This window comes from Monodelphis domestica, chromosome 2 (genome assembly GCF_027887165.1).
Source record: "Monodelphis domestica isolate mMonDom1 chromosome 2, mMonDom1.pri, whole genome shotgun sequence".
NCBI lineage: Eukaryota > Metazoa > Chordata > Mammalia > Didelphimorphia > Didelphidae > Monodelphis > Monodelphis domestica.
In genome coordinates, this window is record NC_077228.1 from 268,503,854 (window position 1) to 268,575,942 (window position 72,089).

A 72,089-nucleotide genomic window follows, 5' to 3' on the forward strand; every position below is an offset into this window, starting at 1 on the left:
CAACAGGTACAAAATTCAACTAGAGGCCTGTTTCCTCTAAGAGAAGTACCTGAAATAGGACGGAATGGGGATGTGGTGACTTTAAGACATAGGATACCGTTTACTCCCCAAGAAATAAATGAATTTACACGAAATATCCCCACATATGAACAAGATCCTTTTCTAGTAACAAAAAAGATGGGAGACATATTTTTTTCAGTATAATCTGTCTTACAAGGACATTGAGAACTTACTACAGGCTTTTTTAACTGAACGTGAAAAAAATAAAATAATTGCTCGTGTCAACAAAACCCGGGGGAGTAATGCGGCACATTGGCCATCTCAGGATCCCGAATGGGAGTATAACAACCCTGAGGATTATCTGAAACTATACCTTTGTAGAGAGGCCATCCTCACGGCAATGAAGGAATGTACAGACAGTACAGATTAGTGGATGGAACTTGAAAAAAATAAGCAAAAGGAAGAAGAAACACCCTCCAGATTTATGGATAGAATAATCGAGTTTGGGGACAGATACTTCCATTGGGACCTAACTAAAGAGAGTAGTTTAAGACAAGTTAGAAGGATCTTTGTAAATAACTCTTGCAAAGCAATTAAGAATTATTTTAGAAAACAATGCCCAAGATGGTCAGATATGGGCCTTGAAGAATTGCGAAAAACAGCTATATATGTTTTAAAGGGAAACAAAGAAAAGGAGGAAGAAAATAATGATGACATGGAGGAAATGAAAAAAATAAGATATTTAATAGATAGGATAACTAAAATAGAAAGTGGGCATGACAATGAACCAACGACAATTGCCCCCTCTCCAGAAATCCAATTATCAATCCATTACTTGCCACTTCTGTGAGAAGAAGGGCCACAAAATGATGGAATGTAGAACCTTTCTTAAGATGATTGGAAGGAATACACAGTTTAATAATAGCTTTAGAAATAATAACTATAGAAATAATGATAATGGTTATAGAAACCAGAATTCTAGAAATTATAATAATGACTATGGAAATAACTATAATGAATATAGAAATAAGAACTTTAGAAACCAGAATTATAGAAATAGGAATTGGGAAAATAATGACAATGCTCCAAATGAAGAAAATTATAATGATAATGAACAACAACAATATATGAGAAATGGAGCTCGTCGAAAAAATACTCGAGGTACTAATGACCCTCAGAGAGGTGCCCTTCAGGGGGGTGCCCAAGGAATATCCCAAACACAATGATGGTGTCTGGAGAGGGCCTGGGGCACAGGAATCAGAGGATACAAGCTTTGATTTCCCGGACCCTGATGTCCTACTACCCGTTGTCCCTATCCACTGCCCCCCCATACTAAAGAACCCCATGTTACCTTAAAGGTGGGTAACACCTATTATGATTGTCTATTAGACACTGGAGCTTCCTGATCTGTATTAAAGAGAACACCTGATTTACAATGTTATTCTGTTGGCTCAGAGAATGTAATGGGAGTATCAGGAATAACCCAAAGCTTTAAAAGACTTCCTCCTAGAATGGTGTCTGTAGGACCCCTAGAGGTACAACACTCCTTCCTTTTGATGCCTAACTCCCCTTTAAATTTGCTGGGGAGGGACCTTCGATGAAAACTCAGAGCCACAATAACCTGCTCCCCAGATGGCTCATTATCATTAGAAGTACCAGAGGAATCTTTAAATTTACTCCCTGTAATTCTCTCAGAGAGTCAGGAGAAAAAAGAGCATCCCGTCTTTGTAATACCTAAAGATATACTAGAGTCTCTTTGGGCCACATCTTCTTCCGATGTAGGTTTACTTAAGTTGGCTGTTCCTGTGCAGATAAAAACTAAATCTAGCTTACCTCCTTCTATCCCTAAGTATCCCCTCTCAAAGGAGGCAATTGAGGGTATTACACCAGTTATTAACTTATTAATAGAACAGGGAATAATAATCCCTTGCAAATCTGAATACAACGCGCCCATCCTGCCAATTAAAAAACCAAAAAGAGGGCCCGATGGCAAGCACCTCTATAGATTCGTACAGGATCTAAGGGCAGTGAATAATCACGTTATAAAAAGACACTCTGTAGTTTCTAACATACATACTATTGTTTCATCTATTCCTAGCACAGCTACATACTTTACAGTAGTAGACTTGTGTTCAGCTTTCTTTTCCATACCAATACATGAAAACTCCAGGCATATTTTTGCTTTCACCTGGAAGGGCTCACAATATACCTGGTGTCGGCTGCCACAGGGTTATGTCGAAAGTCCGAGCTTATTTTAGCAAAATTTGAGCCAAGACACAGACAATACAACATTTAAAATAGCAAATTAATCAAATATGTAGAAGATCTACTCTTGTCTTCAACAGATAAAAAACATGTCAAGAAGATAGCAAACACCTTCTTTTGGAATTGCACAAAAGAGGACATAAAATCTCTAAGGATAAAGTTCAGTGGTGTCTCCAAAAAGTAGAATATTTGGGATTCATCTTGACTGCAGGTGCTCGTTATATTTCTCCAAAACGAATTGAGAATATTCAAAAATTGAGTGCTCCTACCACTAAGAAACAGCTGAGAGCAATTTTAGGAGCAACAGGGTTTTGCAGACAATGGAATCCTTGCTATGGGGAAATTACTAAACCCCTTATAGCATTAACAAAGGATTCGGTTCCTGAACCCCTCAAATTAGAGCCTGAACACCTGTCAGCTCTATCAGATCTAAAAAAGGCTATCATGTCTACCCCTGCTCTAGGCATCCCAGATTACAACAAGCCATCTTAATATGTGCATGAGCAAAGAGGAGTAGCCTCTGGCGTGTTAACTCAGACTTTGGGACCTTCTCAGCGCCCAATTGCTTATTATTCTGCCCAACTAGACCCAGTAGCAGCAGGAGCACCACCATGTCTTAGAGGTGTAGCTGCTACAGCCTTACTAGTAACAAAAACCGTTGACTTAGTATTGGGATGTCCATTAACAATAATGTGCCCACATGAGATAGAAGCATTATTGATAAAACATAGAACACAGGCATTCTCAGATCAGAGAATTACAAGGTATGAAATAACCTTATTAAATAGTGAAAATATTACCTTGAAACGCTGTTCAACTCTTAAACCTGCCACCTTGCTTCCAGATTTACCAGATTTACCAGATTTACTTCAGGAGAACCATTACATTACTGTGAAACATTAGTGTCCATGGCAGAAAAGGCTCGAGATAATCTCTTGGACACTCCCTTAGGCAATGCAGATTTGATTTTATTTACCGATGGTTCCTCTTTTATGAGGGATGGCATACGTTACACTGGAGCTGCCGTAGTCTCAGAATTTGCCACTGAGTGGTCAGCTTCACTACCTTCTAACATTAGCACTCAAGGAGCAGAACTAATAGCTCTAAAACAAGCTTGTATAATTGCCAAGGATAAAAAGGCAACAATTTATACGGATTCTAGATATGCTTTTGGCATTTGTCACTCAGTCGGGATGCTGTGGCTCCAGAGAGGATTTTTAACCTCAGCTGGAAAATCCATAGCTAATGCAGAAATTATTAATGAAGTTCTTTCTGCTCTCAAACTGCCTAAAGCCCTAGCTGTAGTTCATTGCTCTGCCCATACAGGTGGCTCTGACCCTGTCTCTAGAGGAAATGACCGAGCAGATGCCGCTGCAAAACTAGCAGCCATAGAAGGACCTGGATTAATTTTAACATTAACAACCACTGATAATTTAAATTTATCACTTTCCTATAATGAAAAGGAAGTAGAAAAATGGAAACAAAAATTTAAAGCAAAACAGATTAATGGAGTATGGGTGTCATCTGAAGGAAAATCCCTGCTCCCTAGAAGTTTCTATAACCAAATTTGCCAATCTATTCACAAAAATGGTCATTTTGGCACCCAGGGCATCATGGACTCTGTCAAGAGAGTATGGATAGCCCCTGGTATAACTACTATAGCCTCTAAAGTATGTTCAGCCTGCTCCATTTGCCAGGCATATAACCACCATGCATATCGTGGAAAAGCCTTTGGGGGGCGTCCTCTGGCTTACACACCTTTTGAACATCTACAGATAGATTTCATAACGATGCCAGAGGCTGGACGTTATAAATTTTGTCTAGTAATTGTAGATCAACTAACCAGATGGCCAGAAGCATTTCCTACGACCCGAGCCACAGCAGATTTTGTTGCAAAGATACTTTTAAAGGAAATTATTCCTCGTTTTGGCCTGCCAGCATGTATTGACTCCGATAGAGGGAGTCATTTTACTGATTCTGTCTTAAACCAAATATATTCTTGCTTGGGGATAACTCCAAAATTCCATGTTCCATATCACCCCCAGAACTCAGGCCAAGTGGAGAGGATGAATAAAGAACTTAAGACTATGATTGGCAAATTATGCACTGAGACCCATTTAAAATGGCCTGAAATTCTCCCTCTGGCCCTATTTTATCTTAGAAGCAGGCCTAGAGGAGACTTACATATTTCACCATTTGAGATGCTTTTTGGACATCCGCCTATACAGGCTAAGCCTTTCTTCCCGGCTTATACATCCCTATTAGGGGGAGATATTACTATTGCTTCCTATATACAGGAGTTACAGCACAAACTAGGTGAACTTCATGAATCCGGAGCTGCAGTACAAGCTGGACCATTCGACTTTTCTCTGCATGACCTGAACCCAGGAGATAAAGTTTATATCAAGAATTTCAAGCGAACTGGAGCAACTGAACCTTCCTGGGAAGGACCATTCCAAATATTATTAACTACTCCAACATCTATAAAGATTGGAGAAAGAGACTCTTGGATTCACTGCTCACATGTGAAGAAAGCATCTTCTGCTGAGACTGATTGACTGTATACTATCATATGAATTGTGACTATATCTTATCGTATGAATTGGAGATAATAATCCATAGACAAATGGATGCTGTTTTTTTCAAGAATATATTGAATTACTGATTTTTTTCTTATTTTTCTTATTTCTTTTCTTTACTTTTTTATCAGAATATTTGAATTTTTTCTCATTTTTTGTACTGAAAGTACACATAATTAATATTAATATTATTTTTTTTCCTGCAGTAATACAAGTTAATATATATACTCTTGCTATAATATCAATATATGCCTAAAAGCTTGAAACTATGGGAACCTGCCATTTATTGATAAAATGTTATAGGACTGTGATTAATGTTTGTGTCTGATTCCAGGAAAAGGGATAAAAACAAGGAGCACAGACTAAACCTGAATAGTGCCAATAGAGCACACAAGAAATATTAAAGTGAGACTCGAGGTTGCGAAGCTTGACTTATGTTTAAGTCGTAGGACTTCCTTGTATCTACACTCTTTTCGAAGTACTCAAACAAGTACAAAGCTTGACTATCCTATATCTGGCTCCCTATATCCCTGAGGGAAAAAAATCAGAAGAGGGAATGACATTTCCCCATCAAAATAGAATTCTAATTCTTTTCTTCTTATATTATGGCAACTTCCTGTAGTCTTGGCTACAAATGGCTAAATGAAATATTACTACATTCTGTCCTAAATACTTGTGGGATAGAAATTACTTTAAACTGGACCTATACAAGGCCTATTTTGAATTTTTCTTATGTTTTTGATTATTTTTCTATTCTTTTGATAATTGACACATACACCCCCATAACTGAACATTGCATTCTGAGCTAAACTTGATATTTTTTTTAATACTTACTTCAGGGGGGATTGTATTTTAATTTAAAATCTAAGAATTTTTTTTATTTTTGAATTTTTTTTGTTTAAGATTGTATTTTAATTTAAATTCTAAGAATTTTGAATTTTTTTGTTTGAGATTATATTTTTATAAAAATCCAAGAATTTTGAATTTTGTTTAAGATTTTACATTTATAAAAAAATCAAAGATTTTGATTCTGTTCGAGAAAAGATCTTCACGAAAGAAGCTTGAAACTTTTATATCCAGAGAATGAACTGTTGCAGAAAGATGCCTTAACCCCACACTTCATCAAGAAGATCAAGAATGAACTTTGGATATGATTGATTGGACTGAACTTTTGATTGAACATTTATTGTAATTGTACACATTTATGCCAAAAGGGACTGCCCCTAATTTGGCTTTCTGTCAATGCGCCTAGCAAAACATTGGTTTTGCTTTCTTTTCTTTTCTATTTTCTCTCTCACTATTCTAATTCTCTTAGAAAATTGAATATTGTGTATGTCTATACTTAGAAGTGCATTTAGAACTACAAAATGATTATGTTAAATGATCAATGGGGAGACTAGTCTCCCAATGATCATCAGGGAGGATTGTAAACCTTAAAATTTCTTAGACTTATGAATGTTGGAAATTTCCTCATTGGGAAATCTCATACTGGAAAAATTTCCTACTGATAGTAAAGAACTCTATTGGAATGTGAACCCCCTTGGCATGGGAGGATCTGTCTCCTCCATACCTAAGACTACTTTAGGACAGAAACCTTTTGCTAAACAATGAAAAGGGTTTTGACCTATGCTTAAGCATAGAACAGGAAGTCCTTTGAGTCATGACTGATTTTAGAATTAATACAATAGAGATACTTGGAATGACAGAACCAGGTCTTAGAAAATGCAATCTCCAACCTACTCAGAGTAAAAGGATTTAGGAAGGGCTGCAGCAAAGGATCAAGATTTAATTATTTGAGAATATGACCTTCAACAGACATGTGCAAAGCCACAGACCTCTGGGTGGTTCAGGGTTAAGCTAGAGCCACCATTGGCACAGGGAAGACATGGACAGTGATTGGTAAATGTGAGAACTGAGGGGAGGGAACTTAGATGGTTTCCTTAAAGATAGTGGGGACTGAGGACTGGAGGGTCCAGAGGTTTTGCTCTGAGAGGTTGTGCTCTGAGAAGCTTGCTCTGAAGGAGCCTGGAGGTGGAGGCCCCTGAGACTGTTTCTCCATTTTGGTCACGTGAGTGATAGGGACTGATCTCTTTTCTTTGCCTCAGCTATCTAAGGGCTTGAGCCTTTTGGCCCAGCCTAAACAGAGGGGGTATTTAATCCCTATTCCCCCCCCCTCTCTCTTTCTATCTCTATCTCTAATACCTTTCTTCCTCCTGTTTGTAACTAAAAACTCCATAATAGGTTGACTGATGACTTGAGTTTTCATTTGGGAATTACATAGCTGAATTCCTTGGCGACCTTAAAATAAATATATATCAGTCTTTTAAAGTGATTTCCTTGTCACAAGCCTCAACAACTGGATATCCAGTCATTTGAGGTACCGGGTCAATGGATCAGTTAAAACCCAGAGTCAAGCCCAAAGATCCCACAAAATATATGGGACTAGTCTCCAAGATTGCCGACCAAAGTATGGCTACCAGGACCCTGAACACAGAAAAATACAGCCTACACAGCCTCATTCATTCCTTTTGTCATATCAACCTAGGGAACATGGGGACACTTAGAAAGGCACATGGTGCCTGAAACTTACCTGTTTTAGCCAATTAGCTCAACACTCTATCCATATGCAAATTGGAGAGCATTTTTTTGGATACCTTTCTTGTTTAACTTGATCATGTGTTCTAGTCACTATGAAACCTTACCTTCTATAGAAGGTGGGCCTTACCTTCTATAGAAATGCTCCATAATTTGCACTGTGACTGGAGTACAGTAGGACGTTTCCTGATAGGTCTGGGAACTCTTATTGGACGTGTTGCCTCTGGGGTGTTGTAGAGGAAGAGGTCCATAGGCAGCTAAATGATGCATAGTTTGCAATTGCAGAGCAACTAAAGGATCAAATTGATCATTCCATCAGAGAACTTGATAGAAAGACACCATTCTTTGGGAGCTATAGTGATGGGACCGCTGGCCAGTCTTGAACTATCTATGATATAGCCAATGAGAAGTTTGTGGTTTGGTGTGGGATGATCCCATTTTTTAAAAAAAGAGCTCCAATCCTGGACAATATGAGCACCCAAGAAAAGAAACTATTGATGCTCTCATCACAGATTTCAAAAACATTTTGGCAAGGCTAATATATGTTTTCTGATCTTTTTCCTTTTTTCTAGACAAATATGCAAGATTCCTGCAATGGTCTTTTGGTGTTATTGTGGTTGTTGTAAATTGCTATGATTTTGGTTGTGGTTTTTTTTTTTTGTTTGCTTGTTTGTTTACATTACTTTGTAGATGTGGTAGTGTATAATCATGTCCAGGGAACCAGGGGGTGGATTGTATCAAAATTAGATCTTGTTCTGGTCCTAATGACAACTCCCTCCCAATTCTAGTCAGTATAGTAAGTAAATTTATATGTAGCGAATATCAAGGGGCACTAGCAGGAAATGAGAGCACAAAAGGGGAACATAGAAGTCACACACAATCATCCCAAAGTTCAAAGGAGCATAATTTGTAAATTATATCACATATTAACCAAATTTTACATACTGTTGGAATGTGCTAAATCAACAAAAGCCATCTAGGTGCTGCTGTCAAGGTTTCTGTATGTAAATTCCAAATAAATCCCAGACCTCCATATTTCAGGAGTAGCAGAACTTCAAAAGATACCGATAACTTTGACTTGATGTGGATATGTTAATGAACTAATCCCAAAATGGCACATATAGGAATCAGTCTGCTTTCAAAAAAGAACTATAAAAATGTAACCTCAAACTCCTGCTCCCAGCATTCATCCATCTCCTCTGGGTACAAAGTGATCCTAACCTAATCCATGGTTACGTAGGTGAAATTTTCTGTCTCTTCCTCCTCCCTACCCTCTTCCCCATGCTTCTTCTCCATACCTCTCTCCCCCACTCCATCCTCTATCTCCACCTAGTCTGCCTTTATATCCCTCTCTACCTTTCCCCAGTTTGTGCCTTGTTAAATTTTGAGGTACACCCCATTTCCCACTGACAATCATGGCCTTTCCCTGTGAGTACCCAAAAAGCCCAGGGTGACTGTTCCCTTTTATCAATTTAGCCTCAATATTAATATAATATATTCCCTCTGATATCACTTCCAATTAAAAATGCACACATACATATGTATATATTATATGTAATATTATATGTGTTACATATAACACATGTATACTTTATATATGTGTATGTATGTATAATCTTGTTTTCATATAGATGTTTACATTTTGCCTTTGCCATTGGAATGTGAGCTCCTTGAGGGCAGTCATTTTTGCTGCCTTTCCTTATATCTCTAGTAATTAAAGCATGGAGGAAGCAATAATAAATGCTTGTTGTTTTGGCTTGATTTGAAATTTGGGCTAGGGCAGACACTGATTTGGGTTGCTAGGGGAACAAAGATTTGGCAGGCCACATAAAGAGGGAAAAAAAAAGCTGTGATGTCACTCAGTGCTGAAGAAGGGGACGCCAGAGCATGCAATTGGAAAAAACAAATGAGGCACAGAAGTGTCACTCATTTGTAAGGGCACCAGGACTTTTTGCCAGCCCAGAAGAAAGAGGAGACAGCTCTTCCAGAACTTCAATAGATCTCAAGAAGGCATTTAGGAAAGGGGTCTCTCTCTCTTTCTCTCTCTCTCTCTCTCTCTCTCTCTCTCTCTCTCTCTCTCTCTCTCTCTCTCTCTCTCTCTCTCTCTCTCTCTCTTTCTCTCTCCCCCCACCCCCATTATCACGTGTCTCCTTGAAGCTCATTGAAGCTTCATGGCTTGTTACATTATTTGGAGCTAAAATGGGATGAGGAAAAGCGTGATGGGAGTTGAAAGGGAAAATAAAAATTAGTACACGAGTTTAACTGAAGCATAAGAAAACCTTATTGGGGAGCTGTTGGACAAGAAACACACAGCTTGACCATGGGACAGAACAACCTTTGAGTATATCACCCTCAAAAAGCTAGGAGAGACACTTTGGGACTCTTTGATGAAGGCTCCTAAGAGAAGGAAATTGGGGAGTTTTGGACAGCTACATGAGCCTTTCTTTGGGGTGGCATCTGGGTATGATCCAGGCCTTTCTAACATAGAAGCAAATCACTGCTTAAACAGAAGGCAATAAGTAGAGAAAACTCAGACAGCAGTATCAGAGGATGGGACTTCACTGAATGCTGACTGCAGAGCTGAAGTGTGAGGAACTCTGAGGCCAGGCCAAGGGAGCTTCAAGAAGCAAATCTGGGAAGGGAGTACTGCCAGATGTTGGAGACAAATCTGTGAAATGTGTTGCAGACGAGGTGCAATGGTTCCTCAATTTGTGTCATGAGTTGTCCAGGAGGTGTTCCCTCCTCTAACAATGTTTTCATTTTCCCCCAAAGAGAGTCAGTTTTTAACTATTTGTTGTTCTTTTTCCTCCTTTTCCAAAGAGGACCAATGGCATCCCAGAGTGGTCTAGTAGATCCAATTTAAATAAAGCAGAATTGTGCAAAGTTGTCAGGCTCATTTTCTCTTACAAAATCTTTGAAGTCCAGTGACAGGACAAAAGTGAAAAGGACTAGTGATGTCCCAGGATACAGTCCAAGTCTGACCACACTGTAAGTACTCCACAGCTCCCTAGTTCAGCCACTTTCATGGTTATTGGAACAAATCGTCTTCATCTGCTCATTCTACCAAAGGAATTCTTCACATGTGGGGCTGACATTCCCCTAAGTCACTGATGGGTTTGGGGTTTATTGGTTAACCTCAAAATGGTTTAGCCCACCTTTCTGGAATGATTTACCAGGCTATGGCCAATGTCCGTTTTATAGATTCTTTGAGCCACAGATGAGAATTGGGTGAAAGGTGGGCACCAAAGGTGGATGAGCAATTCTAAAAAGGGTTTAGCAAGTCCTCATACCAGGGCTTCTAGTACTCCCTGAACACCCCTATGCTTCTATATACCCCAATCTTGTTACATTCTGATTCAGCTCTTCATTTGTCTTTTCTACTTTCTTGGTCTAATGTCTTTATTTTCCAATCATATCCCTGTCTAATTCTGAACTGGCTGGTGTTTGGTAAGATGCCATTGTTCAGTTGTCATTATATATTTGTTTTCAGGGATCAATAGACAATGACTCTTGTTACTGGAGGACTGGTTTTAGAGGAAGGACTCTTTGAAGGCTTAGCTTGGGGAATATGTTGACTGTAATAAAGATAGAGCAAGGATTTTATACTGTGTGAAAATTTTATCTTGTTCTGATCCCCTTAACCACCACCCCTCACCAATCAGTATAACAGGTTTACAAGTAGCCAATATAATTTGCAAAGGGAAACCTGAAAGTCACATATAATCTGTCTCAAAGATCAAAGGAACATAATTTACTAACTTTATTGTAATATATGTTGTTATATATAAAACAAAAACCATATCCTGTTAATATAAGCTTTGCTATCAGGGACTTTTGGTCCTTTATTAGATTTTCATCTCAGAAAAGCTTCAGAAGACCAACAGAACACTGCATGGTGCTGATAATTTTTAAATTATATAGATATGTAAACTTTAAACTTTTACAAACAGCTCTGAAATGATATTGAATTATTGTGAAGAATTTATCTACTACTATGAAGGTAATTCAAATGAACCCATGATTTCCCATCCTTCTTTAATGAATCTATGTTTTGGCCCTCTTTTAAGGTATGGAGCTACACAGGCATCTGTAACAGCCCTCTCATAAGGGGGACTTCATGGGTGTACTGGCAACCCTCACATTTTCAACTCAAACATAGGAAAGGGAAGTCACAGTTGCCTTGATGCCTTTTTTAGAAATCAACATCTACTTGGATATCGTCCATGATAGATATAGTAGCTCATCCCCTTTAAGAAATGTGAACCTAGGGGGCACCTGGGCACCTGGGTAGCTCAGGGGATTGAGAGCCAGGTCTAGAGATGGGAGGTCCTGGGTTCAAATTTGGCCTCCAAGACTTCCCAGCTGGGTGACCCTGGGCTCACTTGACCCCCATTGCCTAGGCCTTACCACTCTTCTGCCTTGGAGCCAATACACAGTATTGACTTCAAGATGGAAGGTTTAAACGGTTTAAAGGTTTAAAAGGTTTAAAAAAAGAAATGTGAACCTATTCTGATTTTCTTCTTATATTACAAAAATACATCTTTAAAAATGGTCCGAATCTTGAGCTTGAGGCTACCCCTTACAATATGGATGCCTTGTACATGATAATAAAAAAAATTTTGCCTCATTTTCCTGAACTTGCCTGATTTATTAGGGCAAAGCCCTAATCAAGATTTTTTCTTTAAACAATGATTAGTATATGTTAATTAACTAACCCCAAGGTGGCACAGATAAGATTAGTCTCTTCCTTCAAAAATCCTATAAAATGAGACTTCAAACTGGACTCCCAAGCACTCCTCCTTCTCTATCTGTGTCCATGCTGCCAAGTGCTCTAAAGTCTAATCCATGGATATAGGATTGATTTTCAGTGCCTTTCCCAATGCCTCATCCTCTTCCTGGTAAGGATTATCTTCCTTCATCACTCTATCCCTCAGTCCAACATCTGCATCTACATTCCCTTCTTACCACTTGTTTCTGTACTTTTGGTTCCATTTGTCCCTATGCCCTCTGTGCCTTATTAAAATGCAATTGAAGCCTCACTTCCCTTTGCCATCATGGTCTTTCCTGGCAATTACTCAAAGAACCAAGTATGCCTTTCCCCTTTTCAAAATTGCATAAATTCATTATTAGTTCACATGCCAAGTTGTGGACACTTTTAGCAATAATGTATAAGGGATGTATGATGAAGGAAGACACTGTGGCAGCTTTCCTGTGAGATCTGCCCTTTTGGAAGGAAACTTAGCCTAATGTAGCATCCGAGAGGAATGAAAGAGAGGTTCATAGAAGGGCAAACAGTATCACAAGAAGAGGACTGCATAGCCACCATCCCTATCAGTGACCTTGGTGAAGAATGATCCCAAGAACGTAAAAGATTATCAAATCCTGCACTTCCGGAGTTGTTAGTTTCTCTGGATGCATGGATTCTCTACACAAATGGTTTATTACCATGGTAATGTCAGTTTGTGTTCACTGTCACCCACAAACTTGTGTGCACTGGTAGCATCTTGCATCCCCGGTTTCTGGGAATAGTGTTGTACAATTATTGTTCTTGCTTTTCCTTTTGAGTAAATGCCTCTTATTAAGAGCTAATTGAGGTAGGCAACTAATTTGTAACAGGAAATATGTTATCAGGGGGCTCAAAAGGAACAGTTTTAGAAATTCAGCAACACACACAAAGATGGAGAGAGAGGACGAGAGAGAGAGGTAGAGAGAGAGAGAGACAGAGAAAGAGAGAGAGAGAGAGAGAGAGAGAGAGAGAGAGAGAGAGAGAGAGAGAGAGAGAGAGAGAGAGAGAGAGAGAGAGAGAGAGGGAGAGAGAGAGAGAGAAATAGTAGAATCTATAACTTGATCGAGTGGGTGGGTACAAGTTGGGGAAGGGAGGGCAAAGAAGGGAAGGTAGTTTAGCATTTGCTATATTCCCTCTGGCCACACAATATAGTAGAAAGAACCTTGGATTTTGAACAAAACAGTCAGAGTTCATATCTAGTTCATATACACTGGTTATTACTATGTTTAAGATTTTAAGTGATTAAGGTATTGGATTATTCTATTTGGTCCCAAAATGTGAACTTGTTACAGATAGATAGATAGATAGATAGATAGATAGATAGATAGATAGATAGATAGATATGTATAAATGGAGATTTTGAGCCTTTGGATTTCATCCCCCAGAAGTTCCTTAATATTCCCCATTTTCCTGTATCCCCACATTATTCATGATTGTATTTAAGTGGCTGTAACTCCTCCCTCATTCTCTCTTTTGAACCTGCAATCAGGCTGAAGTCAGGTAGTTCTTTTGTTTTAGTTATTATTAATAAAACTTTATAAAATATAATACTTAGTTATTGATTACTAATTTTAAAACCCACAGATAGATAGCTTTAGAGAATTGTCATTGTTTGGTCATTCACTCATGATAGATATATAGTTTGTTTTAAAATGTATATATATATGCATATATATACACATATATCATGCTTTTAAACCTCTGCTTGCAGAAAGAAAATTACTAGATCATAGAATGCACAAAAAGTAGATATATAAATACATATATAACTTTGAATATTCAAAATACAATATGGACATAAATGTGGATGTTTAATTGTAATAATGTAGCATGTGACTGTCAGGAACTTATCACACCTTATGATAAAGGATGGAAAAGTTTGCAAATTTTTCCATCCTTTATCCCAACCTCTAAGTCCAACAGCAGAGGCCCATTCCATTCCATTCCATTACTTTAGCTTCTAGTCCCAATAATACAAGTTAAACCCATCAAGCTTTCCCACAATACCTTTTCATCCTTCTCCAAAGAACCCTCATATCTCCAGGTCATGTCACCCCATTCCACATCTCAAGACCCAGTGTCTTTACTTTAACTCTGTTGCTCAAGGGGACCTCTAGGTTCAGTCTTGGCAGCCCCTTCCTCTGTTCCAGTCTAGAAACACCAGTGTCCCCAGGGTGAGGAGGACCAGTCCAGCCAGGCCCATTCGAATGAGGTTGCCTGTAGTATAATCCTGGGGAGTGGAACCTGAAAGGGCAGAAAGGATTACCCAGATCCATTGATGAGTAGAACTTCAGGAGTATTGGGGAAACTGGGAGAATGACTACATGAATCTCTGAGGGGGCATAGTCTGAGGTAAGGACAAGATGGATTCTTAGCTCGGTTTAATTTTTTTTTTTTAAGAGAAGAATGCCTGGATATTCAAAAAGCATTGGGAGCTAGAAAGGATGACACATTCCCAAAAGAATTGTGTAGTAGGATACCTGGCTAAAGGAGATGTAAGGATAAGATGCCTAGATTCCAAAAATAAAAAGCCCAAGGCCAGGGAATGGGATATATTAAGGTCCCTGAGAAGTCTATGGGACAGGATACTAGACTTTGTGAAAGGGTTAGAGAGATGGCATTCAACTTCCTGGGTCCCCTCACCTGACCAGCTGATGATCAAAGGGTCACTCCTCTTAGACAAGATGTATGGAGCAAAAGGTGTATGGTAGTAACAGCTGTAGGTTCCAGGAGCCATGAAGTCCTGAAGGGAAAAGTCAGCCCAAGGCTGGGCGGAACTGAGGTACTGTAGGGGCCCTGGGAAGCCCACACGATAAAGAGCAAAGCTCATCCCCCCTAGTGGGCCATGGCAGCGCAGGCTCACATTGGTGCCTGGTACCACCACGGGTCCTGGCATTGCTATGAGCCAGGGCTTTGGTAACATGTCTGTAGAAGGAAGAGGAAAAGCTTAGGTTCCCCTCTATTCTTGCCCCTCTGGCCCTCTAGCCCTCCAGTTCTGCCCCCAGTGCCCCCAGATCGATTTTCTGTCTAGTCCCAATATGAAGTGATAGAAAGAGCCTCAGAAGATGCTGGTTCAGTTCTGCTTGACCTACTGTGTCCCCTCAGGTAAATGTCTTTCCTTCTTTTGGGACTCAATTTCCTCATCAGTAAAATGAGGGAGTTAGACTGGATCTCTAAGTCCCTTCCATCTTGAACATTTGTGACTATTATTCCATGTATGTCTCTATCTTAGACTCTGATACTTTGATTGTCTTACTGTTTTTTAAAGACTCAATTTACCCATTAAACAGATGACATAGTTGGGCCCCATCTCTAGGTTCTAACACTTTCAAGTGCTAAGCTGTGACAGGTGCTCCTTTGGATAAGAATCCCCCCTTTCCCATAGTACCCCTTTACAATACTGAGAAACAGCAACCATTTGTCACCCTCTGCCACCACGGACCTCTTTTGTATCCTAAATTTCTCCCACACCTTCGACTGCTTCTCCTATGAGTTGGTTTACATTCCTATTCCAGTCATTCCTTTCTGGACATAACTTGCCTTGTCCATATCCACGCTCGTGCCCATATCGGGACTGAAATTTGAGTCTCCTGATCCCCAGGCAGCTCTACCCCTCCTATGAATGCCCCCAGCTCAGAATGGACACAATCCTTCACATTTGGCTCACTTTTTTATGGCAGAATAAGAGAGGTGACCATTTACACGGGTTCTTTAAGGTTTGATCATTTCCTCTCCCTCCACCTACCTTTGTACTCTTACTAGGTTTCATGCATCTTCTCTCCCATTCCCCAGCCTCACCTGTCACCCACACTTCCACGGAGTCACTTGGCTGAGACCATACGTTATAAGAAGTCTGGTAGCAGCAGCTATAACTGCCTCCATGAGTGGGGGTCACCCTTTCAAAGAGGAACTCAGCTCCAAACTCCGAGGATTCCTGAATCTGGACTGGTTGGACCTCTCCCACTTTGTTCAAGATGAATCTTGTGGCTGGAACTGGCACTTGGCACCACAAAGTTAAGTTTCCCCCTGGGGCCAATACAGGCCCAGGTTTAGCACTGAGAGTGGGTTTGGGGTAAAAATCTTTTCCTAGGAAAGAGAAGAATTTGAGTGAATACTTTCAGTAAATGCCAGTGCCTTAAGGCTCAGGAAGCTTGGATTTGGAGTGAGGTGAGGTCTTTACACCTCCATTTTTCCATCTGTAAAGTCGAGGGTGGGTGAATTAGAATTAATGGTCTCTATGTCTCCTTTGCATTCCTTCTGTGATTCTTAGGGACTGGTCAAGGGAGAGGGAGTAAGGATAGATTACAACAGGATAAGGGCAAGAAATGGGGGACAGGATCCAAGGACAAGCTGATGCCTGGTCCCTAGAAGATATTAGTGACTGAAGACTGCAAGGATTCGAAGGGAAATAGGGGATAGATTGGAGGAAGAGTAGGGAATCGATGCAGTTACTCACCAGGTGGTGTGCCAGCCATGTGACCCAAACGCCCTACAATGAAAGTGAGTGGAGGTCAGCTTCCAATTTGCCTTCAGTCAAATTGAACCCTCAATGAGACAGTCCCTAACCACTGAATGATCTAAGTGTCCATCTCATAACTTGAGACTCTTTCATGGATGTAGATGTCTGTCCCTCAGCCTATGCTTCCCCAAAGTCCCAGAAGCCCATCTTCCCAGCTCTTTTATTTTTTATTTTTTTAAAACCCTTACCTTACATCTTGGAATCAACACTGTGTATTGGTTCCAAGGCAGAAGAGCAGTAAGGGCTAGGCAATGGGGGTTAAGTGACTTGCCCAGGGTCACACAGCTGGGAAGTGACTGAGGCCAGATTTCAACCTAAGACCTCCTGTCTCTAGGTCTGGCTCTCAATCCACTGAGCTACACAGCTTGCCCCACCCCCCTCCCCCAGTTCTTTTATTGGGCACTCAACTATCCTAGTTCCTGCTTCCTTCAATCACTGGTAAGGAGTGGAAGGGAGAGTGGGGGATAAGGAGGAGGGCTAGATGGACTCACAGAGGCTCAGTAGCAGAAGAGAGGAGACCAGGATCATGTTCGATAGCTGGAAATGGCTGAAGGATAGAAGGATAGGCAGGGACAGGACCTTTGATGATTCCTTCTTTCCAGTTCCTCAGGAAATGAGCCATTGGAAATACAGAGACATGGCCTGGCCCTGTTTTCCTAGGTGCTAAATTCCTGGGAGATTAGAGATCATCCCATCTTCCTTTTTAAAAGGAGGAACCTCAGCCCCAGAAAGGTGGGGAGAGACTTAGTCCAGGATCCACAGAGATACAGAGACAAGATAGGGGAAGAATCACAACATTTCAGAGTTGGAAGGGACAACTATGGCCCTTTAATCTGGTCTATTAGGTCTTGATCAATGACATGTAAAACCAAGTGGAATTGCGCATCAGCTATGGGAAGGGATGGGGGAGGGAAGGGGAAGAATATGAATCTTGTAACCATAGAAAATTATTCTAAATTAATTAATTATTTTCAAAAAAAAAAGGGAAAAAGCCAATCTGGTCCATTAAAGAGATTGGAAAAATATCTCTCTCTATAACAAGAAAAAGGTCAATCTAGTCTTTATCTGAAGACCTTCAATGGGGGAAATCTATTTCCTGGGGAAACCTTTCCACTCTGGGGAAGCAACAATATCAAGGAAATGTTTCAAGATGACAAACCTCCATTGTTCTTTTTAATTTCTATATCATGCTTTTAGTTTTGCTGCTAGGACCCAAAAGAAAAATCTCCTATGTGCTCTGGACCATGGCATAAGGTTCAGGATTGCAATAGGAGACACTTGTAGAACATAATAGAAGAATTAACTCAAAAACAGCATGGAAATAGTCAGCAGAAGCCCAGCTTTGGAACAGTGGGCTACTTTCAAATTCATACACACCTACTTAGACAGGTATGGGAACTCTAATGTCAGTGGGAATTTTGTCAAGTCTGAGAGACCAATTACTATTAGATGCCCAAGAAGGTAAAGCAGCTGTTCCAGCCTTAGTCCTCTGGATCAGTAAAGTCTTTTTTTGGGAAAAACAATTTAATTAATTAATTAATTTAGATTATTTTTCTATGGTTACAAGATTCATGTTCTTTCTCTCCCCTCCCTCCCTTCCCATATCTGATGTGCAATTTTACTGGGTTTAACATGTGTCATTGATCAAGACCTATTTCCATATTATTAATATTTGCACTACGGGGATCTTTTAGAGTCTACTTTCCCAGTCATATCCCCATTGACCCATGTGATCAAGCAGTTGTTTTTCTTCTGTGTCTCTTTTCCCACAATTCTTCCTCTGGATGTGGATAGTGTTCTTTTTCATATGTCCCTCCGATTACTGCTGTATCATTTCATTCCTGCTAGTAAAGAAGTCCATTACATTCAATTGTACCACAGTGTATCAGTCTCTGTGTACAATGTTCTCCAGGTTCTGCTCCTCTCACTCTGCATCAATTCTTGGAGTTTGTTCCAGTTCCCATGGAATTCCTCCGCTTTATTATTTCTTTGAGCACAATAGTATTCCATCACCAACATATACCACAATTTGTTCAGCCATTCCCCAATAGAAGTGCATCCCCTCCTTTTTCAATTTTTTGCCACCACAAAGAGTGCAGCTATGAATATTCTTGTACAGGTCTTTTTCCTTATTATCTCTTTGGGGTATAAACCCAGCAGTGCTATGGCTAGATCAAAGGGCAGACAGTCTTTTAGCTTCCTTTGGGCATAGTTCCAAATTTCCCTCCAGAATGGTTGGAACAATTCACAACTTCACCAGCAATGTATTAATGGATCAGTGAAATCTTTTTTTTTTTTGATTGTTCGGAATTTATTCTCAAACGAGAGAGATAACATTTAGTTATAAACAACAACAAAACAACACCTTAATTTCACAGTAACGAAAAAAAGCAAACATTACAGAATTACCTGTCACCCCCCCCCCCACCAAAAACAACAAAAAACAAATTCACCCTCACAAAAGAACACAACACCAAAAGCTCACAACAGCACAGGTTAAAAAACAACAAGAAGGGCACGAGGAGGGGGGGATAATGGCTTCAGGAAAGGGCAGAAGGGGACCTAAAATGCTAACCTCAACATAGCTGACCCTTAAAGATTCTTAACAATGCTACTGGCATTAAATTCTCAGCTACCCTTTCTCTCTATTCTACTCAGAAGAAACCCACTAATTTCATCAGTTAGCTATTTCCCAGCTAGATAAGGTAGAAATAAAGATAACACCAGATTCAAGTGTTGGCCTCTGTCAGACATTCAAGATTATTTTAAGGCCTTTCTGAAAAATGGCTAAGAAACCTTACATAGGCCTTCAAAACACACACACACACACACACACACACACACACACACACACACACACACACTCTCACTCACTCACATCCTATTGGAATGAAGCAAAACTCCCTGGATCAGTGAAATCTTAAGGATGATTTCACTGCTGTGCTTTGGGAGGTAAGAATGAGCCAACATAGGAGGGACCCACCAGTCTTACTGACATGAGTCTCAACTAGATTACTTGTATGTTGCTTCTATAATCTCCTGTTCCTTAGTAGCAAGATCTTAAAGGACTCCTGTTGGAGACCCCCTGCTTTATCATTAGATAAAGTTAAAATAAAATCTTTGGGTTAAATAAAGACAGTGCTTTACGAGGTATGTGGTCTTTGTTAGTAAGACTCATGCAGTCTGTCCAGGGCAGAGCCCAACAGAACCATCCCCACCCTCTCCCTGAAGCTATGTCACTGTGGGCACAGCCTACATTTATATTAGCTTTTCCAGCTGCCCTTTCACACATTAAGTTGTAAGTTAGACCTCCAGATATCGATTCAGACAAACTGATATCAAGCTTGACCTCCTCATCTTTTGCTTCTGAAAATTTTTCTAAATTTTTTTTTAATCCAGTCAAGACATTTTTGAATTCTAAATCTGCCCTTCATGGTGTTAATTATTCCTTCCAGCTTATGTGGTCATACACAAATTTGATAACATGCCATTGATGGTATATGTTGTTTCTTCATTTAGAATGTAAACTCCCTGAGGGCAAGGGCTCAATGTTTCAATGTTTGATCAACCTAAAAACATAAATTATCTAGGAGTGAACTCCAGATTTGATAAGTACTGGGGAAAGTGGTCAGCAGTCTATCAGAAATCAGTCTCAATCCAATGGCTTATACCATAATCCATAATAAGTTCAAAATGGACACAAACCTGAATAGTTGATATCATTTCTTTTTTTTTCCCTTTTCAGTTTGGAAGAGATCATCATTGTTTCAAAGACCTGGGTAGAAGGTGAATTCTTTTTTTTTTTTTTAAGCCCTTACCTTCCATCTTGGAATTAATACCCTGTATTGGTTCCAAGTGTATTAGAGGCTCAATTACTAGGGTATTTAAGGTAAAGAGAAAACTGGAACAATAACTCTAAGAAATAAGATTCAGGAGAGACTGAATTCTCAACTCTCCTCCCCACACCCACTTCCTGTTTCCTTCTGTTGGTTTCAACAGTGATTCAGAGATGATAAGTTAACTGCAAGTTTTAACAGACTAAATCTCACTCTATAGTACTGAAAACAGGGATTTATTTTTAAAGAAGAAGGGCAAAGGAATGGGGATAGGAGAAAGGGAAATTTGGGGTTTCCCTAATCTATTATAAATTCAATATTAAGAAAGTAGAGTTGAATTGTCTCTTAAGGGAATATTGCTAATAATTTTAAAGGATCTTCAGAGCTAACCCAAGTCCTCAAGTTGAAACCAGGAGCCAGAAACTACAAAATAAGTCTCTCTGTCAACTTTCTTCCTAAGAGTTTCAAGAAAGAAAAAGAAGTAGTAAAAATAGTTTGTGCCAGCTTGTTCATACTACCTTCCACCTGGTCACATTCTCCTTGGGAATCTTCCTGGTTTACAGATCTTCAAGCCTCCATTGCTTGCAAGTCTCTCTGTAGTTATAAATTTTCACACAAGGCAGAAGAGTAGTAAAGGCTAGGACATGGGGGTTAAGTGACTTGCCCAGGGTCACACAGCTGGGAAGTGTCTAAGGCCAGGACCTCCCATCTCTGGACCTGGCTCCCAAACCACTGAGTTACCCAGCTGCCCCCAGGAGGTGAATTCTTAACCCCTAAGCCGGTCTTTGAAACAAAGATGATCTCCTTGCAATTATGAAAGATAAAATTGATCATTGTTATTGTATGAAACCAAAGCTTCTGTACAAACAAGATGAATGCATAAGAAATAAGAAATGGAGCATTCTTTGATCTCACCACTGGTACTTTTCCTTCTGCCTCTGGAAGCAAAGGTCCAATAATTCCCTTTCAAAGACCAGACTTTTGGGGTGGTTTGGTGGATAGAGATTCAGGCCTGAAGAGCAGAGGTTCTGAGTTCAAATGTGGCCTCAGGCACTCCCTACCTGTATGTCCGTGGGCATGCCTCCTTATTCCATTTACCTAACCCTTTCTGCTCTACTACTTTGGAACTAATAATATACAAATTTTAAGACAGAAGGTTCTGTGTGTGTGTGTTTTTAAGAACTTTGAACAAGGAGTCCAAACAGGACTTTCTTTGACCAGCAGAGGGAACCAAGTTCAAACAATTATCTGCGAATATAGTCTTTAAACTTGTCAAGATTCAGTGCGGGGCTGACTGAGTTCTTTAGTCCTGGTCTTCCCTTGGCATAGGACAAGAAGGATCAATAATTCAAAACGTTGCTTCCTCTAGGGAGTGAAGTTCCATAAAGTCCTTAGCTGGAAGACTTTCAGCTCCGCTCCACCTCCTGCCTCCAGTTAACTGGAAAGCTCCCTCCTCTCAACGAAAAGGCTACAAAGGGGTGAAGCTCTTTGGGGAGGAAAGCCCAGGGCACAGTCCTCTCTCTGAGCCTCTAAAACAAGCCGTGATTCTGGGGGTGACGTAGGGCCAGGAAATAAAGGGAAACCCAAAGATGGGGCGAAGAGAGGAAAGCGGCAGGAGGTCTTTTCTAGAAAGTCTAAGGAAATCTCAGGGGGGAACCGGTATTCTCGACTTCAGAGCTAACGCACATCCTGGACAGAATTGCTTGATTTGTAAATTGCGTCCCTGAAGGCACTCGGCCATTGAACTCCGGGAAAGTGAGGACCAAGGATCCGTAAGCCTGAATTTTTCCTGCCTAATGAAGAGTCTTCATCCCTGTCCCTCAACCTCACCCCCACGATGGATCCTGGGGAAAGGGTTCACCTCAGCCCGAAGACGCGGAAGCCTCTACCCCGTCCCTTGGCTTCCAGATCGTCCTCCATTCCTCTGAGGGCGCTGGAGCCTTTTCCCAGACCACGCCCCGGGCCGCCGGGGCTCGATCTCCAAAAGTGGACTAGGGCCAGGATTGTAAGGATTGTTCAAAAAGCGGGGTTGGCGCTTGCAGATAAATAACATTCCTCAATGAAGGACGCTGGTGGTTAGGAACCCGGGAGGGGTTCTGGGGTGCTTATCTATCATTCTTTTTAAGCGAGGATTCTTTTAACCTCAAGTCCAAGACCCCCGGGCTCTGTGGATGGATTTCAGGGAGTCCGTGAACTTGGCTGGGGTGGGGTGGGGAGTCACATCTTTACATATAATGAATGTTCTTTGTAATCCTTTGTATTTTATTTGTGCATTTAAAAACATTATTCCCAGAAGGTCGTCATCAGACTGCCATAATGACACCAAAAAAGGTTTAAGCACCCTTTCTTGGCAGTTTCCATCGGATCCCTGCCTCCTCCCGCACAGGGCAAAGAAAATTCCAAGGCGCCGGGGTTTTCAGATCAGGCTATGATCACGGGACTTGGCCACAGACTGGGAAGTCCCAGCTTTAAGGGAAAACATGAGTTTCTTTTTCCTAGAATAGGAATCTTCCCTAACCTAATGGGGCAGTAACCGGTGACGTTTCAACATCTCGAAGTCCCATTGGTTGGGGGGAATGTGTGGGTAGAAACGCCACCCTTCCCCCCCACCCCCACCCCCACCCCATGAATCTCGGTTCTGCTTCCTTGTTTGGCTGGTGGTTTAAAAAAGGATCAAACTAAAATAACAAGAAAGGTCCTGGCTGAGACAGACAGTCTGTTAAAAAGACAAGGTTTCTGGGCTGGTATCCAGGACTCCTGGAGTCTAATTCCTTTTCTTCCACCTCACTGTGTGACTATTGAATTAGCTCACCTACTCAGACCTAAGTTTTTCTATACACCATAAATGTATTTTACTATATTATAATTATTTTGCAATCACCTATATATGTATGTAATAATATATTGTGATTAGAATAAAATAGTCCATTATATTAACATGCCATAATTACTTTGTCATTCCTCAATTGATGGGGAATTGATTTTGATTCCTGATAAGACAAACAGTTGTTACAAATATTTTGTGCAGATAGGATCTTTTCCTCTTTATTTGAACTCTTTAGGGCAGTGATGGAGAACTTTTAGGAGATGGTGGGCCAGGCCCCACCTCCCCAGAGACTAAGTGCCCAGCCCTATTCCCCACCCCACCTCTCCCACTCTACCCCCTTATTTCAGACAGGGAAGGGATCCCATTGGCTGCTAGGCAGAGGTGGGTGAAGTGAGGAATGTCCTCAAGTGCATGGAGAGGGGGAGGGGATCAGCTCAGCCCCAGACCCTTTGGCTTTCTAATAACCAACTCTGGCCAGTGGCTATAGGTGTGCCCACAGAGAAAGTTCTGAGTATCCTTTTGGCACATGTGCCATAGGTTTGCCATCACTGCTTTAAACTATGAGCCTAGGTGTAATGTTGCTAAAGCAAAGTTTATTTTCTAAACAGTAGTTTCAATGGCTTTCCAGAGTGACTATATAACATATAGCAGCATTAGCAGTAATTCACATGCTTTCTTTGTTTCAACCCTTCCAACTTTTAGCACTTTTTTATCAACCCTGTCAATTAGATAGATGAATGTGCAGTGGAACCATAGAGGTGCTTTAAATTTAATTTCTCTAATTAATAATTTGGAGCATTTTTTTCAGGACCATTGATAGCTTGGATTTCTTCCTTTAAAAACTACTCACTGGCCTCAGACACTTCCCAGTTGTGTGACCCTGGGCAAGTCACTTGACCCCCATTGCCTAGCCCTTACCACTCTTTCTGCCTTGGAGCCAATACACAGTATTGACTCTAAGACAGAAGGTAAGGGTTTTAAAAGAAAAAAAAAACTACTCATTCATATACTTTGACTATCAGTTGAAGATGGTGCTTAACTTTATGAATTTAAATAAATTCCTTATATATTTTGGAAATGAGAGCAACTAGAAAAATTGATATGAACATTTTCCCTTAGTTAACCTCTTTCCCAATTTATTTTTATCTGCATCAATCTTATTTATGCAAAGTCTTTTTAATTTTATGTAATCAGAATTATCTAGTTAACCTCTGTGATCCTCTCCATTTTTAGTAAAAAACTTTTCCTCTTTCAGGAAGATCAGAAAAGTAATTTCTTCCTTGCTCCTCTCATTTGCTTAGGATGACATTCTTTATGTCTAAGCCATGGACTCCACTGGAGCTTATCTTGTCATATATATATATATATATATATATATATATATATATATATATACATATATATATATATATACCAACATTTCACACATACTATATATAGTGTGTGTGATGGAGTGCCCTGCCCCACCCTCCATTATCCCAGAAAGGGGAGGGAGAAAGGGCTCCTATTGGGCTGTTGGGCAGAGGGACTGGTGACATCCTCAGGTAAGCATGGAGAGAGGGAGAGGATCAGCCCAGGCCTGCCTCCCTCTGGCTTTCTAGTAAAGAACTGACAAATTCTGTGCTTTGGCATGCCAACAGAGGTCTCTGTGTTCCACCTGTGGCACATGTGCCATAGGTCCACCACTACACTACCTCCCAGTATTTCCAGCATTTGTTAAAAAAAAATGAGTTCCCACTCCAGATACTGGCAATTTTACATTTATCAAACCCTCTGTTATACCATGCCTGCTCCTGTATGTTGGGTACCTAATCTCCTCCTCTGATGGAGCCAGTAGAAAATCACTTTTGATGAATACTGCTTTGTAGTATAGTTTGAGATCTGTTTCTATTAGGCAACTTCCTTCCCATTTTCTTCATTATTTTTCTAGAAATTCATGACCTTTTATTTATGGGTCAGGGGCATCAATCAGACTTTACCCTAGATCAAACAACTTTGAGAGCTGGCAGGACTCCATCTTGAATTATCCCTGAAAACCTAGAATAAAAGAGCACTTAACACCATAAGGAAGTTCCACCAAGACTAGTCCAGACCTTCTCTCCATAAGTGCATAGAGTCTAGTACTAATATCAAGTTAGTCCTCTCCTCACCATCATGTACATCCTTAGAAAAACCATTTATTACGCTATCCACATTCACAGGAAGAACTGTGGGACTAGAAACACAGAAGAAAAACAACTGTTTGATCACATGGGTTGATGGGGGATATGATTGGGGATGTAGACTCTAAATGATCACTCTAGTGTAATGATTAATAATATGGGAATAGGTCTGGATCAATGACACAAGTAAAACCCAGTGGAATTCTGTGTTGACTATGGGGGGGAGGGGGGAAAAACAACATGAATCATGTAACCATGGAAAAAATATTCTAATTAATTAAATAAAAATTTTCAATTAAAAAAAGAAAAACCATTTATTAACACATTCACACACAGGGGTTTGCAGGACTCTGTACAGGAGCAAGGAAACCACCTAATCTCAAGTGGGACAGCCCTGAAGCTACCTCTTATCCAAACCCCTCTCCTCTCTCCAGTTATGTTAGCTATTGTACAGGAGCCCAGTCTAGAGGCACTCAAATTAAGGACTGCTGTGGATCCTAAAAATCCAATATAAAAAACTTCTCCCCACCCCCAACCTTCCTTCAGGGACTCAGGCTTCAAATTGCTGCTGTACCAGGTGGTGATAGAGGCCTCTCTGGGCCATGAGCTGAGTGTGAGTCCCCTGCTCCACCAGCTTCCCTTGCTCCAGCACCAGGATGTGGTCAGCAGCCTGCACTGTCTGCAGGCGATGTGCAATCACCAGCACTGTCCGATGCCCTTGCAGCATGCTCTCCTGAAGCTGGGGGTGAAAAGGCAGGGTGTTAGAAAAACAAGCATAAAAACCTCTCTGCCAACCCCAGAACTGCTTACTGCACCTAAGACAATAAGGGAAATGCGGCCCGTCGGTTTCTAGGGTGGAATGTGTAAGGCAAAGGGGAGAGAACCATGGAGATCCACCACTATCACAATATCCAGCATCTACTCAGAAGCCTCCTTTGTGCTCCACTGACCGGAAGGTAGAAAGCTGAGAAGAGATACAAACGCAATGTCCCTACTATCCTCTTCACTGCCAGGATCTGAAGCCATCCTCAGGCCTGGAGGGACCTAACCCAGATGGGCTTCCCCCATCTCCTTTGCCCCATATAACCCCTTGCAGAGCTGTCTTTCCCTACCAACCCTGCCATACGTGGCTCAGGCCTGGCCTCATTGGCCTCAAGAGTTCTGGCTCTTGCCCAGCACCTCGCCCTTACCGCCTGCTCACACTCCGTGTCCAATGCACTGGTGGCCTCGTCTAGAATGAGGACTCGGGGATTCCGCACCAGGGCCCGAGCAATGGCCAGACACTGCTTCTGTCCTGCAGACACCTGGCTCCCCTTCTCCCCCACAGCTGAAGAAACAGAAAACATGCCTTCGTCAGGGATGAGGTCGGTGACCCTTCCGTGCAGAGGTAACACTTTTGTCTCCAGTCGTGCCCTGCACCATCTCCTCTCGGATCAGATTAAGAGAATCCTAGGGATGTGTGCCCAATGGTGCCATCCTGGGAAAGGCGGCATCACTCCTGTGTCTCACACAAATCACATAGTATCCGAGGCAAAAAGCCTGGGTGAGCAGGCCCAAAGAACTTTTATATAAATGAGAAGCCCCAGGGTAGAAGGAAGTACAGGGAACAGTGCCAGCTTTAGAATTAATACACCCAATGCCGCCCGGACACCCTCATCAGCAAACGGTCAATTCCCTTTTGTCCACAATAATAATAATATAATAATGCTTTTGTAAGCACTGCCAGAGTCTTAAAGCTTGGTAAAGGTACCTGTGTCCAGGCCGTGCTCCATATTGTTAATGAATCCGTCAGCACCAGCTGTCCGGACAGCAGCCATCACCTCAGCATCTCTGCAGCTCTCCAGCCCATAAGCAATGTTGTCCCTTACAGACCCTGAGAAGAGCACAGGCTCCTGTCCAACCACAGACACCTATGTGGAAATGGTACACGGGGTGAGCTACCCCAGGGCAGGGACCAAAGGACCCTCCCTCACTCCAAAGGTCTACAGGAGAAGAAATTTCTCTCTTCCCCAGCACTATCCACCCCCTGATTTTCTTCTCCCCAGGGCTTCCTTCCTCAACTTCATCTCCCTCTCCTCTTGATCCATGGTCACCTGTGAGTGCAGGTACTTGTGCTCCTACTGGGGCAGGGGCTCCCCATCCAGCAGCAGCTGGCCCCTTGTGGGCTGGTAGAGATTCTGCAGCAGTGCAGCCACTGAGCTCTTCCCAGCCCCATTGGGCCCCACCAGGGCTGTCACTTTCCCGGGGTACAGGGTGAATGTCACTCCCTAAAGAGGAAGGAAATAGGAGGCAATAATCAGTAAGGAAAGTAGCCAAAGACTTCCTCTCTCGCCTTGAAGGAATCGCTTCCTTGTGGCTCAGGAGAATCAGGGTTGAAAACCAGGGTCAGACCCATCACCCCTTTCAGACAGAAGAAAGCTGAGGGCTATAGGACTGGATGCCTGGTTTCCTCCCATCTCAGGCACCTTGAGCACAGGTTTGTTTGGCTGCATGGGATAGGCAAAGAAGACATCTTGGAATTCCACGAGGCCACGGAGGGAAGGAGGGGCCAGTACCCCAGGACGAGGCATCTGTGGCTCACAGTCCAGGTAGCGGAAAACTTTCTCTGCAGCACCCACATTGCTCACCATGTCCCCACAGATGTACACTAGAGTCTGGAGAAACATGAGGATACAGAGTCAATGAAGTAGAGTCACAGAGACTTCAACAACAGAGTTATAGAGTCCTTCCTATTTCCTCGTAAACACAGAATCAGGTATATGGCAAACCACTCTTCCAAAATTTACATCCTACCCCCAGCAGGCCTGAATCTGAAATAAAGGCAGAGAATCTATTGCCTTACCTGTACAGATCTCCCCACGTCCCCCTGATAGAGCAGAAAGGAGACAAGGCCTCCCCTGGAGAGCTCTCCAGACAAGATCTGCCTTAGCCCACAATTCAGCATTAACACTTGCATCCCCAGTTGAAGAACCTGTTGGAGAAGGGGAAAGTGGGATGAGGCTGGGGCTGAGCACCTCACCTGGGGGTCCCTCTCCAACTCATATCCCTTTTCCTCTCTCTACAAGGAGAGACCAATAGTGAGGATACTGATTAGGAGAGAAGGGACCAAGGAGTTAGGAATGGAAGATGAAGGGTCAAGTATCAAAGATCAGAGTTCTGAGAAAAGTGTCACCTGGAGATGCACTTACACTTGTTGAACCTCCTTGGCTATTGTAAAATTAATTTTAGTCTCTAATATATAGAAGTATTATATTTAAAAGAGGTTTATTAAGGATTATTAGAATTAAGAATACAAAATAGAAAACCAAGTGCCTAGGACTGATTAGCCCATTCAAAACCCCTGTGCTTAGCTTGCCCACTACATCATTGCAATGGAAGAGGGCAAAGTAGGCATTGCTGCCAGTTAAATACTCCTTGTGATCTCTTCCAGGTGGAAACTCAGGTGAGATTATAGGGAATTCTGGGAAGTACCAAGGACTTCTGGGGATTGAAGTTTGGGGTTCAAATCTCCATTTTACACTATGTCCCACTACACTATTAGGTCTGGCTCACCCGACGGAGGAGCAGGTATGCCGCTCTCTCCCAGTCCCGGCGCCACTCCAGCTGACGCTTGTGCTCCAAGGCTTCCTCATAGAGCTGGGCTTCATCCTCCTCTGCTCCAAAACTCCTCACGGTTTTCAGGCTTCCCACAGCCTCCCTCACCACCTGTCCAGCCTTTGCTACAGCATCCTGGATCTGCTGGAGCACTGTCTGGGAGAAGGTTTCAGAGGGAAGGTGAGTGGGGCAAAGAGATAAGAGACCCCACTCCACCCAAGTTTCCTGCCTCCCATATTGGAGCCATTCCCCACCTCAACCCCAGCTCCCTGCTTCCCCCACCTTGGCCTCCATTCTCTCTCTCAAGGCTCCTCCTGCAGCCCATGGCACCAGCGCCACTCCATGCCTCTCCTCTAAGCTGTGCTCCTGCCCATACACACCTGACGTCGGGCATTGTAGATCTTCTCAGTAGCCATTGAAAGGGGCACTTCCAGCAGGGAGAGGACAGCGAGTCGAGGTGAGAGACTGAACATGAAGCCATACAGTCCCACAACCTTCACTAGGCTCCGCAGGAATACATTGGCATTTAAAGGAAGCCAACGGCTCATCAAGTTGGTGTCTGAAGACAGGCGTGAATTTAACTCACCTGGGGAGGAGAGAATGAGATTATGCTCCAACATGGGTCAGACCCAGAAACCACAGTTGGGGCAACTCACAATCAGGGTCATCAAAATTCAAAATTCCACCTCTAAGACCCTGCCTCCTCCCCATTGCTATTGGGAAAGGGATGAGGTTACCACCACCCATTCTGACAGGCACTCAGCTCAGTGTAACATGAAAGGGGACCTGAGGAAAAGCCCAAAGAAACTAAAGGGCCAGACTCTGAACCTCACCTGTCTTGGTCTCCTGGAAGAAGCTGAGGTCCTGGTGTAGCAGAGAAGAGAAGAGCAGACGCCGAATGCGCAGGTTGATCCGAGAGAGGACAAGCATGAAGAAACCTCCTCGGAAACCTGCAGATAATGAGCTAAGGGATGAGAAAGACAAAAGAATGAGGAGAAATGCAGGTGGAAATGAGTTAGCATGAAGAATCATGGGAAGAATGGATGAAGAAGAGAGGAGAAAATCAACTGAAGAGGAGGGATATAAGCGAGAGAGACATAAAGAGGCAAACCTGGGGAAATAGCACCAGAAAGAATAGGTGGCTGGAGTGGATGGATTGGGATGAAGGAGAGACATAACAGGGGAAACTTGAGTAGGAGGAGGACAGTAAAATTCAATTCCACAGACCTAATGAATTCCTGTTTGGTGTTTGGTTCATCACTTAAGATTGTTGGGACTGTAGGAAAAGTGAAGGATATGGTATGATGACATAGAACCATCAGAAAGGGACCCTCACATATACTTCATCTGACTAGCCAAGATTCTTATTCCCTACCTCAATTTTCCTGGTGCTCTCTGAGTTATTGACTTGGTTGATTAACTGCCCACCATGTTCCTAAGGATTTCTTTCTACCCACATAAGGAAAACAAACTCCCTTTCCTATTAGTTCAACAAAGACATGAAAGAAAATCCCCCCCCCAATAAATAGTGATAATGAAAGCCAAATTTATAAAGCACTTACTATGTGTTGGGAACTGTAAAGTGCTCTCACAAATGTTATTTTATCCTTAATAAAACTTTGAGATTTAGATACTATTGCTATTATCTCTATTTTACAGGAAACTGAGGCAAACAAAAGTTAAGTGACTTGCTCAAGGTTACATAGCTCATAGGTATATGAGCCTGCATTTGAACTCAGTTCTTCAGGCTCACTGCTTTGTACTCTGTACTACTTAGCTGTCTCTCAGTCTTATTGAGATGCCAAAAGAAAACAAACACTGAGGATAATATAGAAACAACATCTCCTTGTTAAATGATGTCTTCTCTGGTGAGGATGGAAGATACTTCTGAATTTTAGTGAGAGGAAGAAGGATGGGAGGGAGGGAGGAAGGGAGGGAGGGAAGGAAAGAAAGAGAAAAAATAGAGAGAAAAAATGAAAGCACAGAACTGGATGAGTTCTGTGAAATGATGCTTCTATAAACTAATTCAAGTCCCCCCCACAAAATGATCTGGTTGATAGAGATAAAAGGACATGTTGCTCAAAGTGTCATTCTTTCACTTCAGTGCTTCTTGAGAAATTGAAACTCTACCCAGAGACCACTTTTGCAGAGCTTACACTTTGCCCCCTCTTATTATCAGAAACAGTTAAGTGATAGAATTAGACTATTTTTTGACTGATGAATCAATTTCACTCCAAGATGGAACCCTTTATACACCAAGAGCTACACAATATCATGAAGAATCCCCCAGAAATGATATGTAAGGCTTCATGGCTATGCTCCAAGAACCTTTCCATCTGACTTGCAGCTGAAATGTTCTCTCTCCCACTAGAATGGAAGCTCTTTGAAATAAGGGACTCTCTTACTCTTCTAAGTGTATTTGCAATGCTTATCTCAGTGCTTCTCACATAGCCAGCCTTTAAACACTTAAGTCATTCATTAATCCATTCAAAGAAAGGCACAGAGGTGAGAAGGAACAAAGCATATTTAAGAGATGGTAAGGAAACTTGCCTGATTGCAGCAGAGGGTATTCAGTGGGGAGAAGAGAGACAAAAGAGTGGACTGTGTAATACCAGAAATGAATTCAATGTGCAATAAAACAACTGTGGCAGAGCTCCGAGCCAGTAACTACTTATTAGAGGGACCTAGTTCCATTCAACAAATATGATCCCAGGCCTTCCTCTGGGTCTGAGAGCCCTCCTTTCTTCAGTATAGCTTTTATACCATTTAGGGACCAAACTTATCCTTATATACCCTGGCAGACCAGGTAGTCATGTGTTATTTCATCTGTTGGTTCCAAACCCTTGGTATACCCTGAAGTCATGTTGCTACCAAACCATAAAATGGGCACAAGGCAACCAGCCCATCTATACCCCATCCTTATGACACCTACTTTAGCAATGGGTCCTGGGTACTCTAGCAACAGACCCTGAGCTGATTTGAATGAGTAAAGGTTATTGGGTCTTGTGTCCAGTCTCTTGTCCAGGCCCACCTAGAATAGGTCATGCGGAAAGAAGTGACCCAAGGATGGAGGTGCTCTTAATATATGTCAGGACTTTCCACATATAGTGCCTAAATGTTCAGGCTTGGATGAGAGTTTCTTTTTCTAATCTTGCAAGTCATGCTGATGAGCTATAAATTTTAGCATAAGGTTAACTTGAGAGAAAACAACCTATTCAACTATAACCTACATCTAATTACTTCTAATTATATTGTTCTTTAAGATTAGTTGATTATCCTTAAAAGAAATATCTAATGAGGTCTTGGGTTCAAATTTGGCCTCAGATATTTCCAAGCTGTGTGACCCTGGGCAAGTCACTTAACCCCAACTGCCCCTTACTGCTCTTCTGCTTTGGAACCAATACACAGTACTGATCCTAAGATGGAAGGTAAGAACTTTAAAAAAAAAAGAAATCTCAAGAAATTAATCACTACCCCTATGGAATTACATTAAATTGGATAACATGGATAAAATAATTGATCTAGTCTGGGCAAGGGTTAATCAAAATAGGGGAGGAGTTACATTATTTCTTACAGGACCATACTGTCAGCTGATGTGACCCTCCAGGCAAAAGAAGGATGAAAGTTTTTGAGGAAGAGATGGATGTGATAAAAATTTGGTTGCAGGAAAATAAATCTAAGTATTTAGTATGAATTAAAAGAGAGAGCGTCACTAGAGTCAGGAACACCAGGAAGAAGACTTGAAGCAATCCAGGCATGAAGTGATGAGAGCCTAGGCTAGGGCAGTGGCAGTGGGGATGGAAAGAAGAGAAGGAAACCAGAAATTGTAATGAAATAATGTATAATGAATGTGCAAGACTCAGTTGGAATATGATGGGAGAAGTCAAAGATGTCCTAAAGTTCTGATAGTCAGTAAACAGAATAATGATGCCACAAATGGATATAAGGAAGTAGGGATTGAAATAGGATTGAGGAGAAGTGATAAGTCTGTTGTAGACAGCCTGAGAAGAAATGTGATGACCCTGATTTGGGATAGGTTGAACTGAGGTGAAAAAGATGTCTAGCAGGCAGCTGAAGATGTTGGCCTGAGCTCAGGTGAGGAAACAGAACATCAGAAGGAAAGTAAGTGTGAAACCAACAGCATGAATCAACCCCAGAAAGTAAAATGTGAGAAAAATTCAAGGTCTGTAGAGTTAATTTGAACCTTAAGGAACTCCCATGTAAACAGGTCTGGAGAGCTTGTCCATAAAAAAAGGAAAAGTGTCAGAAATTTAAGGGAATACCAGTGTAATGCAGTGACACAAAAGTTTAGGGATGAGGGAGTATGTCAAATACTGCAGAATGATTGAGATGGAATAAATCTTAGAAAGGGTCTTGGATTAGCAAAGGGTAGGTTATTGATGGCAGAGAATATAGGTCAAATTAGAAGATTAGGGAAAACAATGGAAACAAACATGAGCTTCTTTTGCTTCCTGGGTAGGCCTGAGCATGTCTACAAGTGGAGAGAGTTGTATACAACTGATCAAGATGACAAAGTCAATGCTGGAGGGGCTGTGGGAAGACAGACACACTAAGTTATGAAGTGGTCCAACAGTTACAGATCATGCACGTAATGTGACTACTCCATCCAGTCTCATGATTGGTTTTATGTGCTAAGCAAATCAAAAACAGAAACAATCGTCCAATATATACATTCAAATGTTCATAAACAATAACAAAGAATTGCAAACAAAGTAAAGACCCATTAGCTGGAGAATGACTAAAAATGAAATGTGGAATAAGATTCATAGTAAGAAATGACAATTACAAGGAATTTTGAGAAAATGAGGAGGTTTGTATAAACTGAGGCAAAATGAAATAAACAAAACCAAGAGAACAATATATATAGTGATGCCACAAAGTACATGAAAGGATCACTAAAAGGAAATGCAACTCTGCATATCTAAAAAGGCCAGAAAGTAAGAGCAGATAATGCGCCATAACTCCCCTCTCATGGCAGAGAAGGCAAGGGGCTACTAGAACAAAATAATGTCTCCACTGTCATCACTGCTAAATAAATATTTCTGAATGAATGAATAATCAAATGAATACATCCAAATGTAGCTGAACCCTTTGTCAAATGTATGGCCTCTTTTCCCCTGATCAGTCATAGCTCTAGGACTCCAGATTAGTACATTTGCAACAACAGAAAAGGAACACAAAGATGGGGTGGGGGCTATTTCATGTCTCCTACCTCTGATTAGGAGCATCTAAAAAAGTAGCGTACCCAGATCTAGGTCTTGTGGGAGATAATGCTTTCCCTGCACTTGAGGACAGACTGTGCTTCTAGGTCAATGGAAATCACAAAGGTTTGGGTGATGAGAAATTCCCTCAGGATCACAGGATTTTAGAATCTGGTCCAACCTCCTTCATTTCACTGATGAGGAAATTAAGGCCCATAGATATGACGGAATTGTCTCAAGCCTACACAGACAGTAAGTGGCAGCAGAGACTCAAAGAATATGGATGTGATTCCCTACCTCCTCCCCTCCCCATCACCAAGCCACTGACCTTCCAAGGGAGAAGAGGCACATGAAGAAGATGGCAGTGACAAAAGCATCAGGGTCAAAGTCCTGGCCCAGGATGTCAATCACACGGCCAGTATAGTGGGGGATGAACATCTCACCTGGAGGGGGGGATGAGCAGGAGTAACATCAAGGACCCATTGCCATGTTCACTTCCATTCATGCCGCCCCACCTCTCCCCACTCCCTGCCTGTCCTTTCACCTATGACAGCCGTAGTCAAGAAGAAGAAAGCAGCAGCAAGGAAGGGCAAGTCAGGCCAGGACAGTCTCAGCAGCCTCCCCATCATGGCTTTGTTCTCCTGGCCTTGCTCCTTCTCCTGTGCTGAGGAAGGGGCTTCAGAGGGGCTCAGCATCTTCCACACAGCCCAGCCCAGGCCTGCCCCTCCATAAGTCACCAGCAACCAGGCCCAAGGGGCTGAGGCTAGGAGCACAGGTGGGGCACTCAGGGCCCCTGGAACCAGAATCCTCAGGGACAGGAAAAGGGGGGTGCTCAGACACCAGACAGGCAGTAGTTCCCTGATCTTCCCACAGTCCCCCAATAAACTCAGAACCCCCCATAGTACTCCCATCCGAAAAACCCCCTCCAGCCAGAGGCCAAGGAGTCCTAGAGGGTACAGGGCTCCCAGTAGCCTCTGCAATAACCAGAGCAGGGTCAGGTCAGTCAGGAGGAGGGGAGCCCAGGGCCTGAAGGTAATGAGCTGCATGCTGGCACCTGGGAAAGAAAAAGGCTTGATTGTGGCAGAGAGCATGGTCATCCCAGGCCCCCATTTATTCCTTTCTCAGAAAAGCATCCCTCCCTACCAAAAGGGAACCCCAAAATCCTCCGCAGCTTCCCAATCATAGTAGCTTGCTTAATGGGCTCCCGGGAATTAGGATACTAGCCCAATCCCATTGTTTCCAAAGATGAGGAAACATGTTCAAAGTAAAGAAGCGCTTTAGCCAGGGTCTGAGAGAGGAGGAGAGGTTCCGGTGTGAGCCCACCCCTCCGCCAGAGATCTTTCCACTTCTCCAGGACTCGGAGGTTGCGGCCCTTTCTTGGGAGGAGGGGGAGGCAGAGAATTCTCCTAACATTTGGTAACGCCAAACGGAACCTTTGAAACCTCCCAACGTGAGCCTCCTCAGCACCTTCCCTGCTCCTTTTCCCCTCTTCTAGCCCGTGACACCGAAGGTCACCGGGGCGGAATAGAGGATGGAAAGAGGAACGGTCCAGCTCCATGGGGGTCCCCAGCAAGGACTTGCCTGCCTGCAGCGCGGACTCAGAAGCCGCGGGATCTGAATTCCTAGCAGCGCCCAGTGTCTCCGGGGCTTGCTCTGGGGCTCCAGTCCTTCCTGCTTCAGTCCCGGACCCCAATCTCTGGTCACTTTCACTTTCGCTTCCGGGATCTGAAACCAGCAAGCTGGAGATCCGCTCCCCCCCGAGTTGGCCAGGAGGGGGCGCACAAAACCCTCAAGGCCAGGATTCCGACATTCTCGTTCGGAATATACCTTATTCCTGAGATGGTCCTCCCTGCCTATCCCACCCGGGAAAGACTTGGTATGGCAGCTCCTGGAAGCTTTTACCCCGTTGATGCTAAATTAAAACGATTAATATTTCCCCACTCCCACCCCAAGAAGACGTTCTCTTTTGTCTTTTTGCAGATATGGACTACTTTGGATGTGGAACATTAAATATATCAGACTTCTTCAATATGGACAGTACATTTGATGAGCAGTTTACCCCCCCCCCTTTTTTTCCCCTTTATTATAAAGGAAGCCTCTCTGGATAAGGAGAGGAAGAGAGATGCATTAAGAAATCTGGGTGAGGTTAAAAATATAAAGCTATAAATAAAAATTTTATTTTTAAAAATAGTGAATGAATTTGGGAGTGACTGAAAGAGATGAAAGACTGGGATATGGTCAAGCCCAAAGAAGATGACACAAAGGGAGGAGGGATTGAGTTGTTAGGAAACTAAATAGTATTAGGGAATTCTGGAAAAGAGATGGAGATGGTGGTGGTGGTATCACCCTCTGCAGGGAGGTACAGAGAATATGGACTGAAATAGTGATGAGTTGGACCTAGAAGAAGTACAGGGGGAACACTGAATTCTGAGATGTCTAGGGTCAGCCGCTACTAGGACAGTACGTCAGGAGAAGAAGCATTTTTTTTCACCCATCAGTCCTCCTAAGGCCTTCTCTCCCTTCCCATACAAACCACCCCAACTCTGGTCAGGATTTTAGAGGGGTACAGTCTTCCAAACTAGGTGGAAGAATATGGCTACCTTGGGGAAGAAAGGATGTAAGACTGTTATTTGGAAGAGGATTGTGGGAAGCAAAGGAAAGTAGTCTTCAAAATTATTGGATAAATACAACTCTGACATCAATAAATGCAATTTTTAAATATAAAAGTAAAGTTTAAATCAGTCTCCAAAATTGTCAACTGCTCCTACTGACAATGAATGTCCAGTCAGTCAGCATCACCCTCTTTCCTTTCTCTTGCTGCATTTGAACTTGCCCTGTGTAAACATGAAGTTAATCTTTGTATAAAAGTTAAAAGTACTAAAGCATCTGTTGTATCATCTGTTATGTTTCTCAACATCATTTTGTTCAATACAATTATAACTTGGTTTCCAAAGAACTTTAACTCTAGAAAAACTGAAATAACTTGAGAATAGTAAGAAATTGACATTTTCAGTTAGTAAAACTCACTATCTACAATTGTAAGTGATGTGAATTTGATTTTTTTTAAAGGGGACTGGGGTGGGGTTAGGGAAATCTTGGGTGAGGCTATGAAGGTTGCTTGGGGCGCTAAACTGTGTCATCCTAATCTGCCTAGTAACTAAGATATCATAAAGCAAAGCCCTTTGTTGATTGGAGGAACTTCTCTGGGGCTAACCCAGGACTTTGGTCCAGGCAATAGCACAAGTGGCAATCAGAAGTCTTCAAGGAAGGAAAGAAGTGTAGCCCGTTAGAAAGAAGAGGAAAGAAAAAGAAAGCTCATCAGTCTTTCCTCCAAGAGTGCTGGCTGTCCCTGCTCAGCTCTCCTGACTCCTCATTCACTTACCATATTGGAAAGTCTCTCCTTTGTGACAGCTACAAGAGCCTTGCCTGGCACTGGGTACATCTTCCCTGGGAAGGAGAAGGGGGTAGGGTGTAAATGAGAAAAGAAATGCCCAGCATGGTCCCAAGCCATGTAGTAGAAAGGAAGCCATCCTAAACCATTGCTGCATTTGCCTATACCTTGCATTTTCCAAAGCTCTCACACTTGTACATTCTCATCGGCTGGTGGGGATGGTGGTAGCAATGGTAACAGCAGCTTCCTCTTATTTATACTTCAGGTCTGCATGTTCACCATCTTATTCATTCCTCTCAAGAACTCCTCAGTTACCACCTTCTACAGAGGAGGCTCTAAAGGCTTAGAGCTAAAAGGGCCCTACATATTATCTAACCCATTTTATAGAGGGAAAAGGTAAAAATGAGGGAGAGAGAAAGGACCTAGGATCCTAATCCAGTGATCTTTCCCCTATAGCTCCATTGAATATTTACTTTTAAAACTCTCCTTTGGGCAAGCTAAGGGGTTGAGAACACAAAGGAAAAATGAAAAAAAAAAAAAACAAACAGCAGCTGCCTACAAGAAAACTCCATGTCATTAGGGGTTGCAGTTTATAAACAAGCAAGCACGAGATAAATTAAGGAGGAAGAGAACACTAGCAGGTAAGAGAAGCAGGCAAGGATTCTCAGAGAAGCTGGAATCTGAGCTGAAACATAAAAGAAGCAAAACAGTTTAGAAGGTTGAGACAGAATTAAAGGAAGAACATTTCAAACATGACATTTAGCTTGTACAAAGGAATAGAGGTGGGATATTGAGTGTCAAGGTCAGGAAATAGCAAGTACGTCAGTCTGACTAAAAGGTAGAGTGAATGGAATGTAGTAAAATAAAATGTGGAAATGGTTGGTGCTTTCAATGTCACAAAGGAGTTTGTGTTTTATACTAGAATGAGCGGGAAGCCGTTGAAGTTTTTTTGTTTTTCCCTAAACCCTTACCTTCAGTCACAGAATCAATATTATGTATTGGTTCTAAAAGAGAAGTGCTGAGGGCCATCAAACACACACTCTCTGACATGATCACAGGTGGAAACTGAGGCTGCAAAGCAGTCTCCAGAAAAGATGAGACACCCACTCAGCCCCCCCCCCATGTGACTTCTTCCACTAACTTCCCTTACTATTAAAATTGCTATGATTATTGTACTGGTTCCCACTGACCTGTGGATGACCAGCTAAGAAAATCATTGTTGCTTTTAATTAGCTTTCACAATCAATCAGAATTCCTTAGGAGATAGGTAGCAAAAAAAAAAAACATTTCCTGCTAGGTGCAGGGTTAAAGGGTAAATTTAACACAAACCAGATTTAGGTATTTTCCAATTTCCAGCTACCATATTTTAATATTTCATTCTGGTATCTTAGAAACATGGCTAGGGTGAGGGCAGAGTCCAGATAGCAGCATAGATACAGTGAAAGTTCAGACCTCTGAAAACCCTTCCTTACCAATTAAAAATCAAATGCTAGTAGGGGACTGAAAACCAAACCTAACAACAGGATAGAGCCAAGGAACACTCCTACTGGACTCAACTTAAAAGGTATGCTCCCAAAAAGCCTGAATTCAAGAACACTCAGGTTTAAGGGGAAGAAAGAAGGAAAGTCCCAGGACCCTTCCCTCACCTAGAACACTGAGCCTCCAGCAGTGGCTGAAATCTTTGTGGGCATAGCTGTGCCTGGTTCAGGGCTCTGAACATAGGCATGGGGAAGCAGTTGGATAAGAAGTACAGAGCATCCGAGACACTCCAAATTGCCCCCCCCCCTGAGGTTTTGGTCTCAGGATACATCCAGTTCTGCAAGTTCAACTCTGCCCAGGATTAATCTTATAAAGCTTTCAGAGGGCAGGGAAGCTCAATCTCCAACACCCCTATCCCACAGACTGCTCTGAGTGCCTTGCTAAGCTCCAAGGGTGAAAGTTGACAGGAAAGCCCAAACCCACAGATCCAAAATATAATGATAGGAGCAGGAGAGCAGGCAACTATTGGGGGGGGAGGGGAGGGAAGAAGGGGTAAATATAAGGAAACAACAGAAAAAATTATAATTGACAGCTTCTATCCAGGCAATGAACAAAGAGCAAATATAATGGATCAAGGAACACCAAGCAAAAACACAGAAACTCCAGCTAATTGGACACAGGCTTTGGAAGAACTCAAAATACAATTCAAAACACAATTAAGAGAGGCTAAAGACAACTGGGAAAAGAACTTAAAAAGCAAGATAAGTCATCTGGAAACAGAAAATAATATCTTGAAAACGAAAATTAATCAGCTTGAAAATGGGGCAAAGTAGATGAAAGATGAGGCAAAGAAGATAAAAGATGAGGCAAAGAAAATGAAAGATGACATCCAAAGAAAATCATACCAGAAGGAAGATGACCAAAAAAGCCAGGAATGGAATTCAGTCTTTAAAAACCCCAATACAACAAATAGAAACAAGTGACTTCACAAGGCAGTGGGAAACTAAAACAAAATCAAAAGAATGAAAACATTGAGGAAAATAATGAAACACGTCATTCAAAAAACAGAAGATTTAGAAAATCAGTCCAGGAGAGACAACTTAAGAATCATTGGTCTTCCGGAAGACCATGACAAAAGAAAAAGCCTGAACATCATCCTACAGGAAATTATCCAAGAAAACTGCCCCAAGATTCTAGAATAAGAGGGAAAAGTGGAGATTGAAAGAATCCTCAAATCACCTCCTGTACTTAATCCCCAACTGACAAGACCCAGGAATATTATAGCCAAATTCAAGAACTATCAGACCAAGGAAAAAATATTAAGAGCTGCTAAGAAGAAGTCATTCAGATACCATGGAACTACAGTGAGGATAAAACAGGATTTGGCTGCATTTACACTGAAGAACCAAAAGGCAAGTAATATGATATTCCAGAAAGCAAGGAAAATAGGTCGACAACCAAGAATCAACTACCCAGAAAAACTGACTATATTCTTAGATGGGAAAATATGATCATTTAATTAAAAAAGAAGGATTAGAAGCATTTGTAAAGAAAAGACCAGACCTGAACAGAAAATTTGATGCCCAAACATAGAACCCAAGAGAATCATCAAAGGATAATTAAGAAAGGTGGAAAAAGAAAATAAAAACCTTTTTTAAGGGAACCAATAAGTTAAAATGATCTATATCCCTATAAGAAATGAGAATATTAGTAATTCTTAAAAATTATTATCACCTGGGTAGTTAGAAGAACTATACTTAGAGGGAACAGTGACAAACTGTATAGTATGGAATGCCAAGATATAAATATGTATATAGATATATGTATGCATAAATAAATATATACACAACTAGAGTTTAAAAAAGGTTAATATTAAGAGAAATGGGAAAAGAAACAAAATAGGGTAAATTTATATCTCACAAAGAGACACATGGTGGGGGAGGGGGAGAACATCAATTCACTGGAAGGGTAAAGAGATTGGATATGGGAAATTCTCAATTCTTACATGCATTGAAATTGACTCAAAGAGGGAAGAACAATCAAATCCATTTGGGCAGAGAATTGATTTGCACCCTATACAGAAGTAGAAGGGTAACAAAAGGACTTGTGGGGAGGGAAGCAATACAAGGGAGGGAGATGGTGGGAGGTAGTTTAAAAAGATTTTTAAAAAAATAAGGGGGGAATAGGAATGGAGGGGGGTAGAAAGTGAAATAAAATAAAGGTGGGAATTAGGGGGACTGATTAAAATCAAAACACTGGTGTAGAAGGAAATAGTGAAAGAAGAAAGGGCAGGACTAGGAGTGGAAATCAAAATGCTGGGAAATACACAGCTGGTAATCATAACTCTGAATGTGAATGGAATGAACTCATCCATAAAACGCAAATGAATAGCAGAGTTGATTAGAAACCAAAACCCTATCATACGCTGTCTACAAGAAACACCCATGAGGAAGGTAGACACACATAGGGTGAAAGTACGTAGGGGAAATTTATATTCTTGAGTTCATATATTAACGAATTAGGGAGGGCAGAGGTCAATAAACTGGATATGCAAATTAAAAAACTAGAAAGTGAAAAAATTAAAAATCCACAGATGAAAACTAAATTAGAGATCTTAAAAATTAAAGGAGAAATTAACAAAATTGAAAGTAGAACTATCGAATTAATAAATAAGACTAGAAGCTGATACTTTGAAAAAGCAAATAAAATAGACAAAGTACTGGGAAATTGAATGAAAAAAAAAGTAAAGAAGAAAACCAAATGACAGTACCCAAGATGAAAAGGGAGACCTCACCTCTAATGAAGAGGAAATTAAGGTTATCATTAAAAAAAAAACTGTTTTGCCCAATTATATGGCAATAAATATGGCAATCTAGGCTATATGGATCCTAGATAAACAGAAGAAGAAATAGAATACTTACATAACCCCATATCAGAAAAAAATTGAACAAGCCATCAAAGAACTCCCTAACAAAAAATCCCCAGGGCCTGATGGATTCACAAATGAATTCTATCAAACATCTAACAACTAATTCCAATTCTATACAAACTATTTGACAGAATAATCAGAGGAGTTCTACCAAATTCCTTTTATGACACAAATATGGTACTGATTCCAAAGTCAAGTAGATGAAAAACAGAGCAGGAAAACTATAGACCAATCTCTTTAATGAACATAGATACAAAAATCTTAAATAGAATACTAGCAAAAAGGCTCCAGCAAGTGAACACGAGGGTTATTCATTATGACCAAGTAAGATCTATACCAGGAATGCAGGGCTGGTTCAATATCAGGAAAACCATCCACATAATTGACCATATCAATAACCCAAACAGCAAAAATCACATGATTATCTCAATAGATGCAAAAAAAGCCTTCAACAAATACAACACTCATTCCTATTGAAAACACTAGAAAGCATAGGAATAGATGAGCCTTTTCTAACAATAATAAATAGTATATATGTAAAACCATCAGTAAGCATCATCTGCAGTGGGGAGAAATTAGAAGCATTCCTGTTAAGATTAGGAATGAAACAAGGATGCCCATTATCACCTTTATTATTTAACATAGTACTAGAAACACTAGCAGTAGCAATTAGAGGAGAAAAAGACATTTAAGGTATTAAAATAGGTAATGAGGGACATCCGGGTAAACATGGTGGCAATCTAGATGCGAATTGCTTCCTCTCCCCCAAACCAAACAAAATAGACTATCTCAAAAGAGCCGAAAAATCATCTTTAAAAGATCGGAGGGACTCTCCAGCAGCCCACAGCAATGAAAGTACGTGGGGTTTGAACACTTCCACACTATAAGAGGGAGAGAAAGCTCGCTGCCAAGCATGACCTGAGCTGAGCTGGTCTCCCCAACCCTGAGTAGGGACCAGCTCACTCACCGGACACAGTGTGTGAGTGAGGAACATCTCTGCATTGAGCGGGGAGCACTCCAGGGTCCTTGAAATCTTAAGAACACTTTCAGAGAACTACCCCTCAGAGTGGTTTCACTGGAGAGCGTGCAGACCGCTGGGGCTCCTGCAAACTGCTAATGCTGTAGAGGCTCTAGAATTGGCCTGAGGCAAAATCTCCTCCACTCCTCCATAGTGGGGGGGGTGGCATACCAGGGTCCCCGGGAACTGACAAAGACTACCAGGGCTCTACACGGAGGGGTTTTACAGGGAAAGCCTGCTCGCACCAGGGAGAAGAGACAGACTGCGTGGGCGGGAATGCTAACAAACTTCGGAGGCTGGGAAGAATCAGCCTGAGGCAAAAACATCAAAATCCACCCATTTCACTCAGGTTTCTGACTGAAAAGGAAAGGAAAAACCACCAAAGGGATGGCTCAGAGTGCCAAAGCTCAACCCTCCAAGAAGGAAGGGAAAACAGTGACTATTGAAAACTTTTATAGAGGTAAAACACAGGCTACAGATAAAAAAAGGATGAAATGCAAACAAAATCAAAACATGCCCCCCAAAATGGAAACTATCCACAAGCTCTGGAAGAACTCAAAATGGAGTTTATCCAAAAGATGGAAACCTTCTGGCTAGAAAAATGGGAGCAAATTCAGAAAGAGTTCTTCAGCCTGACAGACAAAATCTAACAATTGGAGAAAGAGCTGGAAAACTCAAACAGAAGGGCAGACCAAACTGAAAGGCAAAACAAGGCTTTAAAGACCAGAATTAAGCAACTGGAAGACAGTGATCTTGTAAAACAGCAAGAATTAATAAAGCAAAGTCGTAAAATTAATGAAATAGAAGAAAACATAAAATATCTCACTGACAAGGTGACAGACCAGGAAAAAAGAGGAAGGAGAGACAACTTGAGAATCATTGATCTACCTGAAACACCAGTGATTAACAAAAACCTCGATGCCATACTACAAGAAATCATCAAAGAAAATTGCCCTGATGTTCTCAAACAAGGGGGGAAATAGAAATCAAAAGAGTTCATAGAATATCCTCAATAATAAATCCCCAAAAGACAACCCCCAGGAATGTAATTGCCAAATTCAAGAGCTTCCAAACTAAGGAGAAAATATTACAAGAAGCTTGGAAGAAAAACTTCATATACAGAGGCTCGTTAATAATGATCACACATGACCTAGCAGCAAACACGCTAAGAGACCCTAAAGCCTGGAACACGATATTCAGAAAGGCAAGAGAAATGGGTCTTCAACTAAGAATCAGCTACCCATCAAAACTGGCTATATACTTCCAGGGGTAAGTATGGGCATTCGACAAAATAGAAGATTTACAAATAATCACAAAGAAAAGACCAGAACTCAATGGAAAGTTTGACATCCAAACACAAAGAGCAAGGGAAACATGAAAAGGTAAATATGAAAGAAAGGGAAAAGGAGAAAAGTGCTTTATTTTTTCTTTTATTCAAACCCTCTTCTTGTAAACCTTAAAATTTCTTAGACTTATAAATGTTGGAAATTTCCGTTTACATTCTATAAGGGCCACAATTAGATCAAATTATATATACTAACATATGAGGGAAATGTTATGTGCGACTTTCAAAAATTGTATGCATTAATAGAGTAATCAGAAGAATCACTCATAGGGAAAGATTGGGGCATTAACTTGATTTGGAGGGGAGGGAGAATAAAAGAAAGAAAAAGGAAAGGGGGAATCAATGAAGGTACTAAGATATACTTGAAGAAATAGAAATAAATTAAATAGAACAATCTTTGTCATGCAGAAATATACAAGGGAAGGGGAGAGGAAGCATTCTCTTATAAGGAGAGGAAAAGAGTGCTAATTGGTAATACTAAAACCTTACTCTCAGTGAAACCAACTCTGAGAGGGAAGAGCATCTAGATCCACTGGGATCTTGAATTCTATCTTATCCAACAGGGAAAGGGAGAAAGGAAAACCAAGGCGGGTAGGAGGGGGAGGGAACACAAAAAGGGAGGAAGGAGAGGGGGGAGGGGAAGGGAACAAAAAGGGAGGGGCTAGAAAGGGAAACATAACAAGGGAGGGGACTAGGGGGACTGATTTAAAATAAACTACGGGTTTAAAAGGTAATAGCAAAAGAAGAAAGGTCAGAATTAGGGGAGGATATCAAAATGCTGAGGAACTCACAAATGACAATCATAACATTGAACATGAATGGGATGAACTCACCCATAAAATGTAGATGAATAGCAGAGTGGATTAGAATCCAAAATCCTACCATAAATTGTCTTCAGGAAACACACATGAGGTGGGTAGAAACTCACAAGGTCAGAATTAAAGGTTGGAGTAAGACCTATTGGGCCTCAACTGACAGAAAGAAGGCAGGAGTAGCAATCATGATATCTGACAAAGCCAAAGCAAAAATAGATCTGATTAAAAGGGATAGGGATGGTAAATACATACTGATAAAAAGGGAGTATAGACAATGAGGAAATATCACTAATCAACATGTATGCATCAAATGGTATAGCACCCAAATTTCTAATGGAGAAACTAGGAGAACTGAAGGAGGAAATAAATAATAAAACTATACTAGTGGGAGATCTGAACCAACCACTTTCAAATTTAGATAAATCAAGTCAAAAAATACATAAAAAAGAGGTAAAATAGGTGAATGACATATTAGAAAAATTAGAGTTGATAGATATATGGAGAAAAATAAATAGGGATAAAAAGGAATACACTTTCTTTCAGCAGCACATGGCACATTCACAAAGATTGACCATACACTAGGTCATGAAAACATGGCATACAAATGTAGAAAATCAGAATTAATTAATGCAACCTTTTCAGATTATAAGGCAATAAAAATAATGATCAGTAAGTGTATGTGGAGAGAAAAATCAAAAATCAATTGGAAATGAAATAATATGATACTCCAAAATTGGTTAGAGAACAAATCATAGAAACAATTAATAATTTCATTGAAGAAAATGACAATGGTGAGACAACCTTTCAAACCTTATGGAATGCAGCCAAAGCAGTACTCAGAGGAAAATTCATATCCTTGAGTGCATATATTAACAAATCGGGGAGGGCAGAGATCAATGAATTGGACATGCAAATCAAAAAACTTGAAAGGGAACAAATTAAAAAACCCCAGAAGAAAACCAAATTAGAAATCCTAAAAATTAAAGCAGAAATTAATAAAATTGAAAGTGATAGAACTATTGAATTAATAAATAAGAGAAGAAGCTGGTACTTTGAAAAACAAACAAAATAGACAAGGTACTGGTCAACCTAATTAAAAAAAGGAGGGAAGAAAAGCAAATTAACAGTTGAACAAATTAACAGATGAAAAGGGAGACCTTACCTCCAATGAAGAGGAAATTAAGGCAATCATTAAAAATTACTTTGCCCAATTATATGGCAATAAATATGCCAATCTAGGCAATATGGATGAATACTTACAACAATATAAATTGCCAAGACTAACAGAAGAAGAAATAGAATTCTTAAATAATCCCATATCAGAAAATGAAATCCAACAGGCCATCAAAGAACTCCCTAAGAAAAATTTCCCAGGGCCCAATGGATTCACAAGTGAATTCTATCAAACAGTCAAAGAACAGGTAATCCCAATACTATACAAACTATTTGAAATAATAAGTGTAGGATTCTAGGAAGAATCTCTGGGCCTGAGCCACAAAAGGCTTAACTCTGGTCTGGTCAGACAGCATTTCAATGCATAATCGATGAGCAGGCCATGCAGTCTTTGTTCTGGGAGTTTGAAATGAGCGGGCTGAACTTACCACGCCTCTAGCTTGTACGTCATGGGTATGTCAAGCCCATGTAAATCCACTATGTACTGTTGCATATGTATTACCTACTTCTTACATCATCATCTCAATAAATACTTAGGAAGGATGCCATTTTTCCTCTTTTCCCTTTCCTTTTGATCTCTCTAACCAGCCTGCTGGCCATATGGATCACTCCTGCTATGGAGATCCATTGTGCCTCTAAAGATCTTCTTTCTTTATTCTTCTACTTCCTTCTCACCTCACTCCTGACTCCTGACTCATGCATTCATGGTTAAATTTTATCTTCCTTCACTGTATGCCCTACAAAGGAAGGTAAAAGGAAGAGGCATCCTTCCTGTACAGTATCTGATCTGTATGTGTCTGACTCAGTTTCTCTAAACTCTCTCTCTCTGGCTTCAGTTCTCCTCCTCAAAGATGATAATTCCTTTAGTTATTCCCCTTCATGAGGTAGTTGCTGGTAAATTACTGCATATGGTTCCCCACATGGCCTTAGAACCCTTCCCTTGGACGCAGAGAATGAGAGTGCACACAAAAAGTTGAGGAGACATGGGCATTGAGAGACTGAAATCAAAGCTGCGACTACACTCAAGAGGCCATCAAGGTAAGGTGGAGCTTTATCAGGGAGAGGGTCTGATTGCTTTAGGTCATGAGGTCCCGGAAAATTATATGGGATCTAATAGCTAAAGAGCTAAGGAAAGCATCAGAAAGGGACACAAAATATTACAGATCGATTTGTATGCATGAAAAATTAGTAGTATGATTTTGGCGGATCAGCCAGTGCAAAATGCCGATGAAAAAGAACAGGAAGCTTCTCAGAATCAAGAGGCTAAATCTCAGTATTCCACCCCCATTCACATTAGTGTGGGAATCCTGAAGTGGTGGGGGATGTCATCCCACCCCCAACCTCTCACTGACACTATTTCCTTACCTTAGACTATCTTCTCTACTGGCTAAGGCAGTTGGCCACAAAGAAACATTCTCTAGGCTTAATTCTAACCTTGTTACAATAGCCCAGTGCAGATAACAGCTCATAAATTTCACAAAACCCCAAGGAACTCCTGCATTCAGAAGCAAGAGAGGGCAATATGCAGCCCATCCCCCACATTTCCTGGAGTTCCCTTCAGGAGCACTTGGCCACAAAGGGATCAGCTCCAAAGCAAAACATTTACCCTGAGTTCCTTACTATGGCAGGGGAGAATTTACAAAATCACTCAGAATATTTAGCTTCCCCTGTAATACCAAGAGAAAATCCATATACTCAGAAATCTCTTACACCAGATGATTGGAAATTATGAAAAATATTACCTGCAATTGAGAGCAAATGAGCTAATAGATATGCTGCATTAACTATGGAGGATTACTTACTTCTCAAGTTTCTGCTCCCAAACTTTTTCTTAACAACCTACTAACAATGTACTCAAATGAATTCTTCTTTATTCTTATCTATGCACACCCCTAAACCCCATCCCCTACTGCCAGCTCACTGCAGGAGCTGGCAGGTAAATTTCCTTATCATATTTCATAATTTGCCTCCAAGAAAAATATTTAATGCAGTATTACAATTATTTTAAATCTTTAAAAAGAAAAAAGCATGTAGAAATGCTTCTCCAACAGAAATTACGACTTAATCTGGGGAGTGCAAAGGTTAATTTTCTACAGCCCAAGAATGAGGCATTGGGATCCTGACTTCTAAAGAAATTCAAAGCAGGGTAATTCAATATGTTAATCAAGTTCTTTTAACCCAAAACTACTGAGCTAGATAATGCCAAATCATTGTATCAAATAAATCTAAGTTTTTTGCAAAAAAGATTTCTTTACTTATAAATTGCTTACTTCAAAAGTTATGCAAGGAACAAACTAAAAATCATAAGGAAACTCGTGCCCATTTTCAGAAGTTATTGGGCACAGGCAAATTTTGAAGGCTTAATAGGCAATTGTTATAAGGAATATAAATGCAATTCACCTTGAAAGGGAGAACACGTGTTTGCTTTGACTCAGACAAAGAGGGAAAATTCAAAAGATTAGGTCAATTTACAGCAGAAATAGTTTCTAAGAACTTTTTCTAATAAAACCACAGTCATGAGCAAAATTAGTAAATTGATGAAATAATCCTGAGTTACATTAAAATTCAGAAACGGCTAGTTTAAACAGATATTTTGCTATCCTGCAGATGGCCAGAACAAAAGGCCTTTTTATCTATCAGCAAACCTCTACACTATTTTAACATATCAAAGAGGAATCTAGCTACCTCTTTGAAGCACTGCCAAGAGAATCCAGGCAAGCTATTGTGTAAAAACAAAGTGTAAAAAATATGACTTTAAAAACATCATTACTAAAGATGGTATTACTGTGAAGTAAAATTTAAAAATTAAATTGTTCTAATTTAGATTGAACATAGCAAAATAATGAAGAAATGTCTGATTACATTTCTTGATAGGGTAAGTTAAAAAGTTAAAAATCTTTATCTGATTCTTGTCACATGTTACAGAATATTTGGTCAACAGATATTTTATCTGTAATAATATTTTAGTATAAATTATAATGTGACTGTAGATTAACTACTAAAGTGCAAACAGAAATTTTTTAAGGCTTTTAATTAGATGTGAAGCTACATGGACTTTTCCAGACACGTGGCTTGCTTCTAAACATAAATTCATACTGCCATGTGGAGGGCAGCATTCCTGCAACTGAACTTATAAGTTTTTATCACAAGTACTGGAATTGATTAAAAGGAAAGTTAATACTAAGTACAATTGTTTAAATGACAAGCATGAATTGGTTTATGCTTTAGAGAAATTTCTAATACATTCAATTTTTACATATGTAGGAATTATAAAATTTTCTAAGCAGGACATAAGGGCAGCAAGGATAGAAGTTATCAGATATTATTTTAAAAACCTGAATTAAGTTCAGAAACTTTATATAAGGCATATTAATGCAACTTTATCCAAAAAGCAAATTATTTATAATTATTCACTCTTAAAATAATGTAGCATCAATTCTAAATATGAGACACAGAGTGGACACATTGTTGGAAGGATTCAAACTGTTAACCAATAGTTAATCATTAAGGTTCTTCATTAATTTATTAACCAGTAAAATGATTTATGTGTGATTTCAAATTGGTAGTACTGCTACTTACTTGAATTACAAATATTGAAGCTGATCATTATATTAATATAAAACCAATGACAAGAATACAAGTTCAAATATTACTTGGACAATGTGATCTATTTTTGCAGTGAAATTTTGCAAAATTTGTAGATAAAATTAATAATTCTAGTTCCACTATCAAGATCTTTTCAGTTATTAATTTAGATGTGATAGTTTAAAAATAATAACACCACTGCACCTGCTTGATAATGCTGTACATACCTTTACTGCATCTATTCAAGGAAAAACAGAAAACTGTACTGTAATGTTGATGATTGCACAATATAAATTTTTGCAAAAAGCAAAAGTTACATGCATATAGGCAAATGCTTAAGATCACAGCACAAATTGGTAAAATCAAAGTAATGTATGGTATGATGTTTTTATGCTTATTGGTTTAAAAAAGTGAATATTGAGCATCTATGTATGCTGCCTTGCAATGTCAAGGGAAAAACGTTTTCAAAAGTAAATGGCTGTGAGGCTGCTGCTTTGTAGCAGGCAGATTGCTAGCACTCTCTGTTACAGCAGAGGGCCAGATCTATTGTACCTCAATATCCTATAAAAGCAAGTGAAATTGCTTGCCAGTGCAAAATTTTGTGGATTTTATTCACCTCTGAAAGATATCTGCTACATTTTAAGAATTACACATTGTGGAATAAAGGATGCATTGCAAATACTCATGTTGTAAAAGTTGGAAACTAAGAGGTGATGGGAGATAGTTACTCTCCTGGTTTATGGGATTAAGCTCAAAATGAAGAAGTGTGCAAAGTGATTACGGATCTTGTAAATAATCATGCACATTTATCTATTCCAAACAATTTTGGAATAACAGTGCATTTAACAGAAATAGATGGACTGAATTGGATAGCTCATGGCTTAAATGCAAGCAATTGCAGAAAGGGCTCAAAGGAATTTATAAGCCCCAAAGTTCAAAAACTGGAAGGATACATGTTCAGTTATTCTCTAACTTAATAAGACTCAATGAGGCTTTCATTTGGGGTTGAGATTTTCTGTCTATTTTCTCAGATATGAGAAGTCCATAGAGGACAACCGAAGGCATCCAGCTGAAAGAAAGTCTGCCCAGAAAGAGGACATTGCAGATATGTCTGGCACAGGATACCATAAAAAACAGCAGATGAGCTGGAAAAGCAATAACACTGCCTTATAGGCAGGTCTGATGCACTATCCACACAAATATACTTTTATGAAAAACATTTTCCTACAGAAGTATATCATTAATTTGCCTACAGATATTCTATTATACAAATATATGGGTAATTGTTGTAAAATCAAGCTCTATCATACACCTGAAAATTTCAAATGGTATTTGAACAATATGTAACTTGCAATTAGTTTATTGGAATTGTTCCATGTTACCCAAATATGATCAAAGAACAAATTGTGCAATTGAAAAGGTTATAACAGTACATTGCATACTGCTCAATTGCAGCAGAAATTGTTTATATTTTCCAAAATGTATGTATAATAATTGTCTTAAATGGTTCATTATATTTGCTAACAACAGTATGCCTTTATTAGAATCAGACTTATCTAAAAGTCAATTGTGTTAGCAATGGCATTTCAACTTTTAAAAGAAAAATGGGGGGTAATCATCTAACCATCTATCTCTCCTACTTCCCGGAAGGGATATAGACTAATTCTATGCAATAACAGTTTGAATGTAATGATAAAGACTACATTGTATGGTATACCTGGATTGGGTTGAACATTACCAAGAGATTAAGACTGTTAGGGACCCAATGGGATGATAACTTTGGGTTCAGGTCTTGTTTGTATGTTTACAGATAGTGAAAACATCTGGTCACCCACAAAGCACATAATGCCAGCCTACACAACACCAGGAACAGAAGCAGATGAACTTTGATGACATCAACTAAATACACACCCACCACCCTCCAGACATGCTGGAAGAAACCTTCATTGGTGACTACAATAACACCAAAGACTGACATTACATTGATTTCAATGACATTTGCTATTATGCTACTGATGGACACTTGTCATGCTGACATCCATTGGTATATTATACCCAAACCAATATCAAGAATGTTAACTCAGATGAACTTAACCCCACTCGTGTCTGTTAAGGACACCAAATAGATCCCACACTCCAAAGACTCTGTCATGGAATCAAAACGAAATAGCTATAATTGTTCAGGCACTACTGTATACCTTTCATTTTATATGTCCATGCTATATACTGTCAAAAGGAATTTATTTTGTATGCATTGTAAAACTCCTACTTGTATTGTAAAAAATGCTACTATTGACAAGGGTATAGACATTGGTATGACTCTGCAAAGAGAAGGAGATAGAGATTTTTTCATTCATAGCTTAAATCTTGTAACCCTGTCAACAAAAATGGTGTTTAAAGCAGGAGATGCTGCAGAGGGAATTATAAGGGATGGATGGTCCTGATATTACTCTTAAAAAAGGATCAGATATCAGGCAAAACATACTTTGAAATTTTTAATTAGGAACCTAAGTTATTGAAAATGATCATTTACATCTATGCATAGATTATGTTTTTGACAATACCTATGTAGACATTATGTGCCAACCATTCCTGATCACTACTCCTGAAACCCCATCTTTTGGGGCAATATCCTTATGGGAACTCTTTCTTGCTCTCTCCCACCAGTCCCAGAATTCAGGCAGGCCGCTGGATTTGGGGTCTATTAGCTGCCCCTTCAAATACTGGAAGACATTCTGGTAGTAGTAGTAGTCTCTCGGTGATCAAGAATGACTATTGTCTTTGTGCAGTTTCATCTACGGTGTACCCTCATGTGGCTTTGGAGTCCAAAGGCTGAAGCGCACAGTTTGTGGCACATGGGGCATGGGATGCCAGTTGTTACGGGAGGTGAGGTTGTGGCCTGGTGTCGATGTTCACGTGCAGTGGCAAGACGTTGTCTAGGTTGGACAATTTCTGTGGACACGCAGTTGTTGACTCTCCCAGGTGGAATAGGTTATTACACACATACATGGATCAAGGGCAAAGTATACTCTAAGTTTTCCTTTTGGAGTATGTATTAAAAATAGGAAAAAATTGGCACTGATAAGCCTGTAGAAAAAGCACATTGAATATTATACATTGACAACTAGGAAAGAAAAAGTTACATCAAATTCTATATGAATAAGAAACTGTAGAAATTGATTCTACATGAAAAACAACTTGAGCTTCTATTTACCCAAACATTGGTTTGATAGAATGCATTTTGAAAATATTGGCAATGTCATATGCTTGGTTATCATATTGTTTGGTTTATTTATAGAAGCAGAGATTTAAATAAGGCTGATATAAGAAATAGGCAGCCAGAAGTTGGGATGACACTTCATTATCATCATTCTGGTTATTTAAACAACAAATCAGAATGTAATCTGTATGGGAATATTGGTATTTGTTAAAAATTCATAATAATTGTTGTATTAATGTTTTTGCAAATCTTTTAATGGTGAAAAATTATGCACCTCTACAAGGCATATTTTGGTCAATTTAGATTAGGAATTAGAAATCATTTTTGAGTACACATTCTGATATTACATATTGGCTCAGCTACAACTATGTCACATGAAAAGTGAGCCATGAATTTAAAATTTTGTATTAATTTTAGGGTCATTTTCCCAGGATCATTTTCTCAGATTATTTTTTCCCATAGATTTGCTTTTGAATACTGAAGGTACCTTGCAAGTACTATTAATACTCTGATCCTGAACTATGAAAGAAACATGAATTTGGACTTTTATTTTTATACACACCCAAAAGCTGGAGACTATAGAAACATGACAGCATTTGTTAAATTTCAGAGGACTATTCTAAGAGATTATGTCTGATTACATAAGAAGGGATGGCAATGGATACTTCTCACTTGGCCAGACAGCCTAAAGCCACAGAAAAATATATATTCCATATGAAATGGAGTTCTTAGGTTGAAGGTGCAAGGACGCAGTGTTTTGACACCCTCATTCACAGGTCGGCCTAGTACCAAAGTTTCAACCATGTATCTATGTGGCAGGCATACTGCCTTATATATCCCTAAAATCATGCATGATCAGGACACGGGAAAGAAAGGATTTTCCTCTCATTTCAGGATATAGTCCTTCTCCTCAACTATTAAAGGTCTGACCACTTTTTATAGTCTCAGCTATACATGGGTAAAACCATATATTAATACGCATGTCCTATAAACTATGAAATGCACATCACATTCATTCAGGATCTATAAAGAGTAAAGATCATTTTATTATCAAAATTTTATTATTGGTGTTTGATGAAACTTTTTACCCTTAATTTTGATAAGTTGATATGAAGATCATTCTTCATAATCATTGCAAAGTTAAGGTTATTTTTAGTATTGGTCCTTCATAATAGTTAAAGGTTTTGCAAATTTTATTCAGAATTCATTTTTGATTGGTTATGCTCACTAATGTTTGATTCTTTGATTAATTTTATAATTTCTTACCCTCGTATTTTATATTTAAAAAGGGGGGGGATATGTAGGATTCCAGGAAGAATCTCTGGGCCTGAGCCACAAAAGGTTTAGCTCTGGTCTGGTCAGACAGCATTTCAATGCATAATTGATGAGCAGGCCATGCAATCTTTGTTCTGGGAGTTTGAAATGAGCGGGCTGAACTTACCACGCCTCTAGCTTGTACGTCATGGGTATGTCAAGCCAATGTAAATCCACTATGTACTGTTGCATATGTATTACCTACTTCTTACATCATCATCTCAATAAATACTTAGGAAGGATGCCATTTTTCCTCTTTTCCCTTTCCTTTTGATCTCTCTAACCTGCCTGCTGGCCACATGGATAACTCCTGCTATGGAGATCCATTGTGCCTCTAAAGATCTTCTTTTTTTATTCTTCTACTTCCTTCCCTCCTCACTCCTGATTCCTGACTCATGCATTCATGGTTAAATTTTATCTTCCTTCATTGTATGCCCTACAAAGGAAGGTAAAAGGAAGAGGCATCCTTCCTGTACAGTATCTGATCTCTATGTGTCTGACTCAGTTTCTCTAAACTCTCTCTCTCTGGCTTCAGTTCTCCTCCTCAAAGATCATAATTCCTTTAGTTGTTCCCCTTCATGCGGTAGTTGCTGGTAAATTACTGCAATAAGCAAAGAGGGAGTGCTACCAAACTCCTTTTATGACACAAATATGGTACTGATTCCAAAGCCAGGTAGATCAAAAATGGAGAAAGAAAACTATACACCAATCTCCCTAATGAACATAGATGCAAAAATCTTAAACAGGATACTAGCAAAAAGACCTCAGCAAGTGATCAGGAGGGTCATTCACTATGATCAAGTAGGATTCATACCAGGAATGTGCGGCTGGTTCAATATTAGGAAAACCATCCACATAATTGACCATATCAACAAGCAAACCAACAAAAATCACATGATTATTTCAATAGATTCAGAAAAAGCCTTTGATAAAATACAACACCCATTCCTATTGAAAACACTAGAAAGTATAGGAATAGAAGGGTCTTTCCTAAAACTAATAAACAGTATATATCTAAAACCATCAGCAAACATCATCTTCAATGGAGATAAACTAGATGCATTCCCCATAAGATCAGTAGTGAAACAAGGATGCCCATTATCACCTCTATTATTTAACATTGTACTAGAAACACTAGCAGTAGCAATTAGAGAAGAAAAAGAAATTGAAGGCATTAAAATAGGCAAGGAGGAGACCAAATTATCGCTCTTTGCAGATGACATGATGGTCTACTTAAAGAATCCTAGAGAATCAACAAAAAAGCTAATCGAAATAATCAACAACTTTACCAAAGTTGCAGGATACAAAATAAACCCACACAAGTCATCAGCATTCCTATATATTTCCAACACATCTCAGCAGCAAGAATTAGAAAGAGATATCCCATTCAAAATCACCTTAGACAAAATAAAATACTTAGGAATCTATCTCCTGAGACAAACACAGGAACTATATGAACACAACTACAAGACACTCTCCACACAATTAAAACTAGACTTGAGCAATTGGAAAAACATTAACTGCTCATGGGTAGGACGAGCCAATAAAATAAAAAATGAAAATCCTACCCAAACTGATCTATCTATTTAGTGCCATACCCATTGAACTTCCAAAAAATTTCTTTACTGAATTAGAAAAAAAACATAACAAAGTTCATTTAGAAGGACAAAGGATCAAGGATATCCAGGGAAATAATGAAAAAAAAATACAAAGGAAGGTGGCCTTGCAGTCCCAGATATCAAACTTGTAGCAGTCCAGCCCATAGGCATTATGGGGAGACAAGGATTGTGAGTGAGCACATGGCCATCCTGCGCATGGCAATAAATTTTATTGCCAGCGTGGCTGAAGTTTAGGCGCAAAACCTTGCTTTCCTTTGTCTCACTCTCCCGGGGATAATAACCCCACCTTCACCTTGTCATAAGTTGCATTATCCAATGGGTATAGCCCAGGTAACTCATCCATATGCATTGAGGTATCATGTAACTGTTCAATATGTATTGAGCTCATTTGTATACCAAAGATAATAAATCAACGAGCCGCAGCTAGCCCGCCCACTTGGAGGACATCCACAGGTTTGCAAAGGAGCATCTTCTCCCCTGTCTCTCTCCTCTCTATCTTTCTCACTAAGGCCTGGTCTTTAGGCCAGGCCTGCCTTACTTCCTCTCTCTTTCTCCTAATGCTTCCTAGCATTATCTACCTCCTTTAGTTTCTGATCTCCTTTCCATCTGAGCTAGCATTATCCTCTGACCAGTGTAGTGTTAAATTGAGATCATTGGGTGGGTCAGCCTGGATAGTAACACCCAGTGGTCCGAGCAGCTGTGGCTCTTAAAAATGATAATTGTTTACTGACTCAATTATTTACATCTCTAAAGTCGGCTCGTTCATGCCCTTCGCGGGATCTAAAACTTCTTCCCTATCTCTATCTTCTCTCCTTGCAGCCTCTCGCGGGCCGGGAGGCAATAAAAATATACTATAAAGCAGTGCTCATCAAAACAATTTGTTACTGGCTAAGAGACAGAAAGGAGGATGAGTGGAATAGACTTGGGGGAATAGACCTCAGAAAGACAGTCTATGACAAACCTAAAGACTCCAGCTTTTTGGGACAAAAATCCACTATTTGACAAAAACTGCTGGGAAAATGGGAAGACAGTGTGGGAGAGTTTAGGTCTGGATCAACACCTGACACACTACTCCAAGATAAACTCAGAATAGGTGAATTACCTGACCATAAAGAAGGAAACTATAAGTAAATTAGGTGAACACAGAAAAGTATACGTGTCAGACCTTTGGGAAGGGAAAGACTTTAAAACCAAGCAGGACATAGAAAGAGTCACAAAATGTAAAATAAATAATTTTAAGTACATCAAATTAAAAAGGTTTTATACAAACAAAACCAATATAACCAAAATTAGAAGGGAAGTAACAAATTGGGAAACAATCTTCATTACAAAAGCCTCTGACAAAGGTCTAATTACTCAAATTTATAAAGAGCTAAACCAATTGTACAAAAAAATCCAGCTATTCTCCAATTGATAAATGGGCAAGGGACATGAATAAGCAATTTTCAGTTAAAGAAATCAAAATTATTAATAAGCACATGAAAAAGTGTTCTCAATCTCTTATAATCAGAGAGATGCACATGAAAACAACTCTGAGGTATCACCTCACACCTAGCAGATTGGCTAACATGAAAGTGAAGGAAAGTAATGAATGCTGGAGGGGATGTGGCAAAGTCGGGACATTAATTCATTGCTGGTGGAGCTGTGAATTGATCCAACCATTCTGGAGGGCAATTTGGAACTATGCCCAAAGGGCGATAAAAGACTGTCTGCCCTTTGATCCAGCCATAGCACTGCTGGGTTTGTACCCCAAACAGACAATAAGTAAAAAAGATTTGTACAAGAATATTCATAGCTACGCTCTTTGTGGTGGCAAAAAATTGGAAAATGAGGGGATGTCCTTCAATTGGAGAATGGCTGAACAAATTATGGCATATGTTGGTGATGGAATACTATTGTGCTCAAAGGAATAATAAAGTGGAGGAATTCCATGGAGACTGGAACAACTTCCAGGAATTGATGCAGAGTGAGAAGAGCAGAACCAGGAGAACATTGTACATAGAGACTGATACACTGTGGTACAATCAAATGTAATGGACTTCTCCATTAGTCTCAATGCAATGTCCCTGACCAACCTGCAGGGACCAAAGAGAAAAAAAAAACACTACCCACAAGCAGAGGACAAACAGTGAGAGTAAAAACACTGAGGAAGGACAACAGCTTGACTATAGGGGTAGAGGGAACATGATTGAGGAGAGACTCTGAATGAACACCCTACTAGGGAAACCAGTAGCAGGAAAATGGCCTCAGGTTGAGGACGCATGTGACACCCAGAGGAATCACACATCACCAATGGGAGGAGAGGGGAGAGGGGGGGAGGGGGAAAAAAAGGTGATCCTTGTTTCTAATAAATAAATTTTGAAAATGACCAAATAAAATAATGTTTAAAAAATAAATAAATAAAATAGGTAATGAGGAGACCAAGCTATCACTCTTTGCAAATGATATGATGGTCTACTTAAAGAATCCTAGAGATTCGACTAAAAAGCTAGTGGAAATAATCGACAACTTTAGCAAAGTTGCAAGATACAAAATAAACTCACATAAACCATTAACATTTCTACATACTTCCAACTCATCTCAGCAGCAAGAGTTAGAAAGATAAATTCCCTTCAAAAGCACAATAGACAATATAAAATACTTAAGAATCATCTGCCAAGAGAAAAACAGGAACTATATGAACACAACTACAAAATACTCCACACAAAACTAGATCTAAATAATTGGAAAAACATTAATTGCTCATGGATAGGATGAGCTAACATAATAAAAATTACAATCTTACCCAAACTAATTTACTTAGTGCCATACCCATCAAATTACCAAAAAACTTTTTTTACTGAATTAGAAAAACCAATAACAAAGTTTATTTGGAAGAACAAAAGATCAAGAATATCAAGGGAAATCATACCAATCAGTGTTGGAGCTTAAGCAATTAAAAAAGGGGAGACAACTTCAATACGATTAAACAGTTAAATAGCTTTTGCACATCTTGGAAATGAGTACTCAGTTGAATTTCACTTTGTAAGCATGTTTTTATAAGAATAGCGGGTGTGCCTATCTAAACAAAACTTTAATGTATCTTGAAAAAGTATTCTCCACATTTTAAATGTTTTGTATTAGAGAATTAAATGAACACTTGTCAAATATATATATATATATATATATATATATACATACATATATATTACAAATGTTACATTTTTTGTTTTTAGTTGTAAGAGCATGCCAGTATGTTAGGTACCTACATAAATTCTGTTATGTTATTTTTCTTCATGTAATACTTTTTCATTTGTTTATGTGGTATAAATATATACGTTATTCTTAAACTCACCTTTGTTGTTTTTAACAGTTGATAATATTTAAAACTGTTTTGGTTTCTTATGTATAGATAACATTTGAATTTTTTAAGTCTAGTCATGGTGGGTTTTTCTGTTTTGTGTTTTGTTTTGTTGTTGGGTTTTTCTTTTAAACCTCTGTATTCATCACATAGTGGCCCCTGCAGGCAAGGATGCTGTCACTTATAGCACACAACACAAGAAAACTGGGAAGAATGTAATTATACCTTTTTGTTACAACCTGCAGTTTTATTTCCCCAAACTGTTCTCTTACTTCCTTGGAGTTTCTTCACACTTATGTAAGCGAATACCACATTTTGGCATATTCTCAGCTTCAAATATCTGTCATAAGTTTATTTTTATTTTTTTTTAAACCCTTACCTTCCGTCTTGGAATCAATACTGTGTATTGGCTCCAAGGCAGAAGAGTGGTAAAGGCTAGGCAATGGGGGTCAAGTGACTTGCCCAGGGTTACACAACTGGGAATTGTCTGAGGCCAGATTTGAACCCAGGACCTCCCATCTCTAGGCCTAGCTCTCAATCCACTGAGATACCCAGCTGCCCCCTCTCATAGGTTTATTAATAAGGACATTCCAGAATTAAAAAAAAAAGAATATCAAGGGAAATGATGAAAAAAAAGAGAAGGAAGGTGGTCTAGCAGTACCAGATCCTAAACTATACTATAAGGCAGTGATCATCAAAACCATATGGTACTGGCTAAGAGACAGAAGGGAAGATGAGTGGAATAGACTTAGGGTAAGTGACCTCAGTAAGGCAGTCTATGATAAACCCAAATATTCCAGCTTTTGAGACAAAAATCCTCCCTCCTCCCCCTGCAACTAATTGAGCCATTTCCAGACTGGCCTGAGTGGCCCTTGGTCCAGTCCAGAACTGAGGGAAGATGGCCGTCCTGTGAGTTGTTGTGGCCAGCATGGCTGGGGGTGCCTTTTGTAAAAATGGAGACTTGAATCCAGAACTTCAATCCCCAGAAGTCCTTGCTCCATTTCCCCAGAATGCCTTGTAACTTCACCTGGACTGAGATGGGGTATTTAACCTGGTTGTAAAAAGGCTCTGCCTCTTTCCTACTTCTGCTTGGGGCAGATGTGGCTCTCCACCTAGCTGGAAAGATGTGAGTGATCGTGAATCGTCTCTTTGGGCCTAGACATATGCCTTTCTTACTTGTATTTTCCTAAATTCCTTATCTTAAATAAACCTCTAAAAATATAATACTCCTTGCAGAGGGAAACTAATTTCTACCTTGTCCTCAGTTTCCCCCAATTTTTAATCTTTCCACTCTCATTAATGGCTATACTACAACAATACTTTTTCTATAATGTGTTATGTGTATCTCTGTGTGTATATGTGTGTATGTGTGTTTGGCCCTGACATTCGCCCCTTCCCCACCCCCTCCATCCCTAGTGGGACAGCTCTGTCCTTCATCCCCTAGAGAATGAATTTTTTAAAACCCTATATTTTAACCCTGGGCACAAAGGGTGCCAGGGACTCCACTTTTTGAGGGTATGTGTTTGTTTTTTAAATTGTCTGTGTCTTCCTGTGATGCCTTTTTTTGCAGACTTACTTGTTATCACTTGCATGGCAGGTGAAGCTCCAGGACCTTTGGCCTCCCCCCCTTGCTCTAGGTTCTGGCACCCCAATAGCCCTCCTGAGGTGCTGTTTGCCAGTTGGGGACCCTGGATTCAGAGGTTGGTGGTCCTTGGGGGCCCCTCTGGCCAGCAACAGTCTCTCTTGTTGATATTTGTATATTTGGGCCTTCCCTTCCCTCCCCTCTGATCTCAGCCATGGGATAGGGGACTTAGGTTGGAGGGTTGATACCCAGGGCCTACCTCTGTTCTGGGTCTCGATGCCCAGACAGGGCCATGGGTGGAGAAGGCAAGGGGGACTGTTAGCTAGGCCTTAGATGTTGCTTGGTTTTTGGGAAGGCAGGTATAATAAATTCCTGGTGCTCTGTAAAAAAAAAATTGACACTATTTGACAAAAACTACTGGGGAAATTGGAATAAGGTTTAGATCAACATTTCACACTCTACACCAAGATAAACTCAGAGTGGTTGAATGACTTGAACATAAAGTAGGAAACAATAAGTAAATTAGTTGAACACAGAATAGTATAGGAAAAGAAATGAAAGAAAAGATTTTAAGACCAAGCAAGAGTTAGAGAAAAATTACAAAATGTAATTTTGTAAATTGTAAATAATTTTGAATAAATTAAATTTAAAAGTTTTTGTACAAACAAAACCAATGCAATCAAAATTAGAAGGGAAGCAACAAATTGGGAAACAATGTTTATGACAAAAACCTCTGACAAAGGTCTAATCACTCAAATTTATAAGGAGCTAAATCATTTGTACAAAAAGTCAAACCATTCCCCAATTGTTAAATGGGCAAGGGACATGAATAGGCAATTTTCAGATAAAGAAATCAAAACTATTATTAAGCACATAAAAATGTTCTAAATCTCTTATAATCAGAGAGATGCAAATAAAAAGAACTCTGAGGTATCATCTTACACCTAGCAGATTGGCTAACATGACAGCAAAGGAAAGTAATAGAGGGGATGTGGCAAAATAGGGACATTAATGCATTGCTGGTGGAGTTGTGAATTGGTCCAACCATTCTGGAAGGCACTAAAAGACTTTCTGCCCTTTGACCCAGCCATAGCACTGCTGGATTTGTACCCCAAAGAGATAATAAGGAAAAAGACCTGTACAAGAATATTCATAGCTGCACCCTTTATGGTGGCAAAAAACTGGAAAATGAGGGGATGCCCTTCGATTGGGGAATGGCTGAACAAATTATGGTAGATGTTGGTGATGGAATACTGTTGTGCTCAAAGGAATAATAAACTGGAGGAATTCCATGGGAACTGGAAAGACCTCCAGGAATTGATGCAGAGTGAAAGGAGCAGAACCAGGAGGACATTGTACACAGAGACTGATACACTGTGGTAAAATCAAATGTAATGGACTTCTCTTCTAGTAACAATGTAATGATCCAGAACTATTCAGAGGGACGTGTGAGAAAGAATGCTATCCACATCCAGAGGAAGAACTGTGGGAAAAGAAACACAGAAGAAAAACAATTGCTTGATCATGTGGGTGGATGGGGCTATGCCTGCAAAAGTAGACTCTATAAGATCATCCTAGTGCAAATATTAATAATATGGAAATAGGTCCTGATCAATAACACATGTTCAGCCCAGTAGAATTGTGCATCAGATACAGGAAGGGAGTAGATTGAGGGGAGGGAAAGAACATAAGTCTTATAACCATGGAAAAATATTCTAAATCATTTAATTAAATAAAAATTTCAAAAAGAAATAAAAGATCAAAGAAGCATTACCCAGGACATCCCATTTCCAGGCCTGGCTCTCTACCTCCTGAGCTGCCTAGGTGCCCTGACCTGTTCTATTTCTGACCTAGGTTGGTTTGCCTCTCCTTGGACAGGGGAATGAAAAAAGTATTTATATAATCTCTACTATGTGCTAGGCATTGTGCTAAGTGCTATTCAAATATTAAGTCCTTTGATTCTCACAAACCTTGCAAAGTAGATGCTATTATTATTAATATTTTACAGTTGAAGAAACTGAGATGGAGAGAGATTAAGTGACTTGCCCAGTGTCCCACAAGTAGTAAGTGAATGCGGTTGGATTTTAATCCAGGTCTTCCCAACTCCAGACACAGCGCTCTGTTGACTGCATCAAGTTGCCCCCTAAGATAGCCCAGTGGTTCCTTGCTCCCAAAGGTTCCCCATATTGGTGCCAAACTTAGCGAAGCTATCTTATCAGTCTGGCTCGATACAGCTTGGAACTCCAGAGCTCAAATGGCCCATCAGCCTTGGCCTCCTCACTAGCAGGGAATTACAGGAGCATGCCTCACTGAAAATCCACAATGAGTCAACTATGATATATAGCAGCCAATAAAGCTAATATTATCATAGACTGCTAAACAGGAGGTGAGAGTCCAGCTTTAGTTTGCTCTAGTCAGACCATACCAAGAGTAGGAAAGAAAGAAAGAAAGAAAGAAAGAAAGAAAGAAAGAAAGAAAGAAAGAAAGAAAGAAAGAAAGAAAGAAAGAAAGAAAGAAAGAAAGAAAGAAAGAAAGAAAGAAAGAAAGAAAGAAAGAAAGAAAGGGAAGGAAAGAAGGAAAGAAAGAAGAAAGAAGGAAAGAAAGAAAGAAAGAAAGAAAGAAAGAAAGAAAGAAAGAAAGAAAGAAAGAAAGAAAGAAGAAAGAAAGAAAGAAAGAAAGAAAGAAAGAAAGAAAGAAAGAAAGAAAGAAAGAAAGAAAGAAAGAAAGAAAGAAAGAAAGAAAGAAAGAAAGAAAGAAAGAAAGAAAGAAGGAAAGAAAGAAAGAAAGAAAGAAAGAAAGAAAGAAAGAAAGAAAGAAAGAAAGAAAGAAAGAAAGAAAGAAAGAAAGAAAGAAAGAAAGAAAGAAAGAAAGAAAGAAAGAAAGAAAGAGAGAGAGAGAGAGAGAGAAAGAAAGAGAGAAAGAGAGAAAGAGAGAGAGAAAGAAAGAGAGAAAGGAAAGAAGAAGGAAGGAAGGAAGGAAGGAAGGAAGGAAGGAAGGAAGGAAGGAAGGAAGGAAGGAAGGAAGGAAGGAAGGAAGGAAGGAAGGAAGGAAGGAAGGAAGGAAGGAAGGAAGGAAGGAAGGAAGGAAGGAAGGAAGGAAGGAAGGAAGGGAGGGAGAGAGGGAGGGAGGGAGGGAGGAAGGAAAGGACATTGACAAAATGGAAAGCATTCAGAGGGTGGTAAAGGGTCTTAAGATTATAACAGATGTAGGAACTTAGGTAGCTTGGTAGATAAAGAGCCAGGCCTGTGATTGTGGGTCCTGAGTTCAAATCTGCCCTCAGTTCCTAGCTGTATGATCCTGGCAAGTCACTTAAATCCCACAGCCTAGCCCTTCCTGCTCTTCTGTCTTAGAATCGATACTTAGTATTGTAAAAAGGAATTCTTTATTCCTTTTCTCTAATTTGATGGGAGACTTGGAGGCCCTCTTACCATAGAGATATGTAGGGATTAACCAGCCCACAGTGAAAGGAAGTAGAAACTGGAGAGACAGGAGTAGTCTCTCCAGAACGGAGAATGAAGATTTTCTTTGTGTGTTTTCATCTATGGTGCACCCTCATGTGGCTTGAGGAGGGTGGACGGTGTTGGAATAGATGAGTGTGCACAAAGACACTTGTGCGTGAAGGAGATTTAAGTGGAAAAATCGATTCCCAGAGACAGTCCCACTCTCTCGGCGTTGGAAGCCTGGGTCCAGTGGCACGAAAAGTCGTTACATCTGGAGACTTCCTCAGCTGCATTGGATGGCCATGTTGTCTTTTGTGCTCCAGTACTCCCTAAGCACTCCATGGTGCCTTGCTGCATCGCATGCTCAGCCTTTGAAACTTCTTGTTGGTTTCTTCTTTCTGTTCCGCCGAAGCAGTCTTCACATGCTGGGTGAGCAAAGCCCTGGTTCACCAGGGGTCGACGACCCGCTGGCTACCCTCACAAGGTTTAGCCGGCCTGTCGAAGCTGTTGCCCAGGGTGTGGCCACTGCCTCATGCTAGCAGCTCCTGGGAGCCACAAGTGAGAGCTGGGTGTCAGGTGAGGGTCAGAGGCTGGAGAGCTGCCCTAGGAGGGCACGACAAGCCCTCCATACCTGAGGTACTACCCCTTCCTGAACACTCCATACACCCCAAGAAGTGAGGTAAGAAGGGGATATAAAAGGGGCCAGCGTCAGTTGGTCAAAGGGGGAGGGGAACTAGTCAGTTGCTGACAGTTGGGTGCTGGCAGTTGCAAGGAAGTTGGCTGCTGGCTGTGTGTTGGGTTGGTGGTTGGCATTTAGTTGCTGCAATATAAAGGTGAACCTCAGCTTCCTGAGAAGGCTTTATAGCCTATTTAGAGGGCTTTGGGGCTTTGGGGCTTTTGGTTTGGGCTGTTAGGCTTTTTTTCTTTCTTGAACTTTTGGGGAGGTGGTTGGTCTTCATTGACAGACCTAATTGAGGTTGGATTAAATACTCTTTGGGTTGGTTTTGATTGGTGGTAGATTGAGTTGGATCTTTGTGGGGTGGTTATTATTATAGGTAGATATAGGCAGTTTTAGATAATAGTTATAGGCAGTTATAAAATAACTAGTATAGTGTAAGGCTCATCGCCAGGGTCGGCCAGCCCTGTGTGACCTTACTTGGGGTAACGAAAAGTGAAGAGTAATGAATGGACGCTATATGAAAAAAGCATAGTGACACTTTATTGAGTTCAAACAAAGCATATATAGGGTAAGACCACAGGAAGATGTTACCGCCCAGCAACAGCAGGAACCAATAATTGGGCAGATTCATAGGAATTCATGACGTTACCTGCCAGGCACAAGGAGGAACCGAGAGGATTCCAAATGAGGGCAGAGAAACAAGTTTCTCACAGATTCCCACGAACCTTATCAAACCTCCCTCTATGACTATTCCAACCTTGAGCATGCAGCTGGGCAGGTCATACACAGTTCAATCCACAACCTTGACTACGCAGCCAAAGTGGGGAGAAGAGGTGGGCTTTAACCATTACGGCTCTGCCTCGACTACAGTATAGACATTAGGAAAATGTCTTTCTCTACCTTGTTCCTACATTTCCCTCCTTTACCATATTCATTTTATTATATTTTTTACTATCTCTTTTTTAATAAAAGTAAATTGTTAATTGTTTAAAAAAATAAATAAACCTTTTCTAATCAGCTTTCCAACATTCTATCTGGACTTTTCTCCAAAGACATCAATGATGTATTTCATTGTCAAAGAACAGGTCCTCTTATTAATCCTCATTTTTCTTCACTTGGGTGAATCATTTCACAGTGTGCCCCAGATTTTCTTCTTGGATATGATCTCCTCTCCAAGTTTTCATGGCACTATGTTCTCTTGGTTCTCCTGTCTACTTCTTCTGGATCACTTTTGCAATTTCTTCATGCATGTCATATCTGCTAACTGCTGGGGTCTCCAAAGGTGCTGCCCTGGATCCATTTCTCTTTTCTCTAAGCACTTTCTCTCTCTTAGTAATCTCATTAGCTCTCTTAGGTTCAATGATCATCTCTATGCTGATAATTCTCAGATCTGTTTATCTAGTCTTAGTCTCTTACCTTAAGACCCACAAACATGAATGCCCTCTTGGACACTCCAATCTGGATGTCCTCTAGAAAATTAAATGATTTTTAGTGAATTCCCACTGATATTTTCATCCCACGTAAGGTTGTTAGAGTCCAGGTATGTTTATGAATCAGAGAAAAATAGCCCAGCTAGAGTTTCTCCACTGCAAAACTCAACATATAGTAGCAGCTAGAAAGTCCAGTGGATAGAGTCTGGAGTCAGAATAACCTGGATTCAAATCTGGCCTCAGATACTTACTAGCTGTGTGACCCTGAGTAAGTCACTTAACTTACACCATTTTCCTACTCCTTAGACTGTTCTTCTGTCTTAGAATTGATAATAAGATGGAAGGTAGGATTTTTTTTCTCCCTCCCCTCTCCTCTTAATCCCCAAGGTATGGTTTTTAAAAAAAAAAAACTCTCAATACATATTAAACATATATATGTTTAACAAAGACTTTTAAGAAAAAGGAAGAGGGAGTGAAGAAGCATGAGGAAAACTGAAGAAGAGGAGGAAGAGTTGAAAGAGGAGGAATTAAAGAAGGGGAGATATTGGAGGAGGATGAGTTAAAAGAGAAAGAGGAAATAAGGTAAGAGAAGAGAAAATAAAGTCTTTATGGCCATCAGTTTGAGCTTTCTTCATTAGTGAATACCCTCTGTTTCAGAGACAAGGGAAGGAACTTATTCTTTAAATGAAAAAGACTTTATTTTCCTCAACAGATCTTGGGAATGGAGGCCAGAGACAATCAACAAGATTCGTACTATCTTCAGAAGGTATTTGAATACCAGTTGTACTCCAGATACAGAGAAACTGGAAAACAAAACAAAACAAAAATGAATTCTGCAATGTGGGGATGAGAAGAGAGACAGGGAAGGCACTGGGATCTGTGTGCCTTTGGGTAAGGCTGGGCTGGCTAAGGAGCCTTGGGGATAAGAGGATGCTGAGACATGAGCAGATGCTTAGCTTTTCCTCCCTGCAGTCACAAACAGACACCATCCTGCACATCTGGGACGCTATGCGAAGTTCCTCTATCGAAGCTGGCATTTCCCAGGCAGACTGCAGCTTTCACCCAGCTCAGGCTCCTTACTCTTGGGATGAAAATCCTGAAAGCTTTTCTGCTTAGTTGGATTCTCAGCGCTCCGCAGCTTGTTATTCCCGGATCAGATCGAGCTATTCATTCGCTCCTTTGTTCCCTCTTTCAGTCAGGCAAGCAGGCAGCAAGAGCAGCGGTGCCAACATGTTTGGAGTGACTCAGGACAGCAGCGCCATTCAAGGGTTCTGAGGATCCACCGCCAGGGGCGGGAGAAGAAGCTTGTCCAGGTTCTTCCTTGTATGGGTTTTGCTCGTTCTTCCTATTTCTGTGAAGGACCTTACCTGAATAGTAACAGCGAGCCTGGACTGTTTCTCTGAGGGACATCTTAGACAGGGTGAGGGCAGCGCCCAGGGCAAGGCTGGCTCGAACTGAAGCAGCGCGCTCTACTAGCGAGAATGGGAGTCTTTTCTGGGAAAAGAAAGCGAAAGTGGAGGTGGGTACTTGGATCGCCAAGAGGAGAAAGCCAAGCCCTGGGGTCAAGAGGAGACGCCCGGAAACCTGAAAGAGCAGGAAGAACCCAGGTCCAATCTGAGCCCCAGTCCAGGAGTTTCATCAGATCTGCCGGCTTCTCTGGCCCCTACCGTCAGCCCACAGATTCTTCAAGTCACCCTGCAGCTAAGCAGATCAAGCTCGGAGTACGAGGACCAGTCAGGACAGGGGCGCTCTTATACGCAATGCAGGGCAGTCTGGGCTCCAGGTCCCTGGTTCAAAGGAGAGCCGGGGGCCTCAAAGGAGCAGGGCTCGGTGTCTGGAGGATACAAGAGGGTGAGCGCGCTGGGCACCTTCCCGGAGCCAGGAGGGATGTGCACAGTAGCCACAATAGGTATTTCTGGCAGGAGCAAAGAGGGTAGCAAGTGAAACCATTCTTCCTGGCGGCTGATTCATGGAACTCAGGCTGGGTGGAAGGAGAGTGAGTCTGTGGGTGAGGTGGGGGTGGGGGACCCACCATTGGCATTCGTTTCTAGAAGAGCCTCCCAAGCTATTTCCCCTTTCCTCTCTTCAGGAATAGTGTCACAATTGGGAGTGGAGGTAGGAGTGAGAGTGAAGGAAAGCTGTCTCTGGGGAGAATCTTACACAGGAAGGGTGAAATGGGTCTGCAGTAATTGTGCCCTGGGTAAGTTAGCTTCTCAATGCTGTGGGTTGGGAGCAGGAGTAGCAGGGAGTATGGGATCTCTCTGGAAATCATGAATTCTCACCCTGAGTGCTTCCCAGGACACTCTAAGGGAAGAGGCAGCTCTGGAAGCAAAGAGGGGAAGATCCCTAGGCTAGTAGTGTTCCCTCTACTTGGCTCTTCCTGCAGGGCTTGTGTTTGGGGGTTGGGAGACTTTGCTCTTGGATTGAGTGACTGAGGAAAATGAGCAGGAAGAAGCAGGAAGGCTGCCAGCAACTAACTGGCCTGCATTCCCTGCCATCATTCAAGGACTGGGAGAGGAGTACCTCTAGGCTTTCCCAGTGGCCCAGAGGATGGAGCTACTCCTAATCCCTAGTAATTCTTTCCTAGTGATTTTCATACAAAAGAGAAGCCACTCCAGGAACAGCCTGTGCAGTGTCAGAAGTAATCAAGCAAGAAACTTTGGTTTCTGCCCTTGGGGAGCTTCCAGTCTTGAGAGCCAATCACTCTAACATACAAGCAGCTGGAGACACAAGCATACAGAAGCTTCAACAAAATACTACTGGAGGCTTGTAGAGAATCGTTTCCATCTGAGACATTTGGGGAAGACTTCTTGTAAGAGGTGAAAATTGTAAACGGATAAAGAGATTTCTACAGATTTAGTGAGAGAGGGGACATTTGGGGCACAGGGAAAGGTATTGACAAAGATATAGAGATGGGTAAGTATAGGACTTGGACTCTTAGGAGGAAGATTGACCCCTGTTCCCAAACAGGGGAAGAGGAAATCTTCCTCATTTATGAACACTTTGGGTGGAAGGAGGCTATGAAGGCTGAAGGACTTCTCTAATGAAGAAATAAGCCACATTCTTGATACTTGGGGCAATTTATTCACTCAGTTTATCTGTAAACAAGGAATCTCTTTGGTAATGAAATCAATTAGGTATTGCCACATGGCAAAGGGAAAGAGAAGCCCTCAAAAGTCCAGAAGACTCATGTCTAATTGAGGTCTGAGAGAGGCTCTAGAAAGGGATATCACAAAGTGCTTAAGTTTACAGAGAAGACAGGAAATGGGCTTTTTTCCTCCACCTGCCTCTGGGCTTGCTCAGATAACAAATGGCTGGAAACTCTGGGTAGATGGCCACAGGCTCTCCCTCTCCCAGCTAGCCAGTCAGGTAGGACTTGAGCATCTCTCTATACTTTCATCATTTAATAAATAAGTTATAAAATGAAGATCTGGTACATCTTCTTGTCTAAAGATCTTTAGTTTTAAACTGCCCTTATTTCCCTGCTCTTTTCCTCTAGGCTTAGTATGTGACAACTGGCTCCAAGCTACCTTTCCACCATGATCAAGTTACCTTCTAGGAGCCAAGAACATTCCCTGTTCTTCAAATTAACAATCTGCTCCCACTCTAGTACCATAATCAAACACTCAAGTCATTAACAAGCATTTTCTAGGTGCCTGGCTTGGTATATAAGGATCCCAGGGCTACATATTGCCTTAGAAAACCACATATTAACATTTATGTTTTATTGTGTCTTGATATTGTTAAGAATTTCCCAATTGCACCTTATCTTTTATCTTGGAATCAATACTAACTATTGGTTCCAAGGCAGAAGAGCAATAAGGGCTAGGCAAATGGGATTAAGTGACTTGTCCAGGGCTACATAGCTAGGAAATGTCTGAGATCTGAACTGAACTCAAGACCTCCTGCTTCTAGTTCTGGCTCTCTATCCACCCAGTAACCTAGCTATTCCACAATTGCATTATAATATGATTCCTGACACATATTTAATTCCTCTGATCCAGGTCATCAAGTTTTGAGACACAGAACATGTAAAGAAGAGAAAATCTAGAATTTCTGACTTTTTCATCCTCTGAATTTTTTTTTCTTTTGGTTAATCTTTGGTGGAACATAGTATTTTTTCTTCTGTGCTTTTATTCCCCACACCACCACCCAATAAAGTTTTGAGACTATTTTAATGGTGTAAAGTCTTTTAGAAGATCCTTGGGCCTTTGGAATGGAATAGAATAGGGCAAGAGGGTGGGGTTGCTCCCTCTTCAACATGTTGCCCACTGCAATGCCACTTATACTTACAGAGATGAGGACGATGGTGGGGAGCTTATAGAAACAGGGGAGATTGTGACTGTGATTACCCATAAGGTACTCTTCAGAAGAATCTGTTGGTGAATGTTGGTTGTAGGACTGGAGCAAAAAATCAAACGTTTCTAGAAGTGTTAGAACTGTTGTCTGGGACCAGAAGTGAAATTTGGACTATTATAGATACAGGGTTTGGGGTGTGGTTTAGCAGGAGAAATGGGAGAGGCAGAAGATTGGGACTTCAGGAAAGGGCAAGGGGGAGGGGGATAAGCATTTATTGACCACTAGGTGCCAAGTGCTTTACACATATTGTTTCATTTGATCCTCACAATGACCCTTAGAAGTAGGTTCTATTATGATCTATATTTTATGTTTGAGGAAACTGAGGCAATACAAGTTAAGGGGTTTGCCCAAGGTCACCCAGTTAATAACTATCTGAGGCGGGATTTGAATTAAAATCAGATCTTAGACTTTTCATAATTGTGTGACCCTGAACAAGTCACTTCATCTGTTTACTTCAGTTTCTTTAGGTGTAAAATGGGAAAAGTAACAGCACCTGCCTCCCAGGGTTGTTGTGGAGATGAAATGAGGTAATGATTATTAAGTACTCAGCAGAGAGCCTGACACATAGTAAGAGAAAGACAGAGACAGAGAAGAGAGCCAAGGGGTCCCTGAGCTCCACACACTAGCTTTTAAGCCTCCCTCTAAGCTCTTCCCCAGATCCTTCAAGATGCTTCCATTGGCCCCTGGCTTCCATATGGCATATCTCCTGGCCTCTGTAGTGGTGCTGCCCCACTGGGAGACACAGACACCGGACTCTGTGACCTCTATGTTCACCCACTGTGAAGAGTCTTCTGGAATTGGACTGGGTTGGAGGTCCTCCAGGTATTACTTCACACACTACCAATCCCTCTAGGAAGACTTCCTCTCCCTGAAACCATTATTCCAAGAAGGGCTCCATTAGTTTTACCAGACTGTCAACAGAGCCCAACACAGAAAAGTGGTTAAGAATCCTGGACTGAATTCTCTCCGAGGTCCCTTCCAGTTCT

General features: G+C 40.6%; 1 protein-coding gene, 1 long non-coding RNA gene and 1 pseudogene across 2 annotated transcripts; 1 reads left to right on the forward strand and 2 right to left on the reverse strand.

The window, feature by feature from the left end:
* Window positions 1–13,722: 13,722 nt before the first annotated feature.
* LOC130457330 (osteoclast-associated immunoglobulin-like receptor) lies at window positions 13,723–18,038 on the reverse strand. The gene is made up of 4 exons (XM_056817989.1): window positions 16,682–18,038; window positions 16,024–16,311; window positions 14,869–15,150; window positions 13,723–14,469 (listed from the first exon to the last, which is right to left on the reverse strand). Exons 1-4 carry the CDS (start codon window positions 16,698–16,700, stop codon window positions 14,345–14,347), a joined length of 714 nt encoding a protein of 237 aa, XP_056673967.1. The 5' UTR covers window positions 16,701–18,038; the 3' UTR covers window positions 13,723–14,344.
* A 7,819-nt stretch (window positions 18,039–25,857) lies between these two features.
* Window positions 25,858–35,482, reverse strand: LOC103098564 (antigen peptide transporter 2-like; annotated as a pseudogene).
* A 30,684-nt stretch (window positions 35,483–66,166) lies between these two features.
* Window positions 66,167–70,916, forward strand: LOC130457331 (uncharacterized). Its single transcript, XR_008916504.1, has 2 exons — window positions 66,167–68,595; window positions 69,332–70,916. It is a non-coding gene; the product is annotated as an uncharacterized LOC130457331 (long non-coding RNA).
* The last annotated feature ends 1,173 nt before the right edge of the window (window positions 70,917–72,089 follow it).

Excerpts from the sequence above, each read along its gene's own strand:
- LOC130457330 (XM_056817989.1), bottom strand. Across the intron at positions 15,151-16,023 it reads CGTGGAAGTGTGGGTGACAG|ACATGTTACCAAAGCCCTGG; the intron begins GTGAGGCTGGGG and ends TTCCTTCTACAG. Across the intron at positions 14,470-14,868 it reads TTTGATCATCAGCTGGTCAG|GTTCCACTCCCCAGGATTAT; the intron begins GTGAGGGGACCC and ends CTGCCCTTTCAG.